General features: G+C 38.5%; 1 protein-coding gene across 1 annotated transcript; it reads left to right on the forward strand.

The window, feature by feature from the left end:
• Positions 1–12,190: 12,190 nt before the first annotated feature.
• B4GALNT2 (beta-1,4-N-acetyl-galactosaminyltransferase 2) lies at positions 12,191–60,490 on the forward strand. Its single transcript, XM_027873358.1, has 11 exons — positions 12,191–12,267; positions 23,047–23,250; positions 31,228–31,359; positions 36,709–36,815; positions 48,811–48,848; positions 49,197–49,377; positions 50,393–50,479; positions 52,805–52,992; positions 55,175–55,315; positions 59,035–59,254; positions 60,279–60,490. Exons 1-11 carry the CDS (start codon positions 12,191–12,193, stop codon positions 60,488–60,490), a joined length of 1,587 nt encoding a protein of 528 aa, XP_027729159.1.
• The last annotated feature ends 11,599 nt before the right edge of the window (positions 60,491–72,089 follow it).

A 72,089-nucleotide genomic window follows, 5' to 3' on the forward strand; every position in this document is an offset into this window, starting at 1 on the left:
GTGTTTGTGGTCCCATTGCCAATTTCCTAAGTCTCTGATGAATGTCTGGGGCAGACTGACTGAAAAAATACATGCCAAGAATGGCTGCTCCCTCAGGAGAATTAGGATCCAGGTTGGTGAATCGTTTCAAAGCTTCCACTAATCGGCCCAGGAAGAAGGCTGGGTTCTCATCAACACCCTGTGTACTGGGTACAATACTCTGATTCTGTCATAATTCACTTGCTTTGTAAATCCCTTTTTCATCCCTTCTACCAGGCATACCAACATATGATCCATTTTCCCCTTTCTGTATTCCTTTGATAATACTACCCAGGATCTGCAATCGGGATAGCTGCAGCTCCCAAAGGGTACCTGGTGGGTGAAGATATAGCCATATCATCCCCAAACTTCTGAGCTAAATCCCAGATCCTCTTTTTTGCCTCAATTGTGCAACAGATGGAGAGAATGATATTAATGTCTCCCCAAGATAATTCAAATTGAAGAGAGATAGCTCTAAAACCCCCTACAAATTCAGTAGGATTTTCAGAGTCATGGCCAAGTTTTTCCTTAAGCTGAGAGAGATCAGTCATAGTAAAAGGAACATGCACCCTGATTGTTTCCCCTGTTGAACTGGCTACTTCTAGTAGAGGAAATAGTTGTGAGGGAATGGTCAAATCAGGAGCTTGGGACAGAGGGAAATAGGAAGTTCTGCCCCTTGTAAGGGAGAGACTGGGGAGTGAGTCCAGCTGCTGAGGCTGAGGAGACCAATGAGCAGGAGGATCCAGTAGGCACAAGGGCTATTGGAATGGAGTTTGGTGGTGCTGCTGGTGGTGAATGTCTTGGAAGTGGAAGTTTGGGGGCCCAGTGGGCAGGCAGCACCAGTGGGTAAGGGGGAGGATCTTCCTGCAGGAGTTTGCTGGCTTCCTGGTAAGGGCCAAGTGGTACAGAGGAAGGAAACAATTTAAATATCATGGAATCACAGTCAGGATGAAGCAGGACCTTGCAGCTTCTACATTAAAAGATCAGAGGGCATGGAATACAATATTCCATAAGGCAAAGGAACTTGGGTTACAATGGAGCATTAACTACCCAGTGAAACTGAGCATAATCTTTTAGAGGAGGAGATGGACATTCAACAAAATAGGATGTTGTGGCCGCTGCAGTGGAGAGCAAGAGACCAGCTCAATGCTCAGTGACCTGGAGATGCACGGATGAGGAGGGACACAACAAGATGGCAGAAGCTCCATTTATTGTTAGCTGGGTGTGTCCTATATAGCCCTCAAAGCACCTTGGGATTGCGTGATCAGAGCCCGTCAGCCAATCAGTAGATCCCATCATTGCATGCAGGCCTCGTGTCAGGGATGTGCACGGGAACACTCAGCCATTCAGAGGAGAGCCGAACCAGTCACGATTGCTGTGTGCCAACAGAGGCGAGGTCAGTTAAGACTTCCTTGTTTTCACACAACGGACTGTGACCCTCAGCTTCCTGCTGAGGAAGCCAGAACTCTTATAGGCCAGGCGCAGCCCCGTGATCATTCCTGTGACAATAGGAGACTTCCAAACCTTCCTGAAGAATAGACCAGAGCTCAACAGAAAATTTGATCTTCAAATACAAGACTCAAGAGAGGCATAAAAAAGGCAAACAGGAAAGAAAAACACAACAACATGTTATTAATAAGAGCAAATTATTTACATCCCTACAAGGGAAGATGACACTTGTAACTCTTGAGAACTATATTGTTATTATGACATTCAAAAGGGATACACACAGACAGAGGACATGGGTATAAATTGACTTTGATGTGATGATAAAAAATCTGATTAAGTGGTGAAAAGGAATTGTACTGAGAGAAGAGGAAAGGAGGAGGCAGACAAAAGTAAATTACATCACATGAAAAGGTACAAAAAACTATTGAAGTGGAGAGAAAGAAGGGAGGGAGATGAGCATTGTTTGAACCTTACTCTCATCAAATTTGGTTCAAAGAGGGAATAACAATCAATTAGGTATAGAAATCTAATTTACCCTATAGGAAGGAGGAGGGGAAAGTGAGAAGAAAAGGGAGGGGCTGAATAGAAGGGAAGGAAGAAGTAGTAAGGGTAAAGGGGAAGAAAAGGGAGGGGGTTAATAGAACGGAGGGCAGACTGAGGGAGGTGATGGTTGAAAGCAAAACTCTAGTGAGGAGGGAAAGGGAGAAAGGAGAGAGAAAAACATAAATGGGGGGTGGGGGAGGAAATAGGATGGAGAGAAAGACACAAACAGTAATCATAACTGTGAATGTGAATGGGATGAACTCTTCCATAAAATGGAAGTGGATAGCAGAGTAGAATAAAAACCATAATCCTACAATATGTTGTTTACAAGAAACATGTTTGAAGCAGAGGGATACACCCAGAGTAAAGGTAAAAGGCTGGAGCAGAATATATTATGCTTCAGCTGAAGTAAAAAAAAACAAAAACAAAAACAAAAAAAAAACAGGAGTAGCAATCCTGATCTCAGACAAAGCAAAAGCAAAACTAGATCTAATTAAAAGAGATAAGGAAGGAAACTACATCCTGCTAAAAGGTACCAGAGACAATGAAGTAATATCATTACTAAACATATATGCACCAAGTGGTACAGCATCCAAATTCTTACAGGATAAGTTCAGCAAGTTACAGGAAAAAATAGATAATGAAACTATACTAGTATGAGACCTCAACCTCTCCCTCTCAAAATTAGACAAGCTTAACCGCAAAATAAACAAGAAAGAAGTTAAGGAGATGAATAGAATTTTAGAAAAGATAGATATGGTAGCTCCCTGGAGAAAACTGAATGGGAATAGAAAGGAATATACCTTTTTCTCAGTGGTACATGTCATCGTCACAAAAATTTACCACAGTTCTCAAAAAGAATTGCAAGTTATTCACAACCATATGAGGAAATGCTCCAAATCACTAACAATAGCAAGAGAAATGTAGAATTCAAAAACTCTGAAGTTTTATCTCACACCCTGAAGACTGACAAAGATAAAAAACAATAGTAATAGTGAATGTTGGAGGAATTGTGGAAAGATAGGCACACTAGTGTATTGTTGATAGAGCTGTGAAATGCTACAACCATTTCAGAAAGCAATTTGAAATTATGCAAATAAAACTACTAAAATGTCCATAATCTTTGAGCCAGAGACACCTTTATTGGACTTATATCCCAAGCAAGCCATCAGTAAGAAGAAAGTCCCCATATACTCCAAAATTTTTATAGTAGCACTTTTTTGATAGGTAAGAATTGGACATGGTAGATGCCTATCAACTGAGGAATGGCTAAACAAATTGTGATTGAGTTGTTTCAGTCATGTCCAATTCTCTGTGACCTTATTTTGGGATTTTCTTGGCAAAGATAATGGAGCGGTTTGCCATTTTCTTCTCCAGCTCATTTTAAAGATGAGAAACTGAGGAAGATTTAAATGACTTGCCCAGGGTCACACAGCTAGTAAGTGTCTGAGTCTGCATTTGAACTCAGGTCCTCTTGATTCCAGGGCTAGTGCTTAATCCCATATGCCACCTAGCTGCACTTACAAATTAGGGTACATGAATGTAGTGTAACTACTGTGCTTTTAAAAATCATGTGTATGATGAATGTAGAGAAGCATGGAAAGATCTATGTGAATCAATGCAAAGCAAAGTAAGTGCTGTAGCATGAAATATTAAACTCCACCCAAAGCTTTCTTTTATAGAGGACAGAACTCGGACTTTGCAACTCACTCCATTTTCCATCCATAATTCTGCTTGGTTTCAAGTCCACGGAGCAAGATCTCTCCTGGTGCTCCTCTTCTTTTCCCCCTTTCCAGTTTCCTTTTATGTGTTACCCCCCCCATTAGATTATAAGCTCCTTGAGATCAGAAATTGTCTTTATTTTTCTTAGTTGTATCCCAAGTGCTTAGCACAGTGTCTGACACATAGTAGATACTTAATGTTTATTGAATTGAAGTAAGCCGAGCCAAGAAAACAATATACACAGTAACAACAATCTAAAAAATCAGAAGTTACTTTAACAAAATCATAAAGCAGGACTCAAATGAAGAGATATGAGAGGACATCCCTAACCCACCCCTTTTTGAAGATGGGAGGTCCATAGGTGTTATACATTGCACATATTTTCAGGTAGGGCACATGGCAAGATGCCCAGAGTAGATGAAATATGAAGCATGTTGTAAGACCAGTCATGCTTACTCAGTCACCCATCAGGACACCTCAGCTCTAAAGAGTTCCAAAATTGAATGGATTAACAGGATCTTGGAGGAGGAGGTGAGATGTGGTCTTTGGACATTAGTTTAGGAAGATGCCATTACAGGTGGGTGAGAAAAAGGGAGGAGGCCGAGTGCTGAGATGCCAGTGGTGGATGGCTGAATGGAATGTGGACTGGATGATCTTGGCTCCCTCAGAGCCTCTGGGTCAGTGATTCCCCCAGCTGTTAATGTGACTGTACTCTTCTGGTCAGTTTATTCTGTCTTCATGCCTCATCCAATGCAAATTTGTCTCATTCTTTCCACTTTGACCTAGTCTCAGTCCAAGCTATATTCCTACCTCTAACAACTCAAATGGACATTGAGGAATAAATGTATTTTCTTGTAGGTTCTTTAGGCACAGTCTATGGTTGGTGCAAACTTTTCTCTATAGGAAGTGTCAGACCTCAGAAGAGATCACTCTTTCCTAGGTTCCCACACAGTGAAGATTTGCTTTGGAATCACCACTGTCTTTTTTCATCCTGACTCCCTCTCTCCTAGAGTGTCTATCTTATTTTTTCTTTCTCCCCTTTTAAGTTGTCTTGCTCAGTCTCCTTTCCTGTATTCTTGGCTGCTGGAATACTTCTGATCTTTTTCTTGTATTACTTCTAGGATCAAATAAAAAGCTATGTTTGTTTGTTTGTTTCATAATTTGACCCTTTCCTATCTTTGCAATCTTCTTACCTTTTACTCTTCTCCCCTGCTACTGAAAAGAAGAAAAAGAAAACCCTTGTAAGAAATAAATTTAGACAGGCAAAACAAATTTCATTATTAGCCACATTCAAGAATGTGTCTCATTCTGCACATTAGTCTATCATCTCTCTGTCAAAAGATGAGTAGCGTATTTCATCACAGGTCCTCTGAAATCATGATTGCTCAATGAGTTGATAGGGTTTTTTTAAGTCTTTCAAACTTGTTCATTTTCACAATATCATTGTTTTAGTATAAATTGTTCTCCTGATTCTGCTCACTCAGTTCCACAGCAGTCCAGACAAGTCCAGCTTTCTCTGAAAATATCTCTTTCTTCTTTTCAGCACTTTAGTATTTCAATACACTTATATATCACAATTTGTTCAGGCATTCCCCAATTGATGGATACATCCTTAGCTTTCAATTCTTTGCTACAACAAAGACCTCTGCTATAAACATTTTTGTCCATAAAGCACCTTTTCCTTTTTCTTTGATCTCCTTAGGTTATAAGCCTACTAGTGATATTCCTGGGACAAAGGTTATTCACAATTTAACAACTTTTAAAGAGTAGTTTCAAGTTGTCTTCCAAAATGGCTAGATCAATTCACAGCTCCATTAACAGTACATCAATGTGCCTGTTTTTACCCAACCCCTCCAACATTTACCATTTTACTTTTTGTCAATTTTGCCATTCTGTTGGGTAGGAAGTGTATAACAAAACTGTCCAGGAGTCTGACAATGAGATACTGTTGCCAATCATCAGTCAATGATGCAGAGATAAAAAAAAAAAAAAAAGAACTATAGTTTAGTATGCTCAGAGCAGACTTCAGTGAATGCTTACCAGTCCAGAGTATTAGTTTTAGGCTTCATTATGTAGGTTTTGATTACATAAAAATGATATTATAATGAAATTTCAAAGGATCATAGGAGGAGATAAAAACTAGATGACAGAAGGAGAAGATCTATATCAGGTAAAGCAGAAAACTGGCTGGTTAACACCAGAGCTATAGTTGCTGTCCAGACTCTAGCTAGTTATGTACTCATCTTAAGTAAATGTTGGTAAGGAAGCCAGAAAGTCTCTTATCACAGATATAACCTAAGAGATACTTTAATTTTCATTTCTCTAATTATTGTATTTCTTCCCTCAAAAATTGCTATATCCTTTGACCATTTATCAACTAGGGAATGGTTTGTATTCTTATAAATCTAAATTATTCTGTTATATATCTTCAAAACGAGACCTTTATCAGAGAGACTTTCTGCAAAGATATTCCCTCTAGGTAACTATTTCCCTTCTGATGTTACTCAGTCAGTCAGTAAGCATTTAATAAATACCTATTGCACATCAGGCACAGTGCTAAGTACTGGGAATACAAAGAAAGATAAAAAATCCCCATAATCCCTGCTCTTCAGGAGTTCACAGTCTAATGGGTGAGATGACATGAAAACAACTATGTAAAATCAGGATATATACAGGATTAAATTGAAGACGGTGGTGTTGTTTGTCCTTCATTCTTGAAGAAGACCATGATAGAAAGGAGATGATGCCATGACTTGCAAATGAATTGGATTTAAGTGAGGGAGGGCTGTGCAAAGTCACCAGCCTCACTTTCTCCTCCAGAGCCATCTGGGTCCAGTGGTCAGATATAGATCAGGATGACTAGAGATGGCCCCCAAATTGAGGATAGTCTCAAAGGGAAGGCAGTAAGATTACGGAGGTATGGGAAGGGTTTCTTGCAGAAGGTGAGACTTTAGTTGAGACTTGAAGAAGCCAAGGAAGCAAGGAAATAGGGATGTGGAGGAAGAGATGCAGGTATAAGGGACAATTTTGTGCATTTTTAAATAATCAAAATCGTCCGTTTTATCTTTTTTGGTCTTCTCTATCTCTTCTTTGGTCATGAACCCTTTTTCCTATCCTAAGATCTGAAAGGTAATTTCTTTCTTGCTCCTTTAATTTATGATATGGCCTTTTATGTTTAGGTCATAAATTTATTTGAAGTATATCTTGGTATACAGTGTGAGTGTTGGTCTACACCTGATTTATGCCAGACTTCTATCTAGTTTTCTGAGCAGTTTTTGTAAAATAATGAGTTCTTATCTGTGACATTTAAAAAAAAACAATTCTGAGAGACACAGTTTCTGGGTAATTTAATCATTTTATTAATAAGATCAGCAGGTTTATTAATAAAAGGATGGTCATTTAGCCATCACAGTTTATATGCCCTTCAAAGAGTAGGTGTTTCTGAGGATGACAATTAACTCTGATTGGTTAACAATTAATGAGAGAATGGATATTACACTGAGAGGGTGGGCTATATTACTTTGAGGGTCTCGGGGTACTTGACTTGGGTCACCCAAATCTTAGTCAAAGAGACTTATCAATTTCCATACCTGTCTAACAAAAGGGAGAATCCACATTCCCCAAGTAAGTGCAATGAGCTCCACGAATGCACCTATTAGCCTAAACTTAGAATTTCTTTTACTATCTGATTAGCTCTTGGCCTGGGCAAATCTCTGCCTAAGATTTCCTATACCAGTTGATTTATGGAAGAGGAAGGAGAAAAGGGGGGGAACCTTGTTTCTGATTAAATAATTAGTTACTAAAACAAGAGAAAAATACTATTTCTTGTATATTCCAGTAGCTGGGTTCTTTGGGTTTGTAAAAAACAAAACCAAAAAAACAAAGAAAAAACTAGGCTACCAAGTTCACTTTCTTGGTGCATTGTGTTCTTGTATGTGTGTGTGTGTGGGTATGTGTGTGTATGTTTTGGTGAGGCAATCGGGGTTAAGTGACTGTATATTGTGTTCTTAATTTGTTCCGCTGATAGACCTCTATATTTTTATAACTATTATCAAATTGTTTTGATGATTACTGCTTTGTAGAATAGTTTGAAACTTGGTACCACTAAGCTCCCTTCTTTCCCACTTTTTAAAAATTCCTTCTGGACAAAGTAATAAGACAAAGACATACTGTAAAAGTTTTCTAATTAAATGGAATAGTAGATTTTGAGAAAACAACAGGATTAGACTGTTTTCTAGGATATATAGATATGTATATGATTGACTTACAAATGCATCTAATATGGAAATTTAGGCTTTGAGTAAGTTTTAGTAGCAAGTTCTTAAAATTGGATTAAGGATTGGATATATAAAATTGTATTGATAATTGTAAAGAAAGTGAAATTATTTTCCCATTTTAAAAGTATCTGTCTGATAATTGTAAAAGACAGAAGAGTTCATTTTACAAGTTAGACCCACATGAATTTTTTTTAAGATTCTTTTATTAGGTACAGGATTTAGATAGAGATAGAATCAGCAAGTGGTATATAAAAAACTAAAAATTCCTAAATCCTCAGGTGAACTGTGGGTTCCTAATTTGAAGTTCTCACAGCTCTTCTCTTAATAGATTTAGCTCCACAAGGTTTGGACTGGTTTTTGCCACGTGAACTAATTATTGGAAAACCAAATTTAAGAGATTGTACTCACTGCTATTAAGTCTTGTTACTGGCAGATTTCAACAGAATTACCTAAGGAATCTCTACAAGTGACTTGGATCCAGAGAAACAGAGAACCCTTCAGAGCTTCCCTGAGAATGAGGCCTATTCCAGAATGTCCAAGAGAAGATATTTCCAAGGATTAGATGACTACATGGGACATCTGGGACTCAAGACAAGATGAAATGATTAAATGGACACTGGGAGTGGGTTACAAGGAGACTTGATGTTATATAATACTGATGATTATTATCATATTGCTTTGTGTTGTCCCCCCCCAAAAAAAAATCCAATGTGCAACAAACGCCACTGAGGCAGAGCTCTGAGCATATGTTCAATTTATTAGGGAGATTAGTAGTCCCCAAGTAGCTAGATCCAAGAGTTTACTCTACTGTCAAGGATCCCTCTGCTTTAACTCTTTGAGTTCTTATGGACATTGAGATATTACTACAAATAGTACAATCTATGATTCCAGAAGAGGAGAAAACTCTATAATTGACCAAGGGACATGTCCATCAATCACCAGTGCTTAGGCAATGTTTAGTCACCAGAGCTCTAGGGCTTTCCACAAGTAGTTACGAACATTAAGTGTGAAAGAAGAGAGAAAACGGAGAAACTGGTTTTTCGGAACATAGCTCTCACAATACATTCATAAGGGTGGGGCAGAGCAAGACTAATACCCAAGTTAGTATAAACCTTTAAAAGCAATATAATCATTAAGACATAGTGGGTTAATTAGCTCTAACTTACATAACTCCTATTCCAGAAATGTTAACTAACTCAAACTTAATTCTATCCTATGTTTTACTTATGATGACTAATACTCTAAAATCACAATGAACTGAGTAAATACTGCTTAAATTAAGTGGGGATATCAAAATTATTCTCATAGCTTTGGGTTTTTTTTGTTCCATGGTATTTATATTTATGCTGAGTTTTCTTGGTTACTTTGATGACATGTAAATCTCCCCTCTCAAAATCAGTCCATGGTGAGTCCTCTAAGTAGTTTGATCTGTATTCTGACTTATGCAATTCTGATTATGAATACACTAAAAACCTTATAGATTTGGCTTATAGATAAATGATCCAATGGTGGGAGGGGGCTGGCCTTCTCCCCCATGAATAAAAAGGGAAAACTGAGGTAATTAAAACAGCAAGTGGTAGTAGAAATTGAGTGAACTATACTAGCTTCACCTTGTAACTCAATTTTAGAGCAAGCTCAGTTCCCTTTCTATTCAATTATGTTTAGTTCCATTTAGTTCTTAGTTTTTATGCAAAAACTTTCAAAATTTCACATAATCTTTTTGTTGCCACTTTTTTCATTATTACCCTTCATATTCTTGACCTTTTTTCCTTCCATATGAACTTTGTTAATATTTCTTCTAGTTCTATAAGTTGTTTGGTAGTTCCATTGGCATGGAATGAATTAAGTAAATTAATTTTAGTAGTTTTATTATTTTTATTACATTGACTTAATCTATATTTCTTTAATTATTTAGGTCTTTATTTCTGCAAAGAGTTTTTTACAGTTGGATTCATATACTTCCTGGATGTAACTTTATAGATACACTCTGAAATATTTTATACCTTTTGTAGTTATTTCTAATGGAATTTCTGTTTCTAGCTCTTTTTGATAGGTTTTGTTAGTGAAGTAAATGAATGCTGATGATTTATGTGGGTTTATTTTATATCTTGAAACTTTGATAAACTTATTAACTATTTCAATTAATGGAGTGCTGGATCTGGGGACTCTTTGACCCATATCCCTAGAGACTTAGATGAGCTAGTATTTAGAGATTCCCCAAGAGAAAATCTGGATGAGGTTTAATGGTCAGGATGCCAGAAAATATGATCAATATTACCTTCTATAGCCTCCATACTCTGAAAAAGCAAGGCCATATGATGGAGTCCCCTTGTACTGCTTTGAGGATTACTGGCCACAAAGAACAATGAGGGCTAATAATAATAGTAACACATAATTTCCATCTTACACGATTTTAACTTTGCAAAGCACTTTTGCCTTCTATATCACCCCAACAGCCACCTGAGTGAGGTAGGCAGATTTTGCCCATCAGGAAACTGGTCAGACAGCTTGCAAAAGGCCACACGGCCCATTAGAGAAGGGAGCAGAGCTGGAGCTGGACTCAGAGTCTCCTGACTCTCAGTCCTGTGTTCTTTTCACTAAGGGAAAGCTGATCTTGGGGAAGGAAGAGGTCCGGCTGCCTGAGGCGTCACTCCAGTTTGCTTCATCCCGTTGACTAGTCGAGGTAAAGTCCAGTCAGAGAGAGGCAGAGAAAAAGCTGGGCCGGAGCCAGAGGCTGAGGGAGAGGAGGAGTGGCAGCGGCCAGGTTTCAGGCTTCCCAAGGTAGCCACGCCTGCCTCATTTATCTCTAAAGAGAAAGAACCCATCAGCAACCTTCTGTCAGTCTACCTTCCTGGCCCCTAGACAGAGCAGCCCAGCGTACTCAGGCAGCACTGGTCGCCAATCGGAAGCAGCAGGGAGGGCATCAGATATCGCTTTTAAGGTCTCCCACAACCTCCTGCTGTCCTAGGACAGAGACCAGTCTTCTTCTAGGAAAGTCTGTCCGTGGGCTTCCTCCTTCTAGTTCTCCGTTCATCCTCCGACCTTGCGAGCGTCACCGGAGGAGTCCGCGTCCTGGCTAGGGGAGCAGGAAGGCGCTCTTTCCGTAATAGGGGAGGGAGGCAGGAGAAAAGTTGACTGGGAGGATGGATGGAGTCCAATGCTGCAGGTGGTTTTAGGGGAGGGATTTAGGCGGGCGGAGTCTGAGATAAGGTACTTAAGTGAGCTAAGACCCCCAGCACTGTTGGATTCGAGGTGGTTCAGGTTCATTTTGTCTGCTGGATTCCTGATGGATTATTGTGGGTGAGTGGGCATTGCGAGCGGTGTGGGGCTTGGAGGGGGGTAGGAAAAAATTGGGGGAGGAAGCGTGGGCTGCAGAGGAAGTGACTGTCTTTTCTAAGGATCTCGGGATTTACAACCGTAAGGTACCTCTAGAAATCAACTAGTCCAAGCCTTCATTTTCTAGAGGAGGAAACGAGTCAAGCTAGGGAAAACGGCTTGACGAAGATCCAACCACCAATAAGTAGTAGGGACTGGCCCCGAGGTGCCCTGCCCTATTCCCTGTACTTCTCCCATTACGCCCCTCCACTACCTTGGTGAATGGGATGTGGGCGATGATGGGCCAAAAGCATACATTAGCTCCAGTCAATTTTCTCTGGAGTAGACAGGTGCTGCGCTTTTGGAACCGCGGGGAACTAAAAGCAGACCTGGAGGGAAGAGAGTCCAGCACCCCTCAGGTTTTTACCCGAGCTAACGAACAGTCTTATCGTCTTCTCTCCCAACTCCTCAAAGAACTATCCTTCTGGAACGCTCCAGCCCGTTTCGAAGTTCTCTTTTTGTCTGTAACGTTCAGTTCTGGGCACTCAAGTCCATTCGTATGTCCAACTTGGAATGCTCCTTTGAGAACTTTAAATTTGGGAATTTTCACCTACAATCTACTCATCCCCTGCCGTGTCAGACCCTTTGCACCCGCATCTGCCCAGTTCAGGAAGCTGAGAAGGAAATTAATGCCTGGTAGGAAGAAACAAAGCCCCTACCACCACCCGCCTCTCTTATTGTGGCGTCTGAGAGCCCTCTGGGCTTAGAGTCCTCCGCTTCAAGTCTAGAAAAGAAAATATCTCCTTGGTCAATGTGCTCACTCCTCACAACAGTCTTTTCCTCCTGCCTATCCAGTTTCTTTATCCATGACTGAGGAGAGAGGAAGAGGGTGTGGGCATCAGCTCCGCTCTCTGGACAGTACGGGACAAGGGCAAGAGTCCTGGTATGTGGGATTCAGGAGACTTGAGCTGCATGCCCAGCCCTGGGAGGCAGTTCCCAGTTCTAGCTGAGAGTTTCCTTCTCTGTAAAGTGAGGTCGTTAGACTAGATAACCTTAAAGGCTTTTTCTAGCTTTATGACTCTCTGAACCTGTTTCCTCATCTGTATAACCATGATAATTTATCTCTTCCCTGTTTGCCTCCTCCAGGACTCTCAAGAAGATTGAATGGGAGGTTTTGCCTAGGTTGTAGACATTTTCTTTGAAATTGGTTAAGTTCTGTCACGGAATCTGAGTTGGAAAAATATTCAGGGCTATATAATAATATAATGACGATGATGAAGATATCATTTACTTAATGCTTTAAGGTTTTGCAATGTCAGGTAATCTCAAATCTAATCCTATTTGATCTCTTCCAAACTCATTACTTGAACAAGAATTCCTTCTCCCATCTGTCCAATTAGGCATCTTCTAACCTCTGTTTGGAGACTTCCAGGGACATACCATTTCCCAGGGAACCCATGAGCTTGCTCTGAATGTTAGAAACATTTTCCTTATATACGTCTAAATCTACCTCTCTGCAACAGTTACCCATTGTTCTTAGTCCTGCCTTTGGGGCCAACAGAACACGATTAATCCCTTGCCCACAGACCAGTTCTTTGAGTATTTGAAGACAGCTCTCTTGTTCTCCCCAAGCCTTTTCTTCTCTAGGTTAAATATTCCCAGTTCATTCAATGTGTTTCAAGCCTTTCACCATCCAATATCCTTCCTAATATATGGCACCCAGGTCTAAGCACCATACTCCAGAAGTGGTCTGAGCAGTGTGCAGAAGGCCTCTCACTTCTTGATTTTGATACAGTGTTCATGCAACCTGAAATCACATGAGCTTGTTTGGCTCTCATGTTCTAATTGAACCTATAGCCCTTGAAAATCTCCATATCTCTTTCAGGTGAACTGTACTCTTAGCCCCCTTTACTGTGTGTTGTGAAACCAATTTATTGAATCAAATATTTACATTTGCCTCTGTCAAATCCCAGCTAATAGGATTTTACTCATTTGAGCCCATTGAAGCCTTTCTGGATCATTGCATGTTCGCTCTGGCCTCCAGCTGTACATTTGATAAGCATGTTGCCTGTTCCTTTATCCATGTCATTGAAAAATGTGTTTAACAAGACACAAGGCCAAGGACAAGATCCCTGGGGTACTCTGCTAGAACCTCCTCTGTTCAAGTTGACATCATCACTCTAATGACCTCAATAGATCCACACATTCAGTCAATTCTGAATCCACCAAACTGTCCTATCTTTATTGGCTTCAAGGGGTGAAAGATTTGGAGATATAAAGATCCCTTGAAAATATCTATTCAGCTTTAAGGTGTAAAGCAGAGATGTCAAATATGGGCCTATGGCCCCCAACACTTCCAAGGGCTACCCAACCAGATTAAAATGTAGTTGGGATGAAATGAGCAGAACCAAGAGAACACTGTATACAGTAACAGCAATATTGTTTTAAGAATGACTTTGAGTGAATAAGTTATTTTGTCTGTTATAAATACTGAAATTAACTATAAAGGATATATGAAGAAAGATGCTATCTGCATCCAGAGGAAGAACTGATAAATAAAAGTATGTATAGAATAATTTACATGTATATGTATGTATGTGTATATGTGTGTGTGTGTGTGTGTGTGTGTGTGTGTGTGTGTGTACTATTTGTATCTGATGTGGGGACAAAGAGTACCCTGGGATTAAAAATAATATTAAGGGTTACTTTCCCAGGCCCCCTAAGGGAGTTTGAGGATCATTCTGTAGCCCATCCTGTACCTTGAGATCCTGGAACTTGAGAACTTCTCAAATCCTTTTCCCCTTATCTTGAAATGCTATACAACTTGTACCAAAAGAATTGCCTTTGTTTCCTTTATCTTGTGTTCCTTATCCTGCATTTATCTTCCCCATCCTGTGTCAACCATCCTCCTCATCCTGTTTGTTTTTATCTTGTCCATAATCTCCAACTCCCATATGAAAATAGATCATTATCTTACAGGCTGTATAGCTTTCTGTCTATATAAGCCTGGGTCTTTTCCTATATTGGGGCCCTTTGTTTAGCTCCTTGCTAACCTCAGATACATGAAGATTTCACAAAATAAAGCTCCCAATGGTTACAGAGAAGGTCTAAGTGAATTCTTTCACACCTAAACCAGCTGTCCTAACTCTAAACCTCAACATAAAAAGGTGCCAAAACCCGGGAGTCCAAATATTAATTGGACTCTGTTGATCTCTCCTGGCCACTGAGATAAAAGCTAAGAGCCCTTTTCTTTATTCTCTTCCCCAGATCTTTTCTGCTCCTACTGTCTCCCTGGCTGAGAGACCCCTGGAGGGCCCAGTCAGTGCCAGAGGCATCTGAAGCTCCACTGATCTCTGGACGGTCAGTGGGAATGTTGACCCTCTTATAAGGGGACGCCTTGTGCTGGGTTGGTCACATTTTTCCCTCTCTTGGGATACTAAGACAAGTGAGAAGCTACTAGGAGACTAGGATGGGAAATTCAGGGAAGGAGATCTTAAAGAAAAGCACCTAGTGTTCCATTGTAACACAGACTGACCTCAATGTAATCTAGAAAAATGATTTGTAAAGGGGATTTCTAAACAAGACAAGCTTAGTTAGAAATTTGATCTCCAAAACTCAAAGAAAAGGCACCTTGCTCTGTTTGAGCAGACTTTTATTCCCCTGCATCCTAGTTTACCCTGTGTTGTTCCTTCCCCTTCCCAGTGGGATGTTGGGGAGGCAGGTAGGTAGGCCTTCATGCCTGGTTTTCTTTGGGGGTCCCTGTGCCCCATTTCAGGGTGTCCATGCCCTGTGGGCCTTCATGCTTGGTTTTCTTTGGGAGTCCCTGCATCCTGGTTTCAAGGTCTCATTTTCTAGTACATGCAGCTCAAAATTCCCAGGAGGATGGGAATGGAAAGCTGGAATGCTTAAGGCTTATCTGAAAAGTTTCAAAGGTAAAAGAGGTGAGAACTACAGCTCTTCTCCAGCCAAGATTGGAAGGTATGTAAGCCTCCTCTCTCTCCCTATCCCTTTTCTCATCCTGTAGTTGGGGTGGCTCTCCAAGCACCTAGGAAGGCCTGACTTCTCAGGTCTGACCAAATGGGTCAGACAGCTACTAGACTTGCAGTGACTGGAGAGAGAATCCTCCTCACAGCTCCAAGAGAGAAAAGAGTACTTTGGTCACTCATAGACCAAAGCACAGGCTAGGAAAGGAGTAAACACCTCCCCCTTAATCATAGCACCTTGGAAGAACTGAAAATTTACAAGTCTCTAGAAGTATCTCTGAAAACAGATGCACAAAACCCCTGAAGCTTGGACAGTACATTCTCCACACTGGAAGCAGACCCCTACCTTAACAAAGAGTTTATAACTCAAGTAATTGGCTGGATCATGAGCAAGTAGCACAAAGAGTCAGACAATAGAATCTTACTTTGGTGACAAAGAAGATCAAAACATACAACCAGAAGAAGACAACAAAGTCAAAGCTCCTACATCCAAAGCCTCCAAGAAAAATATGAATTGGTCCCAGGCCATGGAAGAGCTCAAAAAGGATTTTGAGAAGCAAGTAAGAGAAGTAGAGGAGAAAATGAGAGTGATGCAAGAACATCATGAAAAACAAGTCAACAGCTTGCTAAAGGAGACCCCCCAAAAAATACTGAAGAAAATAACACCTTAAAAAATAACCTAACCCAAATGGCAAAAGAGGTCCAAAAAGCCAATGAGGAGAAGAAAGCCTTAAAAAGCAAAATTGGCCAAATGGAAAAGGAAGTCCAAAAGCTTACTGAAGAAAATACTTCCTTAAAAATTAGAATAGAGCAATTGGAAGCTAGTGACTTTATGAGAAATCAAGACACTGTGAAATAAATCCAAAAGAATGAAAAAAATAGAAAACAATGTGAAATATCTCATTGGAAAAACAACTGAACAGAAAAACAGATCCAGGAGAGATAATTTAAAAATGATTGAACTACCTGAAACCCATGATCAAAAAAAGAGCCTAAATATCATCTTTCAAGAAATTATCAAGGAAAACTGCCCTGATATTTTAGAACCAGAGGGCAAAATAGAAATTGAAAGAATCTACCAATCACCTTCCAAAAGAGATCCCCAAAGGAAAACTCCTAGGAATATTGTAGACTAATTTCAGAGTTCTCAGATCAAGGAGAAAATATTGCAAGCAGCCAGAAAGAAACAATTTAAGTATTGTGGAAACACACTGAGGATAATACAAGATTTAGCAGCTTCTACATTAAGGGCCTGGAAGGCTTGGAATATAATATTCTGGAGGGCAAAGGAGATAGGATCACAACCAAGAATCACCTACCCAACAAAACTGAGCATAATCCTTCAGGGGAAAAAATGAACATTCAGTGAAATAGAGGACTTTCAAGCATTCTTGATGAAAAGACCAGAGCTAAATAGAATATTTAACTTTCAGACACAAGACTCAAGAGAAACATGAAGAGATAAACAGGAAAGAGAAATCATAAGAGACTTATTAAGGTTGAATTGTTTACATTCTACATGGAAAGATGATATTTGTAACTCACAAGTCCTTTGTCAGTATTAGAGTAGTTGGAGGGAAAAAATTATATGTATGTAGATAGATAGAAAGATAGATAGATAGATAGATAGATAGATAGATAGATAGATAGATAGATAGGTAGATAGATAGATAGGTAGATAGAGGGCACAGGGTGAGTTAAAGATGAAGGGGTGATATCTGGAGAATAAAATTAAGGGGGGAGAGAAGGAGAAAGGGAGAGGCAGAATGGGGTAAATTATCTCACATAAAACAGACAAGAAAAGGCTTTTACAGTGGAGAGGAAACGGGGAAGGTGAGAGGGAATGAGTGAATCTTATTCTCATCAGATTTGGCTTAAGGAGAGAATAACATACACACTCAATTGGGTATGGAAATCTATCTTAACCTACAGGAAAATGGGGGGGGAAGGGGACAAGAGAACAGGAGGATGATAGAGGGGAGGGCAGATTGGGGGAGGGGGTAATCAGAAGCAAACACTTCTAAGGAGGGACAGGGTCAAAAGAGAGAATAGAATAAATGAGGGGCGGGATAGTATGAAGGGAATTATACTTAGTTTTTCACAACATGACAACTATGGAAGTGTTTTGCTTCACTACACATGTATAATCTATATTGAGTTGCTTGCCTTCTCAATGAGGGTGGGTGGGGAGGGAGGAAGGGAGAAAATTTGGAACCCAAAATTTTAAAAACAAAAGTTTAAAAAAATTGTTTTCATATGCAACTGGGAAATAAGATATATAGGAAATAGGGTATAGAAATCTATCCTGCCCTACAGGAAAATTGAAGGAGAAGGGGATAAGAGAAAGGGGGAGAGATAGAAGGGAGGGCAGATTAGGAAAAGGGGTACTCAGACTGCATGCCATCTTGAGGTGGGGGGAGGGATAAGATAGGGAGAAAATTTGGAACTCAGAATCTTGTGGAAGTGAATGTTGAAAACTAAAAATAAATAAATTAATTTAAAAAAAGAAATTAAAATGTTACCATTACTGATTATGAATCCAGATCTGATTTGCTCATCCAACTAAATTTAAGATCACTTGATTGATAATTAACTGGTTCTGTGTCAAGCTTTAAATCTGTGATAATTGCTTGTGGTATAGTTATATTTCTAAATTTTCTTATATTGTGTAATTTGGTTAACAATTTTATCACCTGTGTTGTTAGAAAAGCAATTTCTCTTATAATCTAGATGTTGTTAGATCAAGAATTGTACTGTTGGGGCAGCTAGGTGGCACAGTGGATAGAGCACTGGCCCTGGATTCAGGAGGACCTGAGTTTAAATCAGGCCTCAGACACATAACACGTACTAGCTGTGTGACCTTGGGCAAGTCACTTAACCCCATTGCCTAACCCCCCCCCCCAAAAAAAAGAAGAAGAAAAAAAGAAACTTGTAAAAAAAAAAAAGAATTGTACTGTCAGATTATGAGGTTATTAACTAAGACAACAGTTTTTGGAACTATCTAGTCATAATTTCTTATCAACCCTATGCAAAGTCTTCTATAGTGGAATTCTTACTGAGTAAATTTTTAAAGGCCTGGTAAACTTTGTTACTGTGATAAGGCTAATTTAATTAAGTATGTTCTTGCCTTAGAAAAAACTGAACTTCCCAAAGTAAACACCTTTTGGTACTTAGGAATTTGTGATTATTGAAAATTTGGTTTTATGGAACTTTGGGAATTTGTGATACTTAAAAGACATTTTACACCAACTTGGTTTTGGTAAATTCCAATCTTTTATGTTTCCAGCTAATTTACTTCATGAAAGTTTTGTGATTATTCCTTTTAACATCAGGATAAATTTTAAGCTTCTTTTTAAGAAAGAGAAATACTTTTTACTAAGAAATGTTTTGCAAAAATCTTTTTGTGTGATTTCTAGAAGGCTTACTAAATTTTCATTTCCAAGTAATTTGATACTGATAAAAATTATGTCCAAATCTACTGTGAATTAGAATTCTAAGTTTCATTCCTACATTTGTTGTGTTCTTGGATCCAGTGCTTTCAGAGAAATAGAGTCAATGGTTCGTGCTTCAGGTACCATAAGAAAGGGCATTGGTCTCTCGAATGTCGATCTGAAAGGTTCAATACCCCACTCTAAGCTTTTAAGGGGTGGACATAGAAATGAAAAAGTTAGGATAGCTAAAACATCTTAGCATATTCTGGAAGTTTTGAGATTGATCATTAAGGAGTTTTTTTTAACACCTCCTTATAATTCCCTCACTCTCTTTCCCCACTCCCTTCCCCTGAGTCTAGAGGGTTTCTCAGTGTGGAGATTCCAAACAACCCCGGATTTTCCTGTTAACCCTCTCCTCCCAGATCAGATTAGGAAAAGAGAATTTCACCCTTTCCCCCGCCTGCAAATTCACCTTCCCCGACCTGGCTATACGAAGGAGGGGGAGGGGCAGCAGCTACAGACTGGAAATATCTTTCAGCAAACAGCCATGGGGAGAGAGTGAAAGGGTATGGGTCAAGGTAAAGAAGCCAGTCTGCTTCTGTACTTGGTAAGCCAGCACATCCTTCTATCAATAATGTTTATATGATCTAGAAGCGTAATTGTTGGTCAGAAGCTTATTGTTTTGTGTTACAGCTAAAACAATTAAGTTATCACTTATGAAAATTGTAAGATTGTTGGTTATTGTTACAATGTTAAAACTTAAAGCTGGTAATTGATTACAGTGTATGTGTGGAAAGGAGCAGTCCTCAGGGCTAGTGGAAAAGCACAATCCTTAGCAGTTCTAAAGGTAGATGGGGTGGATAAGGCAGCTCCTTCTTTGGGAATCCTGTTGATCATCCTTAATTTTGTAAACTTGCCAAAGAGCTCGTTTGGATCATGAAGTTCCTAAACAAGGATGTTGGCTTGCTGAGAATTTGTTAATATATAGAAATGATCTGTAGTGATTGGCTTTTGTATGTGGACAAGTTTACATTTGAGATCTGAGTTCTGGCAAATTTTTGATTACTGAAACTTGCCATCCGAGGTAAAAGCTCATGGGACCATAACAAATTGGGTTTTGAGTTGTCTGATGGATCATAAAAATCCATCCATAATCAATAGTCAATAATCCATCATCTGAGAGAAATGCCACAAGTTACTCAGAATGTGACTGTTATAGGTGGAGGTCTGCATCTAGAAAAGCTGAGAGGATGTCTTAACTTCAGTCTAAGATGGGATCCTCCTGACTCAGTTTCCCCATTATGTTCCTTTGGAAAGGAATGTTTTCCATCTGACTACTCCTGAGTCTGGCTATGAGGTGGAATTAATACTGCATGATTGGAAAACTATGATGTTTTATCTAATTGTGTTCTTAGCTTTCCTTTTTATGGCAAATTTCCATAATCAAAGCAAACAGTAGAAGATATGAGCACAATGCAAGTATGTAAAATCTTGCTGTTTTCAATCTGAAAGTGTAGTCATCCAGTATCCCAAACAGTTGTGTAAATTAGTACTCCTGCATATGCGAAAGATTAAATCCCTGGAATAGAACATTCTTTCTGAATGATATGGAATAATTAGACAAAGAAAAAAAGTTTGTGAAACAAAGGTACAAACACAATGTTGAACCATTATCCCACAGACTGAGGCTGGGATACATCTGAGCTACTGTATTAAAGTGTGTGTTTTAAGATCTGAGCTATTCAGCCTAAGATTATATTCATTTCTATTTCTTAAGCAACTTAGGAAATGGGTATTTGGCCTAGATATCTGCCTATTACTAGATATATGTCTGTATGGAATAAGGTCCTTAAATGTTTCAAAATGATCTAAGAATGATTGGGTATTGGTACAACTGATTGAGGGACCTAACTGTTATTCTATTAACTACTGAAACTAAATCAGAGACATCTTCAGTTTGGGGAAAAGAATTTCAGTGCAATTTTCTTAGAGGGAGGTAACTTATGGAAAATTTTTTCATTAATGCAATTATTGATGCATTGGTTAATTAATTGCATCAACTGCAAGTTTATTACTGTTGTGGAAATAATACCTGTTTATTCTGTGTGTCCTGTGATACAAACATGTTTTATTGTAAACAACTTGCTGATATACACTGTTTTAGAATTAATTACTTAGGGATCTTCCTAAGTCTTTTATGATAACGAGTAAAAGTCAGTCTCTTCTAAATAAATTCATTTGTATAACTACTGAACTCAAGGGTAGAAAGCCTCTACCTGCAAAAGTGTTATTACTTATATTTACATGTATAAAGTTGAATCCTCAGTAGCATCTTATCCTCCTAAAAGATTTGGAATCAGAGTGGAAACTTTTGAGGAAATAACAAGATCAGATAATCCTGTTTGTCAAAAGCAAATATTAGACTTGCCTGTGTACTTTCTAGCTATGCTGTGTTCTGGGCCCTACCTTGAACCACTTCTGTTCCTAGCTCACCATATGCCTAGGGTTAGGCCTGCTTTCCTGGGACTGGGAATCAAATGCTTTAATTCAAATAGGGAACTCTGTGGGGTAGGGCATTGTACATGATTGCTGGGTGTGTCAACTAATTTATGGCCCATAGCTCTCCTCCTATTCCCTGAAAATTTATGGAATTTATCCTTTAAGTACTTGAAGGACTGTATAGGCAGCCTCTTGGATGCCAGACATCCACTGCAGCCTGATATCTCCCCCTACATCCTCCTGGGGATCATGGTTCCTCCATCATTTTACTTGCTCTTATATTTGGTCTGTGTTTGTTTAACCTACTGGTCCAATTAGTGTCTTCTTGCCTGCAGAAATTCCACTTTCAACTCTTAGGATACCAGCCCCTACCCTTGGTGTCCCCAGGTAGTTTGCCTCTCTCCACACTGGACTTAGCTGGCACTGCATCCCACACCTTCACACTGATCTCCCCTCCTCAACCTATTCTCAGCCCTTGAAATGACTCTTTACCCCTGTTCAGCAAGAAGCAGCTACTGAAGATAATGACCTTTGCTCCTTTTTCTGAAAGATTTCTCCTGCCTAGTGTTTGAGTGGGGATATGATGTGGGGACAAAGAGTGCCCTAGGATTAAAAATAATATTAAGGGTTACTTTCCCAGGCTCCCTGAAGGAGTTTGAGGCTTATTCTGTAGACCATCCTGTACCTTGAGATCCTGGGACTTGAGAACTTCTCAAGTCCTTTTCCTCTTATCTTGCAATGCTATACAACTTGTACCAAAAGAATTACCTTTGTTTCCCTTATCCTGTCATTTACCTTCCTCATCCTGAGTCAACCATCTTCCTCATCTTGTTTGGTCTTATCCTGTCCCTAATCTCCAACTCTCATATGAAACTTTAAAAATATATCATTATTCTACAGGCTGTATAGCTTTCTGTCTGTATAAGCCTGGGTCTTCTCCTATATCGGTGCTCTTTGTTTAGCTCCTTGCTAACTTCAGGCCCTTGAAGCTTTCACAAAATAAAGCTCCCAATGGCTACAGAGAAGGTCTAAGTGAATTCTTTCACACCTGAACCAGCTCTCTCAACTCTAAACCTCAACATATCTAATGGTAGCCATCTCTAGAGTGGGGGAGGAGGGAAGAAAAAAAGGAAAAAAAAGAAATTTACATGATAATTTTGTTGTATATTTGAAAGGAATAGCAAATTGTGCATAGTAGATTTGCAGTTTCATGTGCAATCATCTTTTTTATTGTACTGTGCTACAGAAATGCTTAATTCCATAAATTAAAAAAATACTTAAAATTTTTTAAAAAGATAACCTATATGATTTTGGCCATCTTTTGCTGTTAGTGTGATTGATTAATCAAGAAAAAGAAAAATGTAATTGGGAAATATGTAATAAAATATAAAGCAATACAATAAAAATAGATAATATTACATTTTAAAACTAAGCCAATATTTGACTCACAGGGATCCGTACTTATGGTTTAGTGGCCCCATTTCTATTTGAGTTTGGCACCACGGGTGCAAAGGATTAAAAGGCTTAGAGCTAGTGCTAATGTCCTCAACTTCAGTTATAGCCAGGGCTTCTCACTCCCCAGGTCCTGGGTGCACATTTTCCAGACAGATGGAAGGTGATGTTCTGCTATTTTTCCTGTGCCCAATATTTTTGTTCATGTGTCTGACTTAGACCATGAATTCCCTCAGGACAGGATTTGAGTCTTTGTCATTTACATTGCTCAGACCCTGCGCAATTAGACACCTAGTCCAAGTTCTGTGAGGAGTAGAAAAATCTGTAAAGTAAGACGTTGTTTCTTCCTTTCAACAGCTGGAGATCCCTGAGGCAATGGATCCATCTCAAATGGTTACTGGTGTTTTCCCTTTTGTTGGTTTGTGGTCTTCTCTTGCAAGTCTTCAGAAATCTCCAGGAATCCCAGGAATACCTACCGAAGTCAAACTTTCCACCTCCCTTTGCCTTGAAGTTATTGTCTCAGGAGGAACTCAGGAAACTCTTTAACTATGATGGACTCTGGTGAGATGTTGCCCCTTACCTCACTTCTCTCTCCTGAACCCTAGTTCTGCTCATTCACTGTATAGATTTAAATCATAGATTTATAGTTGTAAGGGCCCACAGAGGCCAATCAATCCCTTCTCATTTTGAAGATTTGAAAACTGAAAATGAAAGAGGCTTAGTGCCTAGCCCAAGGTCATAGAAGTAGTAAAAGGCAAAGTCAGGATTCAAACCCTGGTGCTCTAACTCCAAATGCAATGTTAGATGAGCATCCTTCTTCTCTAAGTAACCAAGACCAACTCTGTGTTGCCCTCCTCTTTGAGTTGCTTTCAGTCCTCAAATCCTTTATTTTAAAGGTCACATCATTATAGCTTTGATGTATGAACTGGACTGTAATCACTGACCATCCTTAACAAAGTATTAAAGGGATACTGGGAATAACCAGGGCCAGAAGAATTCACACCTCATCAAAGATCTAGCTTTGTCTTATCAAGCTACTCTTGGGCATACTCCCTGTATTCTCTTCTCAGCTAAAAAAAGAAAAAAATTCATTCCCTGCAAATTGCATCAGGGTGCTCTTGTCACAGCTTATAGATAGGCAATCCTAAAATCCAAAGTCCTTTGTAAAGGACCAGATTTCCCTTACTCAAGTCCCCTTCATGCCAGTCCAGTGATTTAGACTTGGGGTTAAAATGCAATAAGGTCAAAAAATTGAAATAAGGCACTTATGAACTGTTAAATGCAATCACAAGTAGTCAAACAAAATGGCTCCTTCCCTCTGTTTCTGCATCCACTATAGTAGTCAGCCATGAAAGTCAAAAAAACCTTCCTTATTAAAGGAAAACATCCGGCACCAACTTTTCGCGAGCTAAGCCTTTTATACCTCAAGCAATAAAGTGTCTCCACCCTCTAAAGTGATTAGCCCAAACTAAATAAAACAAATGCCTCTTTTACCTCATCCCTAAAGTGAGTGGCTCCATTGTTTATACTTAATCCCCCCCACACATAATATATGTATATGTATATGTATATGTAAAATACTCTTCTGGGAAATCACTCCTGCTTTGGTACTTACAAAACTCTGTTTAAAATTACCTTATCTCATCTTCATCTGAGCCTGTCCAAGCCTAACCTAAACTGCAAAGTTGAGTTCAAGCACACTTTTTTTAAAGCCTTCCCTGAATTCTCCACCCCTTCTCTGAGCTCCTATAGAACTCAGTACCACATTCTATCATTTTGTTCTCTAGTTCCAAAGGCTAACTGTTTCCGAGGAGGTAGCTAAGTAATGTAAAGGATAAAGTGATGAGCCTCATGTCAGGAAGACCTGAGTTCAATTCCAGCCTCAAAGACTTAGCTGTGTGACCCTGAGTAAGTCACTTAGTCTCTATCTATCTCAGTTTCCTCAACTGTAAGATAGAAATGATAATAATCATACCTACTTCTCGGGCTTTTCAGGAGACTCAAATGAGACATTTGCAAAGAGCTTAGCACAGTGCCTGGCATATATGTGTGTGTGTGTGTGTATTAGACACTTAACAAATACTCATTCTCATCCCTCTTAATTTGGTAATGTCTTCACCTACCCAATCTCTGCCTGTGGCCTATTCTTGAAGATCCAATTCAAATACCACACAGTCCATGAAGCTCCCCTTTGTTCACCATCCACCTCCAGTCTACCTTCCCAGACTTATTGCATGTTCCTCTTCTTCACACACTCCAACCAAACTGACCCCCATACATGACATTCCACCTCCCAACTCCTTGCCTTTATCCCCCATGCCTGGAATGCTTTCTTTTCACAGTTCCACTTCTTAGAATCCCTGGCTTCCTTCAAGGTTCCTCTCAAGTGCCAATGACAACTATCAGGATTCTCCCAGTTGCTAGTATTAGTGCACACTGGGCACACCTCAACCCAGAAATTGCTCTGTATTTACTTTGTATTATTTTGCCTATAAATACATGTGTTCATATTGTCACCATTACTGTGTCCAACTCCATCCCCAACCCCTGCTCCTAACAATTTAATATGAGCTCCTTAAGAGCAGGGATGTTTACTACTTTTTTGTCTTTTACTCTGCTTCCTAGTACAGTGCCTGGTACATAGTAGGTATTTCATACTTTTCTGAATGATTATTTCTGAGTTGCTCCAGTGACATATTTTGTTTTGGGGTTAGTGTTTTAATTAGAACAGGAGAAAGCTGGGGAGGGGTGTGAGAAATAATTCATTTAGACCCCGACTCTATTCCAATCAGTACTGATCTATTTGCTATGATTTCATAGGGGTAGTGATTATAAGTTCTATATATTGGGCCCCAGAGCTATGAGCTACAGATTGTAAGTTCACCTGCTTAATCATAGGAAGCTGACTAGAGTCCCTCCACTCTTGTTTTTTCTTATTATGGTCATCAAGCCTAATAAGACAGAGGCGACTCACTGACATGGAAAGTTTCCTAACTTATTTTGTACCTCCAGACCATACCCTCTTGTCCAACATGAGCAGGTGAACATCTTATGACCATATTATGACCACTTCCACTAAGTGCTTCACCCAACCTGAGAACCCCCTGCTGAAATACCGTATCTAGCTGATGTATCATTTTTGGCTCATGAAACAAGGTCTATCAATCAATGGGATTCTGTACTTTGTATAGCCCCTTTAGACTGTTCAGGTACCAAATCTGGTATCAAGCCTTATAAAAAATAAGGTCCTGAGGTCCCCTAGGTGGCACAATGGATAGAGCACCAGCCCTGGAGTCAGGAGGACCTGAGTTCAAATCTGATCTCAGACTAGATACTTGACACTTACTAGCTGTGTGACCCTAGGCAAGTCACTTAACACCAACTGACTTGCAAAAATAAATAAATTAATTAATTAATAAAAATAAAAAATTAGGCCCTGAAAGAAGGGGGCATCTCAGATCATGAGGAAGATCTGAATTCTACTTCATTAGAGGGGACTATGAACCCTCTAATAAAGTGCCATTGGCTCAGAGCTCTGCCTCAGTTTGTTTTATTGTAGGTTGGACAATTTTAATAGACAATAGAAGGCTAGACTTTAATTGGATTAATAAAGAATTGGTAGATTGGGCATTGGTGATAAGGAAAAACCAGTTGATAGGGATAAGAATAACCTCAGAAGACTGCTAGAATTCCTTGATCAGGTAAAAGGATTCAAGTAAAGTTGAAGGAAGGTGTTTTTATGGGGGTTGTCTTTGGCCCATACCCCATGACTCTCCCCTCAAACAAATGGAACCCTAATTCTTTGTGGGTAAAGGGCAAAGGTCTCGACTTCTAAAACTGCTTCCTGCTGGCAAGGGGCATAAAGCTGTCCCTGCCTCTCTGGGTCCTGTTCAAGGGGTCAGACTTCAGAACCTGGCTGATGTCAGCCTCAGACATATAACACTTACTAGCTGTGTGACTCTGGGCAAGTCACTTAACCCCATTGCCTAACCAAAAAAAAAAAAGAAGAAAAGAAAATTTATTTGCTTTCAAAATGACATTTTCAGCCCTTCTAACAGCAAATTACCATGTGGTCTCTTTTTCCCCTACCCTCAATCTTCAGAGTATCAACCCAGTTTTTCTTTAGCCTGATTGAGATCTTCCAGTCTTGGTTGGAGAAGAATTTGGGATTAGGCAGTTTTTCCCAGTCTCAAGGAACCAAAAATGTTGATGTTTAGATGTTAGGGGTTCTAGGACCCCAAAATCATGACACGTGGGTCCTGCCTGAAAGAATTTGACCCAAATCTTATTTTAGCCAAAGACGAGGTTTATTAAAGATCAGCCATATTGACCAGACTCTTAAGCTCACATTCTAATGGGGGAGACAACATACAAATGACTATGTATGCACAAGATATAAACAGTTTAAATGAAAGGTTTTCTCAGAGTGAAGGTACTAGAATTGGAAGAGAATGTGAAAGACCTCCTGAAGCAGGTGGGGTTTGATTTGATGACACCAGGAAAGCCAGGAGGAGATGAAGATGCAGAAAACTCCAGGGATGGAATGCTCATGGGAGCACCTGGCCAAAGCACAGATGTAGAAGGATGCACAAACAGGAAATACATGTTGTTGATCAGTCATTTTTATTCATGTCTGACTCTTCATGATCCCTATTGGAATTTTCTTGGCAAAGATGCTAGAGTGGTTTGCAATTTTCTTCTCCAGTTCATTTGACAGATGAGGAACTGAGCCAAATAGGGTTAAGTGACTTGCCCAGGGTCACACAGCTAGGAAGTATCTGAAGCCAGATTTGAACTCAGGAAGATGAGTCTTCCTAACTCCAGGTTTGGTGTTCTCTCTGCTGTGCCACCTACATGCTGAGAAATGTGTGTACTCAGGGCAAATGCAGGAGAGATTCATGTCTCTCATGCTGTAGGATAACCATTGTCTTCTGGTGATGTCATCATACAGCCCTCACCGAGTTTGATTCTGGTTAGATGTGGCTCATCTTCTGAATGCATTATTCCACGGGTGTCTAGGTGACCCTTGGTGACTGATGAATCTATAGTCTCAAGTGGGTGTTACACTGTTGGTCTTGTGGTGTTTAATTGTCTCCTCTGTGTTTAATCTCTGCTAGGTGTAGTTTCCTGCTAAGGAATTCTGATATTCATCTCTTCTAGGATTATACTTCTGGCTTCTATGGGAGAAGGTTGTGGGGGAAGGAATAGGAGATGAGAAGAGGATTTAAGCTAAGTAAGAAGAAAGAAATCATTTCGGTACCTTGAATGGGTTTGAACTAGAAGAGTAGGGCAGAACTTGAATTTGGGGAGACAAAAAACTTGATAAAATTTGGGGGAAAAAATGAAGAAAAGTTGAAGGAAAACAATCTCCAGGCCCAGATCCTGGTTCAGTTTCTACTTTCAGGCTATAAGAGAAGCAAGAGCAAGGACAATTAAAGAGGATATAAAAGAATTAAAGAGAATAAAGCTGAACTAGGAAGTTGAGGTTGAAGTGATGGATAAAAGGGGGAGGAGAAAGTAGATGACAAGACCAGAGAAGGCAAGATAAGTAAGAAAATATAAGTGGAACAATTATAGGGGTTAAGTAAATTGATAGGGTGTATTAGTGGCTGGGCCAAATTGGTTGTAAAATGTTTTAGCTTTTAAAAATTAATAATTGACTATGAAGTGCTTTAACCAGGTGCTTTGGGTTGAGGTGTAAGCAACCATAATTAGTTTCAAGAAGCAAGGTAAAAGTCTCAACCATTCTGGATAGTAGGGGAAATTTGTGCATCATCTTGGGTGTTTTTATTTCTGCCACAGTCAGGATGACTATAATCTAGGTTCTCTGTCCCATTGCAAGTCTCAGCTGATGGGTCAGTCCACTGCTGAGTTAGTTAATCATGTGGCTGGGCTGTGGCTGGGTCTTCTCATTGACCTTGGGTGCTGTTACCAGGGCTCTGGTAGCCAGTGGGACTCCTCTTAGCTTTGATGTACTGTCCAGTCTCACTAGTCACCTGGGAACTCCTCTCTAGCAATCCTCATTCACCTGGGATCAGGAAAGAATAAGCACAAAAGGTGGAGAAGTGGCTTGTGTTCATAGACACATGGTGGCTAAGTGGGAGATAGGGTAGTTGCTTCCCCTTTCCTTCCCAGTAGCTCATGGGAGCTCTTGCCTCACACCTCCAGGAAGGAAAAGAAAGAAAAAAGAGGTAGAGATAGAAGCATGTTAATCTTTTTGTATTTGAACTGTTTCAGTTTTAGTACCTTCTGAGTCACTGGTTCCTAAGTCCATAGCCAGTCAAAAGTCAATGCAGCAATGGCCCTCAAATCACTTATGGACAAAACTATCTCACCAAGACTCCTTGATCCATCAGAAGAAGGACAAGGAATATCTGCACATGCTATGTATAATTCACCAGGAAAGGCAGCTGGCTGGTTCAGTTGATAGAGTATTGGACCGGGAGTCAGGAAGACCTGAGTTCAAATTCAGCTTCAGACACTTACTAGCTGTGTGACCCTGAGCAAGTCACTTTCCTTATCAGTTTCTTTAGCTGTGAAAGGGGGATAATAATAATACTTATTTCCAGGGTTGTTGTGTAGATCAAATGAGATAATTGTGAAGTACTTGGCACATAATAAGTGTTATATAAAAGTTAATTATTATTATTAACTATTATATTCTAAGGACAATCACACATAATTATAATTTAAAAACCTAAAAGAAATGGATGACTTTTAAAAACTATAAAATATCATAATTGACAAGTCAAAGAAGTAGATAAACTAAATAGAACCATCAAGACCTTATGGAAAGAGAAATTACAGAGCTTACAAAAAAATCATAGCTGAAAAAGGAACTGGGTTTAGATGGAATCCCAAGTTAATTATCCAAAATTTTTAAGGAACAAGTAACTCTTATATCAAATAGGCTCTTTCTGAGCACAAAGGGGAAAGCACCCATATGCTTCTATGAGGAAAATAGGATTTTGATTGCTAAACTAGACAAACATTAGACTGAGAAAGAAAACTAAAGGCCATTACAATCATAACTAGCAGTGAAAATAGCAAATAAAATACTAGTAAACTGATTAAGTAATAAAGAAAAAATTATCTGTTAAGACCAAATAGATTTTGTAATTTGAATGCAGATATTTTAATAGCAGGAAATAAACATTATAAATCTTAGCAACAAGAGAAAAAATAATGATAGCATGATTATACAAAGAGGTGCAGAGAAAGTCTTTGATAAAAATAGAGCAGTCATTTATATTAAGTTTAAAGATGCTAAAAATATGGGAATAGGAGGATCTGTTCTAAAATGGTAAAAAAAAAATTATTCCAAAACATATATAAGTTATTGTTTCAAAATATATTTATCAATAACTTTTCAAAAAACATCAAATAGAAAAAATGAAAGTAAATATCCTGGCTTTAAACTACATTTTAGTAGCCAGCATAAAAAAAGAAATTAATAGCATAAACATAGACATTAAAAAACTAAAATATCTCCTTATTTGTGTATGCCATGATTGTATTCTTAGAAAATTCAAATCACTCAACAAAAATCTAATTACACTAATATACACAACTTTAGCAAAGTAGCAAGATAGACTTGCTATATAAACTTGCTATATAAAATTACATATATGTGTGTGTGTATCTTCCTATATACCACCAACAAAACAGACTCTATAGAGAAACTACTTTTGCAATGACAAGAACTGCATCAAATAATCGGTCTTTGACATTGTGAAGACATATAAAGACCATCTAAATATGAATTTAAGAGAAATCAAGAAAGAACCAGACAAAGGACTCTCCCCACCTGTCAAAGCTTCCCAAAGGTTGGCCATGTCAAGTTATAGAAATTTGAGTTTAAAAACTTAGAAATTAGAAACTTGGAGTATAGAAAGCTTTGAGTACTGATTCAGCCACAGAATCAGAAAATTTGAGGGCTTGCAAGGACCTCAGAGCCATCTAATTCATTTCATGAACAAAAGGAATCCCTACTATAAAATAGCCTACAAGCGGTTACCCAGCCTTCTGCCTGAAGACCTCCAAGGAAGGAAAAGCCACAATCTCTGGAAGAGCCCATTCCATTTGAGACAACTCTACTTTGGGGGAGCTATGTCCTTCTTAATGCAGCCCAAGGTTGCATTAGCTTTTTTGACTGCCACATCACACTCTTGGAATTTCTCTGCATATGTGAAGAACCATATCCATAGTTGCTCTGCCTTCCTCTTCCTTTCTTTTCCTTGTTGTGCAGTGGCTTTGGGGTGAATTCCAACTGTGCAGACTTGGCTCAGGGAGAGTGGCATCACATGATAAATAAGCAATAAGTCTGGTCCCATAGCTCCTCCCACATCTCTAGCTTTGACATCTCTTTGTATCTCCATGGAGATAATCACTCAATTCCTAGTCTTTTAATCTAATTGGGCCATCTCCAGCAACAAAAGGGAAAAATAATGGGGTGCTATTTTACTGGGGTGAGTCTAAGGGTCCCCCATTCCAGTCCACCCACATGGACCATGTTTATAGTCTGTCTTCTTTTTGCAGGTTGTTCCCCCAAAGTCAGTGTGAATGTGAAAAGCAATCAGGGAACTACATCTTTCGGGAGTCCTACAACAAGAGTGAACTTGAGGCAGTGAAAATCAGGAGAAAGGCAGAATTTGAACATTTCCGAAGGAGGTAATGCAGACTTTACATGAAGAATCTCTAAAAAGTTCTCTAAAAAATCTTAGGAGGATTTTCTAGGGTCTCTATCTCAAATGGATCCTGGGCAAGATCTCTCTTGAGCTCACCATAGAATACAACTCCTGGTGGCATTTATACTCCCCTTTTCCTGACTTTGTGAGTGATCCATCTTTTGTCATATTGGTGAGGGGGATTTAGGTCAATCTGAGGGGCTGGGAAGATGGAACTGAGGGGGAAAAGCAGGAAATATCTGAGGGTGAGGGAAAGAGTTGGTTCAGTGGACAGAGCCCTGGACTTGGAATCAGAAGGGCTCATCTTCATGAATTCAAATCTGAACTCAGACATTTACTAGAGATGTGACCCTGGGAAAGTCGCTTAACACTGTTGGCCTCAGTTTCCTCATCTACAAAATGAGGTGGAGAAAGAAATGGCAAACCACTACAGTATCATTGCCAAGAAAATCCCAAATAGGATCACAACTGAATAGCAATAACAAAAGGATAGAGAATCTATTTGGAACCTGAATTTTGTGTGGGTATTTAGGCAAACTATATTCAGGTTCTATTCAAGGGCAATTTTTATTCACCACCACTGATGGATATGATACCTCTATGGACAGAACACTGTGTTGATCAGGGTTGGTGGTAGGGTGTGTCTGTATGTGTTGGGTTGTTGAGACAAAAAGAATAAGAGGAATTACATGTAATAAAGGGCCATGGAAAGATAGACTAAAAATTAATTGGAAACTAAATAATCTAATCCTAAAGAATGAGTGGGTCAAATGACAAATCACAGAAACAATCAATAACTTCATCCAAAAGAATGACAATAATGAGACAACATACCAAAATTTATGAGATGCAGTGAAAGCTGTTCTTAGGGGAAGTTTTATATTTCTAAATGCTGAGATGAATAAAATAGAGAAAGAGGAGATCAATGACTTGGGCATACAACTAAAAAAACTAGAAAAAGAACAAATTAAAAATCCTCAATTAAACACCAAATTAGAAATTCTGAAAACCAAAGGAGAGATTAATAAAATTGAAATTAAGAAAACTGTTGAACTAGTCAATGAAACTAAGAGCTGATTTTATGGGGTAAAAAAACAACAAAATAGATAAACCTTTGGTTAATTTGATCAAAAAAGAGGAGAAAACCAAATTACCAGTATCAAAAATTAAAAGGGTGAATTCACCACCAATGAAGAGGAAATTAAAACAATAATTAGGAGCCATTTTGCCCAAATGTATGCCAGTAAATTTGACAGTCTTAGTGAAATGGATGAATATTTACAAAAATATAAATTGCCCAGATTACCAGAAAAGGAAATAAAATACTTAAATAGCCCCATTTCAGAAAAAGAAATTGAACAAGCCATCAATGAACTCCCTAAGAAAAAATTTCCAGGGCCACATGGATTTACAAGTGAATTCTATCAAATATTTAAAGAACAATTAACTCCAATACTATATAAACTATTTGGGAAAATAGGTGAAGAAGAAATCCTACCAAATTCTTTTTATGATATGAATATGGTGCTGATACCTAAACTGGGAAGAGCCAAAACAGAGAAAGAAAAATATAGACCAATTTCCCTGGTGAATATAGATGCAAAATTTTTAAACAAAATATTAGCAAAGAGATTACAACAACTTATTTCAAGGATAATACACTATGACCAGGTAGGATTTATACCAGGACTGCAGGGCTGGTTCAATATTAGGAAAACTATCAGCATAATTGACCAAATCAACAACAAAACTAACAGAAACCACATGATCATCTCAATAGATGCAGAAAAAGCTTTTGAAAAAATACAACATATTTCTACTAAAAACACTAGAGAGCATAAGAATAAATTGAGTCTTCCTTAAAATAAGTAGTATCTATCAAAAACCATCAGCAAGCATTATAGGTAATGGGGATAAGCTAGAGGTATTTCAATAAGATCAGGGATGAAAAAAGGATGTCTTTTATCACCACTGTTATTCAATATTGTACTAGAAATGTTAGCTTTAGCAATAAGAGAAGAAAAAGAAATTGAAGAGATTAGAATAGGCAAAGAAGAAACAAAGCCATCACACTTTGCTGATGATATGATGGTATGCTCAGAGAATCCTAGAGAATCAAGTAAAACACTACTTGAAATAATAAATAACTTTAGCAAAATTGCAGGCTGTAAAATAAACCCACATAAATCATCAGCATTCCTATATATTACTAATAAAGCTCAACAGCAAGAGATAGAAAGAGAAATTCCATTTAAAGTTACTGTAGACATTATTAAATATTTGGGAGTCTACCTGCCAAAAAAACCCAGGAATTATATGAACACAATTACAAAACACTTTTCATGCAAATAAAGTCAGATCTAAATAATTGGGAAAATATCAGTTGCTCATGGGTAAACTGAGCTGATATTAAAAAATGAAAATTCTACCTAAATTAATTTACTTATTCAGTGCCATACCAATCAAACTACCAAAAAATTATTTTATAGAGCTACAAAAAATAATAACAAAATTCATCTGGAAGAACAAAAGGCCCAGAATATCAAGAGGATTAATGAAAAGAAATGCAAGGGAAAGTGGCCTAGTCATTCCAGATCTTAAATTGTATTATAAAGCAGCAATCACCAAAACTACTTGGTACTGTCTAAGAAGTAGAGTAGTGGATCAGTGGAATAGACGAAGTATATAAGACACAATAGTCAATGACTAGAGTAATCTACTGTTTGATAAACCCAAAGACTCCAGCTTCTGGGATAAGAACTCATTATTTAACAAAAATTGCTAGGAAAACTGGAAAACAGTATGGCAGAAACCAGGAATAGACAAACATATTACACCATATACTAAGATAAAGTCAAAATACATATAAAGATATAAAGGCTGATACTATAAGCAAACTAGGAGACAAGGAATAGTTTACCTGTCAGACCTGTCAGATGTATGTAGAATGGAAGAATTAATCACTAAACAAGAGACAGAGAACACTACAAAATGCAAAATGGATGCTTTTGATTACATTAAATTGAAAAGTTTTTGCACAAACAAAACCAATGCAACTAAGATTAGAAGGGAAGTAGAAAGCTGGGAAACAATTTTTACAGCCAGTGTTTCTGAAAAAGGCCTCATTTCTAAAATATATGGAGAACTGAGACAAATTTATAAGAATACAAGTCATTCCCCAGTTGACAAATGGTCAAAGGATGCGAATAGGTAATTTTCAGATAAAGAAATTAAAGCTACCTATAGTCATATGAAAAAATGCTTTAAATCATTAAATGATGAAAGAAATGTGAATCAAAACAACTCTGAGGTAACACATCATCCCTATCAGATTGACTAACATGACAAAACAGGAAAATGACAAATGCTGGAGAAGATGTGGGAAAATTGGAACACTAATGCATTATTGGAGGAGTTGTGAGCTGATCCAACCATTCTGGAGAACAATTTGGAACTATGCCCAGAGGGCTAGAAAACTGTACATACCCTTTGACCCAGCAATATCACTTCTAGGTCTATATCCCAAAGAGACCATAAAAAGGGGGAAAGGACTCACATGTACAAAAATATTTATAGCAGCTTTTTTGTGGTGGCCAACAAGTGGAAATTGAGGAGATGTCCATCAACTGGGGAATGGCTGAATAAGTTGTGGTATATGAATGTAATGGAATACTACTGTGCTATAAGAAATGATGAGCAGGTGGACTTCATAAAAACCTGGAAAGACTTATATGAACTGATGCTGGGGCAGCTAGGTGGTACAGTGGATAGAGCGCTGGCCCTGGAACCAGGAGGACCTGAGTTCAAATCCTGCCTCAGGCACTTGACACTTGCAAGCTGTGTGACCCTGGGCAAGTCACTTAACCCCATTTGCCTCAAAAAATAAAATATGAACTGATTCTGAATGAAGTGAGCAGAACCAGGAGAACATTTTACACAGTAACAGCCACATTGTGTGATGACTAACTTTGAAAGACTTAGCTCTTCTCAGCAATGCAAGGATCTAAGACAACTCCAAAAGACTCATCATGGAAAATGCTATCCACATCCAGAGAAAGAACTATGGAGTCTGAATGCAGATGGAAGCATACTATTTGCTCTCTTTTTGTTATCATTTTGTTTTGTTTCTTCTTTCTCATGGTTCCTCCCATTGGTTCTAATTCTTCTTTACAACATGACTAATGTGAAAATATGTTTAATAGGAATGTATATGTAGAGCCTATATCAGCTTGTATGCTGTCTTGGGGAGGGCAGAGGGAAAGAAGAGGAAAAAAATTTAAAACTCAAAATCTTATGGAAGTGAATGTTGAAAACTAAAAATAAATAATTTTTTTAAAAATAGAAGAATAAGAGGAACAGCCCCTACCCTCACAGACAGAGCTCCCAGTCTGATAAATGAGAGACAGACTCTCTACTAAACATTGGAGCTGGGAATATGGGAGAAGATGAAGGGACGAAAAAGTTGGGTAGGGGGTGTCAGAGAAGACTTCCAGGGGAGAGGAAAAAGGGATGTTTGACTGGAGTCCTGCAATTTAAGAGAGTAAGAAAAGGGTTAGAGGTAGGTGTGGGGAAGGAGTAATGGAAGTAGGTATGATGATCAGGAATTGAACAAAAGGGAAAGATTAGCTTTCTGATAAGTGGTGCCAGAGGAAGGTAGTTTTAGCTGTCCCTTCCTTCCCAAGAGAATAACTGTCTTTTAACTATGTATACATAATTAACTATGTGTACATGAAGCAGCTCAGTAGTTAAGAAGGTAGGACTTGGGTTCAAGAAGATCTGAGTTCAAATCCAGCCTCAGACACTTACTCTGTAACTCTTGGAAAGTCACTTACCTTCTCTCTGCCTCAATTTCCTCATTCATAAAATGAGGGCAATAATAGCACAGGGCTCTTGTGAGGATCAAATGAAATAACATATAAACAGCTCTTTGCAAACCTTAAAGAGCTACTTATGCTTAATGCTAGCTTTTATTATACACAAGCAATCAGGAAAGCAAAACATACTTGTAATAATAATAATAATAATTTTATATGTGTGTGTGTGTGTGTGCACATTGTCAAGTTATATTTGGTGCGTATACTCTATTTCCTACAATTAGATTAGACATTTCCAGAAAGAAGATACTGTGTCTCCCCTAATACAGTGGGAACTCACCAAAGGCAGGAACCACATTTCTGCCATCAGATGGAAAGTTTCCTCATGTTGTCTCTTCCCACAGACCATCACAAGTCACTGCCCATGGAAAATGTTTTGTAATTGTTTGTTGGAGGTGAGAACAAATGGGACAAGAGGAGCTCAAAACAGTGCATTAATATTTCTCTTTCTTCTGCAGAGAAGGACTGCCCCACCCTCCACCTATGCTGGCCCAGCCAAATATCCCTTTTGGGTACCCTATCCACGGGGTGGAGGTGATGCCCCTTCACACAATTCTGATCCCAGGTAGGTGCCTGCCCATTTCCTTGGTCCCATTCCCCTCCCTTATTTTCATTCTTGTTCCTAAGGCTGAGTAATGGACAATTAACCATTTAATTCTCACTCTCTCAATCAACAGTCATTAATTAAGTGCCTACTATGTTCCAGGCTAGGTTTTAGAGATACAAAGAAAAAATTTCCTACTTTCATGGAGCTTACATTCTAATGAAGGAAAAACTGCACATATGTAAGTACATACAATGCATTATGAAACATCTGAAGAATCACTATTGGCTATGCTCAAATTCTCTCAAGCACTTAAGGTAGCCTTTTTGTGAGGGAATACATTCCCCATAGTCATCATAGATCTCAAGCTCTCACTGTTGTACTTCTGTTTACATAAATTCAACCATTTACAATAATTTGTAATAATTGGCACATTAGATAGTAACTATAACTATTTATTTAACAATAAAGTAAAATAAACAAAAATAATATCATAATTATTCATGTAAGGCAAATGCAAGAATAATAAATGCATCACACTTTGCACATAAACCTGGGTCACATTCTTCCATCAATATACTTAGTGCTTGTATGGAAGAGTAGATACAAACCTGTCAGAGAAGCATGTGAGTAAGGAAAACCCATGTGTTTGACATAACACAACTCTGGAACTGAAAACTTTAATGTCCTCTTCTTGTCTCAAGAACTTTCCATAAGAGTTCTTTGATGAATGTAGCTTCTATATTTAACAGAAGCTTCCACTTCTAATCTAAAGTTTATCTACCCCATGCTTGAATAATACTTCACTTGGACTAACATCTCAGTCACCCTGATCAATCCACTGAATGACTTCTTTGATTCTCTGCTTCCAAGCTGTTCTTCTCGTCAGTTATACTTACTCGTCAATAGCCACTGTAGTATCTATCACTTCCAGATTCAGGCTTATCTGATGCCTTCAGCTAAAGTAGTGTTATGCTCTTTTAGGAAAAGGCAATGACTTTTACCCTAAATTTAGAAAAGACCTCTTCATCTCTGATTCTCAGGATTCTTCTCTTCTTCCTCTCAGCAACAACAAGTAGCAATGCAGAGAAGTATATTCTATCTTCACTTCTCTCAGCAGAAAATCACAATAGATAGCAGAGAATGTTCTCTCTACTCCTTATTATCCATCTTTCCAGCAGCAAGTCATAATAGAGAATACAGTATATGTTCTCTCTTCCTTCTTCCTTTCAGCAACAAGTAACTCTAGAGAGTAGTCTGACTCTAGCTGGCAAATTAATTGGCTTAGCATCTAGTGTGAGTACAGAGAGAGAGTTATGGTCTCTAACACAATTTTGAAATCTGTCCTTTCACTTCTTTAATCTTTCTGGATTTGTAGTCTGGATCCTCTCTGTGAATTACCCCACCTTAGCTTATGGTTAGTAATCAAAATTTTGTCTGCTGTCTTTGATCAGGCAAAGTATATTTGTCCTATAATTAAAGAACAATTCTTAATCCACATATCCTGTTATTAGCCTAAAAGTAATCTAATCCTTCAATTCTTCATACGCAGCTCACTGAAGCATTCTGCGTTCTTCATTCAGTCCAGTATTCTACAGTTTGTCCCATTAAAATGAGCAATTGATGTATCAGAACTCTGTCAGATTCAACTTGCAACTGCATCTTTTTGATCTCTGTGCAGACCTATGCCTCAATGCAGACAACTCAGCAACTGCTTTTCTCAGAAAAACATGGTCTCTCTTACACATACACAAAATTAATCTCGTGGGGTGGAGGGAGGTACTAGAAACTGGTGGCACTAGGGAAGATCTCATGCAGAAGGTATCACTTAAGTTGGATCTTAAAGGTAACCAGGGATTCCATGAAGTGAACATGAAGAAAGAATGCATTATAGGCATGAGAACAGCCAGTGCAATGATATGGAGACAAAAGATGGAGCATCAAATGAAAAGTAAGATGGCAACAGATTATGAAGAGTTTAAATGCCAAACAGAGGAAGGTATATTTGATATTAGATATAATAGAGAGCCTGGGGAGTTTGTTGAGTATGGAGATAACATAATCAGACCTACAATTCAAGAAAATCACTTTACCTACTATATGGAGGATTGGTTGGAATAGATAGAGATTTGAGGCAAGGAGACCATTTAGGAGGCTATTTTAGTTATGAGATTATGAGAGCCCAAATTAAAGGAGTGGCTATGTGAATGAAGATGTATTCAAAGGTGTTTCAGGGATAGAAGTGCCTAAATTTGGTTGTGTGGGGTAAGTGACAGCAAGGAGTTAAGGATGGCTGCAAGGTTGTGAATCTGGGTAACTGAATCTGAGTAATTGGAAAAATGATGGTACCCTTAAAAAAAATAGAAAAGTTTGGAAGAGGGGAAGATGTTAGGGAAAAGATGATGAGTTCCATTTTAGACATGTTGAATTTGAGGTGCTTAAAGCATACTGAGTTCAAAATGTCCAATTAACTGTTTGTGAAATAGAACCAGAGCTTGGGAGAAAAACTTGGGCTGCATATATAGATGTAGGAGTCATATGAATAGAGATGATAATTAAGCCCATGGAAATAATTAAATAATAAATTCATAATTGTTCATTCACTCATTCGTTTATTAACCCATTCATTCTTTCCCACTGGAAATCTCTAGATATCTTCTGACCTAGAGATCTTGGAGACTTCATTTTTCTTTTTACTATCTAGGGCTAGAAGATGAGCAGCCAATCAACAATCATTTATTAAATACCTAGCATGTGCTCGGCACTGTGCTAAGTGCTGGGGATACAAAGGAAGGCAAAAACAGTCCCTTGCCCAGGAGAAGCTCACATTCTGATGGAGGAGACAGCATGCAAATTGTATATAGCATTCACCATATAAATGGAAGGGGAATGAACAGACTTCCAGAAGAAGTCAAAACACATGGAAAACATGTTTCCACTTTCAATTTTGGTTTAGGGAATTATCTTTTGCTTTTCATTGAAGGTGTCTTCTTTTCAGCTTCTTGCTGACATCACCTATAATTCTTTGTTATGTCCTTTGTCAATATAGGTCTCTTTTCTGTTGCTTCTTATTGCTCCTCCTTGTCATGCTGTCTGCAGCTCAGACCTTGGAGATATGGATCTTGCATTGCCTCATGTCTATCTCCAGGAAGATGCTAGTATACAGCTCCACCTGACTCTGATACTCCTGCTGGATCATGGACAGGGCAATGCAGTATAGGGCTTTTAGAAATCTGAATCATATTCTTTTGCCAGAGATTCAAGCTGTAACAGAGAGGCTCTTTGGGTGGAAAAATCAAACAGGGTTGGTGTTAGGAGAATTCAAGATAAGGTTTTTCAAAGAAATCATTTGAAATAGAGAAAGGTGCCAAGAAAGGAGCAGACAACAAAGTATTCACTACTCAATCAAGAGTCCAGGACACCTGGGAAGTCATCAGGGCTGGGCTGGGTTCTGAGGAACTTTTAAGAAGATGAGAGATTCTCTGTTCATTGAGAAATCACACACTTCTGACCACATACTGTACAACTAGCTTGCTAAGGAGTTCTAACTGACATGGACACCATCCCTTCTCAGAATCCCAGGGTTTCAGAGTTGGAAGGGAGCTCAACTATCCAGTGTTTCCCTGAAAAAGCATCCTGCATGTAACAAACTAGATAAATGCTCATCTAGCCTTTGTAAGATCTCCAATGAGAGGCCACCTCCAAGGCAGCCCATTCCACTTATTCGTTGTTGTTCATTCATTCAGTTATATGTGACTCTTCACAACCCCATAGATCATAGGATGCCAGGCCATTGTATCCTCCACTGTCTCCCAAAGTCATTTGAAGCTCATGTTTGTTGCTTCCATGATGCTATCTATCTATTTCATTCTCTGCCATATCTTTCTCCTTTTTACTTCCATCTTTCCCAATATAAGGACCTTTTCCAATGAGTCCTGTCTTCTCATTATGTGGCCAAAGTAAAGTCTTCTCTAGCACCACAATTTGAGAGCATTGATTCTGTGGCACTCAGCTTTCCATATTGTCCAACTCTCAGCCATACATTACTACTAGAATAACAATAACTTTGACTATACAAACCTTTGACAGCAAGATGATATCTCTGCTTTTTAGTGTGCTGCCCAGATTTGCTGAAGCTTTCCCTCCAAGAAGCAAGCACATTTTAATTTCATGGCTGCAGTTGCTGTCTACAGTGATCTTTCAGCCCAAGAATGTAATATCCAATACTACTTCAATTTCTTCTCCCTCTATTTGCCAAGAACTGATGAAACCAGTTGCCAATGATCTTGGGTATTTTTTTTTCATGTTAAACTTCAAGCCTGATTTTACACTCTGCTCTTTCACCCTCATCAAGAAGCTTCTTAATTCTTCTTCACTTTCTGCCATCAGAGTGATATCATCTGTATATCTGAGATTGTCGATATTTCTCCTGGCAACCTTAATTCCAGTTTTTGATCCTGCCAGCCTAGCATTTCACATGATACACTTCACACATAAATTAAATAAATAAGGTGACTATGTACAGCCTTGTTATACTCTTTTCCCAATCTTAAACCAGTCAGTTGTTCCATGTTCAGTTCTAATTGCTCCTTCTTAACTCAAATACATGTTCCTCAGGAGAAAAGTAAGATGATCTGGCACTCCCATCTCTTTGAAGACTTTGTCACTTGATCCACACAGTCAAAGGTTTTAGCGTAGGCAATGAAGCAGTAGATTTTTTTTTATGCAACTCACTTGTTTCTCCATAACTTCATGAATGTTGGCAATTTGGTCTCTAGTTCCTTCCAACATAAGGTAGAAATATCATTGATTCACTGCTAGGAATTACTTCAATTCATCCCCACTGGGTGAGCCATATTGACTAATCCTTCCAACATAATTACAGGCTTCTAGGTCAGCCTGCCAATACCCTTTATTAGCTTGTAAGATCAAAAGGTCTTGATAAATCTGCACTCCTATGGACAATGGGAGGAGAGGAGGTAAAGGAGATTCAAACCAATAACACTTTGTGAGCTATCTGGGTCCAGGCACTGCTGCTGTTTGCAAGTAGCATGAAGTATTGTGAGTTCCAAGTCCTGATTTGTGCCAATGAAACAATCTGTAGCAGAGAGAAGGACGGGGCAGATCAGAGAAGAGAGTGGATAAGAAGCATTCACCAGTAACAAATCATGATTTTATCAGGAAGTCAGGCAGTAATAGCACAGAAAACAGCTGAAGGTAAAAAGTGAGGAGAATCATTCACCAATTTACCAAGTAAGAGTCCAGGAGATGTCATGGAGCTTCATTGGCTTCTGAGACATGTTTAGACAGCCAAAAGACATAGCCCACTGCTATTTAGCCTACCCTGTCCACACAAACCCACCTGACTAATGATCATCATTGGCATTGGATAGTAAGCTTAGAGAGAGTGACACAGACAGACACAGAAGCGGAAGACAGTTCTGCTCAGGCTGAAGGGTTTGTAGGAAACATTCCATCACCTGTAGGGAAAAGCAATAGTCGAAGGTGAGAGAAAGAAGATAAGCACTTTTCCCATCTGTCCTCTCATTTGCCATGGAAGAACTTGCAAGGGGCAGCTAGGTGGTGCAGTGGATAGAGCACCAGCCCTGGATTCAGGGGGACCTGAGTTCAAATCTGGCCTCAGACACATAACATTTACTAGCTGTGTGACCCTGGGCAAGTCACTTAACCCCATTGCCTAGCCAAAAAAACCCCAAAAAACAAAAACAAAAAAAAAATTACTTTGGGGCAGTTAGGTGGCACTGTGGATAGAGCACCGGCCCTGAAGTCAGGAGGACCTGAGTTCAAATCCGGCCTCAGACCAAACACTTGACACTTACTAGCTGTGTGACCCTGGGCAAGTCACTTAACCCCAATTGCCTAAAAAAAAAAAAAAACTTGCAAGAAGGTGGTATGAGTTGAAGTCAACCATCGATGGAGACTGAAAATGAGGAAATGTAACATTGCACATAAGCCTGGAAGCTGGCCCACTGGAACTGAGGCAAAACAGCTGACATATTCATGTTAAGGTCAGAGATAAGTATCTCAGAGCTGGTTCCACAGAGATGAATCAGAAGCAACTGGCTGAATGCCCTGTCCAGAGACATCCTGGATAAAAAAAAAAATAGCTCAAGGCAAACTTACTCCAGAAAGAATCAGAAGTGAAGAGGGGCAGATGGGGAAGGCACAGGTGAAGCAATCCCGTTAGTTACAGTGACATTTTGCTGATTCACTGCCCTTTGCTGCAGCATCTATATATACTGAATGCACTGACTAAAATACTCCCCTCTCATTCTCCTGGTGTTTGATGTGCTATAGTTGTGCAGTAAAATAGTCTGGCCCAATAACTCCTAATGCAGGCTTTTTATTCTGACTCTACTATCACCATAAAAAACATTTTTTATTCATTTTGAACTTAAATATTAAATGCAAAAAGACACACAAAAAAGACTATTTCCATGTACACAGCACAACATAAAAAGATTTGATATAAAACCCTGAATTTCCATTTCACACTGATAACTTTTTAAAAACTATGTAATAAATACTACTCATCATTTTCAAAGCTGCCTTGCTTTTCTGTAGGTCCTTCTAAGTTTTTTGTTCTTTGCTCTGTACTTTTAATTTTTTTCCTTCCCTCCCCACCCTACCCTAGAGAAGGCTACCATTAGACACAAATGTGTGTGTGTGTGTGTATAAAGAACATACACATATGTAAAACCATACTATACATATACATACTTTTATTCATCAGTTCTTTTTCTGGAGGTTGATAGCGTCTTCCTTTATAGTGTCTTTATAGTTGATTTGAGTATTTATGATACTCAAAATGAATTAGTCATACTGAATTGTTCTTATGATAATATTTCTGTTACTGTGTATAACATTCTCTTGGTTTTACTCATTTCGCTTTTCATTATTTCATGTAAGTCTTTCCTTGTTTTCCTAAAATCAACCAGCTCATCATTGCTTATAGCACAATAGTATTCCATCACAATCATATACCACAATTTGTATAGCCATTTCCCAATTGAAGGGCATCCTCTCAATTTCTAGTTCTTTGCTGCCACAAAGAAAGTTGCTATAAATATTTTAGGACATATAAGTTATTTTCCTTTTCCCCCAATCACCTTGGGAAACAGTCCCAATAGTAGTATTGCTGGGAACTTGGACATAATTCCAGATTCCTCTCCAAAATGGTTCCATCAGGTCACAGTTCCACTAACAGTAAATTAGTGTCCTAATTCTTCCACATCCCCTCCAATATGTCATTTTCCCTTTTTATTGTTTTAGCCAATCTAATGAGTGTAAGATGATATCTCAAAGTTATTTTAATTTGCATTTCTCTAATCAATAGTCATTTATAGAATTTTTTCATATCACTATATAGATAGTTTTGATTTTTTCATTGCAAAACTGCCTTTTCATATCCTTTGACCATTCATCAATTGGGGAATGAATCATATTCTTATAGATTTGACAAAGTTCTTTATATATTTGAAAAATGAGACCTTTATCTAAGAGCATGTCTATAAAATTTTCCCCCAATTTTCTGCTTTTCTTCTAATCTTGGCTACATTAATTTTATTTTTACAAAAACTTTTCAATTTAATGTAATTGAAATTATCCATTTTATACCTCACAATGCTCTCTATCTCTTGTTTTATTCACAAATTATTCTCCTATCCATAAGTCTGATGGGTAATATGTTCCATGTTCTTCTAATTTTCTTGTGATATCTCCTTTTATATCTAGGTCATGTATCCATTTTGACCTTATCCTGGTAAATGGTATAAGATATTGGTCTATGCCCAATTTCTGCCAGACTGCTTTCTAGTTTTCCCAACAATTTTTACCAAATAATGAATTGTTATCCTCAAAACTTAAAGTCTTCACTGGTTAAACACAAGGTTACTATAGTCATTTGCTGCTGTGTTATTGTATAGCTACTCTATTCCACTGACCTACCTTTCTTAGCCATTACCAGATAGTTTTGATAATTATTGCCTTATAATATAGTTTAAGATCTGGTACTGCTAAAACTCCATCCTTTACATTTTTTATTCATTTCTTTGATATTCTTTTGTTTTTTTTAAATGAATTTTTGGTATTTTTTCTAACTCAGTAAAATAATTTTTGGTAATTTAATTGTGATGGCATTGAATAAATAGGTTAGTTTAAGTAAGACTGTAATTTCTATTATATTGGTTCTGCCAGTGAACAATTACTATTTCTCCAATTATTTAAATCTGACTTTATTTGTATAAAAAGTGTTTTATAAGTATGTTCCTGAAGTTCCTGGGTTTGTTTTGGTGATTATACTCCCAGACTGTCTACAGTTATTTTAAATGGGGTATCTCTTATTATCTCTTCTCTCAGTGTTTTGTTGGTGATATTTAGAAATGCTGATAATTGATGTGTGTTTATTTTATATCCTGCAGCTTTGCTAAAATTATTAATTGTTTCAACTAACTTTTTAGTTGAATCTTTAGGATTTTCCAAGTGTATCATCATATTGCTTGCAAAAAAAAGATAGTTTTATTGCCTCATTGCTCATTCTAATTCCTTTTTCTTCTTTTATTGCTATTGTTAGCATTTCTACATAATATTGAATAATATTAGTGGTGATGGGCATTCTTGTTTCATTCCTGATTTTATTGCTTATCCCCACTACAAACAGTGCTTCCTGATGATTTTAGGTAGACACTTCTTATCATTTTAAGAAAATATCCATTTATACTTGTTTTCAAGTGTCTTTAATATGAATGAGTGTTATTTTTACCAAAACCTTTTCCTGCATCAATTGAAACAATCATATGATTTTTGTTGATTTTGTTATTGCTATAATCAATTATATTAATAGTTTTCCTTATGTTAAACCATTCCTGCATTCTTGGTATAAATCTCACTTGGTCAGAATGTATAATCTTTGTAATATATTGTTGTAGTATCCTACCTAGTATTTTATTTAGGGTTTTTGCACCCATATTCATTAATGAAATTGGTCTATATTTTCTTTCTTTATTATTACTATTAAGTGTTATCAGTCTCCAGATTGTTAACATTGTTCTTACAGTATCCTTTCAGCACTATGGTCAGGGGTACAGAAAGAAACAGAAAACTGAACTCAGTCAATACTAGAGCAAGAGTTGCTTGCAGTTGAGTTGTGCTGTTTGCCATTGGGGGCATATGGGGAATGGCATGTAGTATGATATTTGAGAAGATTATTATGCCTGTAGGCAGTTTGGAGGGAAGCCACTTCAGCTAGAAAAAGGTGCCATTTCATTGTCTGGGTTTCCCCAAGCAAAATTTCTCGAATGTTGGTATGTTGCCATGCTTCTTAGGTCTCTACCCCAGTGTAGCAGAAAAGCAGCCAGTGAAAAAAACTGTATGTGCATGTGCGTGTGTTTATATGTCACATCTCCAAATGTTTGGTGTCTTGTAGACACTTTTCACATCAGCTTCAAAGAGTCAGGGTCAAAAGGGGGGTCAGATGAGGAAGCCTTTTCAGAGGAAGCTTTGTCTGTGTATCTGACTTGATGCTTTTTCTGAGACTATTTCATCATTCTAAGTATTTTGAAAGCCCAGACATACTATAAAATATAAAGTATACTCTTACACCCAGGTAAGGACAAAAATGTTATCTCAAGCCAAATAAACTTTCAGTTGCCTATGATTTAATTTATAGAGTGAGAAAGGAGGTTACTGAGTGACCAGAAAGGTATGTAAAGTTGACTTGGAAAGTAGTATGAATAGGGCAGTAGCAAGAGTCTTGGATGTTAAAACAAAAGACCTGAGTTCAAATCCTGGCTTTACCACTGGTGGGATTTTCAACAGGCCAGTTAACCTCTCTAGACCTTAGTTTCTCCACCTAAAAATAAGGAGTTGGACTACCTAGTTTCTCAGATCCTAACTTTCTAACTTTATATTTTATGATTCTAAGGTTTTCAAACAGAGGACTGACTTGAACTACTCTATGCATACTTTAATTCTTGGATATGAAGTGAGACTCTACCCCACATATGGCATATGGGTATCATTATGTAGCCCCAAGGAAGGCAGAATAATCATCTTTTGCCTCTTTTCCCCAACTCTTATTGAAGAAATATTTTATTTCCTGCCAAGAAGGGAAGCAGGAGGGAGAAGAAAGAAGTTGGCCACTCTGCTCAACTCAGGGTGGGGAGGAGTATCATTGCTGATGGTTAATTAAATGTAAAAAAAAAATTTAACATTCATTTTTTAACATTTTGAGCTCCAAATTTCCTCTCCTCTTCCTTTCCCTTTCCCCTCCTTGAGAATATAAGCAATTTGATACAATTATACATGTGCAATGATGCAAAACATTTCCATCTTAGTCATATTGCAAAAGAAAACAAACAAAAAAACCCAACAAAACAAAGAAAGTTTAAAAAGTATGCTTCAATCTGCATTTTGACTCCATCAGTTCTTTCACTGAAGGTGGATAGCATCTTTCATCATAGGTACTTTGGAATTGTCTTGGATTATTGTATTGCTGAGAATAGCTAAGTCATTCACATTTGATCTTCATACAATATTGCTATTACTGTGTACAGTGTTCTGGTTCTGCTCACTTCACTTTGCATCAGCTCATGTGAGTCTTTCCAGGTTTTTCTAAAAGCATTCTGCTCATCATTTCTTGCAGCAAATAGTATTCCATCAGAATCATATACCACAACTCGTTCAGCCATTCCCCAATTGATTGGCATCCCCTCGATTTCAATTCTTTGCCACCACAAAAGGAGCTGCTGTAAATATTTTTGTACACATAGGTCCTTGTTCTTTTCCTTTTCCTTTTCCTTATATCTGTTTGAGATACAGACCTAGTAGCGATATTGCTGGGTCAAAGGGTATGCACAGTTTTATAGTCCTGTGGGTATAGTAACAAATTGCTCTCCAGAATGGTTGGATCAGTTCATAATTCCATCAGTAGTGCTTTAGTGTCCCAACTTTCCCATATCTCCTCCAACATTTGTCATTTTCCTTTTTTGTTACATTAGCCAATCTGATAAATATGAGGTGATACCTCAGAGTTGTTTAAATTTTCATTTCTCTAATCAATAGTGATTTAGAGCATTTTTTCATACAATTATAGATATTCTTGATTTCTTCATCTAAAAACTGCCTGTTCATATCCTTTGACCATTTATCAATTGGGGAATAACTTGTATTCTTATAAATTTGACTCTGTGGTTCAATGATCTTAGAAAACATGGATAGACTTGCAAAAAATATTTCATAGGGAACCATTTCCTTCTTCCTTATTGCCTATTGACATACTAATAGCTCACTATTCCTACCCCACCCTACCCGTTCCACCTCCTCTCCAACCTCACCTTGCATCCGAGTTCAAAGTCCTTTTGAGTCTCACCCAAAGCCCCATACTCTTTTCCTCTGTAATAACCACAGGGAATTCAGAAACTTAGCACTTAAGTATAATACAGAATTTTACATTTGATAGAGGACCTTATCATCACAGCTCCATATGCTTGTATTACTACCTTCGAGGGCACTAAGATCCAGTACAGTGTCTTTTTTGATCTCAGTGCACACGTTGGGATGTAATAGTCTCCAAAATTGTCCTAGCAATCCATTCTCCTTCAAATTAAACTTCTCTCATACAGCAGCTGGGGCCCCAAGCTTCACAGTGATACTCTCTCTTTCTTTCCCATACAAAGTCATTTTTTCTTCCATTCTGCACCAAAATCTCTAATGCTTAAGGGATGGGGGAGGGAGGAGTCTTGGAAAATGAGCAGGATTTTTATGTTCATTGAGATAGTGAGGCCATCCCAGATTGAAGGGGAATGGATTGAGCAAAGGTATGGGAAACATAGAGTATATTCAAAAAATGAGAAGTCCTATGTGCAATCAGAAAAGTGCTTGTTCCTGAACATCCTTCAGTACCACCTCTGTCTAACTATAAGTGGAACTATGAACTGTCTGAAGAATCCATAGGTAACTGTTCTGGTGCCTCTGTCACCTTTTCTGTGTTTTCAAGGCCTGAAGTTTGATGGAACGGAAGCACCATTGTACAAGGTCAGTATCATTATCCCTCCTCACCTCCTATAGCACCAAACCCTTTTATCTCTTTGTCTCTTGCCCTCTTCCAATGTTTCCTCTTATCATCTACTCACCAGCCTCAGCACTAAAGAAAGCCAAATTCCAAGTTGACTATTCAGATATGAACCAAGTGGCTTTGAAGATTCAGAAGGCATTATGTATCTAGATTTCCAGTGAGTGTGGGATGGGGTACAGCAACTTCCAGCCTCCAAGCTACTCCATCGACCCATAGCCTGCACAAGAACACTCTGGGTATTTGCCCATCTCTTTGGAAGGAGATTGTCCAAATATAAAATTTAGTGTCTGTTTACCTCACCCCCTCAGGTCACCCTGAAGGCCTTATTAGGAACCCTGAACACTCTTGCTGATACTCCAGACAGTGAGGTGCTGGGTAGAGGACAGAAGCAGCTGACCATATTGACCCCTTCCCAAAATCGCCTGAATTTCATCCTACAGCATGTGACATACACCAGCACTGTCTACCAGTCAGGAGCTGTGGACATTGGTGAGAGCCCATCACTTCATGGCAGAACCCTTTGGGAGATAAAAGACACTAGTTAGGGCTCTCTCAGAGACTATCTCCTTGAAGAAATATTTATCAATCTAAGTAGGTAGAGAGAGGGGATAGTTTTTCTTTTGCTTGTGTGTCATGCTATACCTGTATTGCAGATGGCTCTTTCCACTTCATATTGTCTATGAGGTGTAATGCTTACAGATCAAACTCTAGAAAGAAAGAATTATGATATCTTTGAAGATCAGCCAAGGTGGGAAGGGAGCATTCTTACATCTTCCTGTTTGGTCCCTAGTATATTACAATGTTCACTAATTTTTGAACCACACCTGTGATTTCACTGGCCTAGGGAATGCCTGGAAAGAGCACTCCTATTCTATGACATGGTCTTTGAGAATTACCTGAAGAATTAAGAGGTTAAGTGACTTCCCCAAGGTCACAAGTCAAAAAGAGACAGAAACGAGATTTAAAACCAGATGTTCTTATTCCTGAGGCTACCTCACTATCCATTGTACCACAATGCTTATCAGACTCACTAATATCCTGAATTTCCATGGTTTCTTTCCATAGAATACTTAGACTTCTATGACCTTAGCTGTAATTTTGGAGGGAGAGAGAAGGCATGGAATTGATGTATACCTTTTATTGAGTGCAGCCTTATGTTGAAAAAGAGTCCCTTATCTCCAGGTGATCCCAGTCTGACATGGCCCAGATAGAGAAACAGATATACATAGAATGATGCTTAAGGGTAGATTGTAGGCATGAGTAAGAAAGGGATGATTCTGCTATGATCTATAGCACAGACCTATAGAAGTTAAGCCATCCTCTCAAGGTCATAAGACAAATTAAGGACAAAGTGAAGCTAGAAGTCCTGAATCCCAGACATGGGCTAACTCTTCATACCTTCTGTTCCCTTACCAATCAGGCTTCCCTGAACAACAGTAGAAGGATTCTTCTCCCCAAGGCTAAAGAAAGAGACCTTACACTGATCCCCTCTTTCTCCTTTCAGTGAGTATTGAATTTGGGAGCTCAGTGGCTAAGTTTCCTGTGAATATCAACCAGCCCACTATCCCCAAGTTGTTTGACCCTGGGCCAGGTAAGTCCTTTGTCTATTTGACTCCACGGAGATAGTAGAGTAGCACCCCAGAAATGACTTGAAAATATTCTAGTTTATGTGGTTTAAATATCTAAACTCATTTACAGGTTGCTATTCATCTTCAGTTTTATTATTTCATTTATGATTTTTTTTATTGATCTATTAATCTCCAGTCTGCTAGATGGTAGAGGTTACAAAAGCAAAAGAGGAAATAATCCCTGCCTTCAGGGAACTTACATTCAACACATAACGTGAATATGTCATGGGGAGTAAAGGGAACATGGGAGACCTCACAAAGTGCTCTAGGTCTGTTTGAAGAAAGAAATAACATTAACATCTAGGACAATCATGGAAGGCCTCCAGGTTGAGGTGTCACTTGGCTGAATTTTAAAGAATGATAAGGAAGGAATATGAAGGATGCAAGTTGGAAAAGATTGCATTCCAAGTATAGGGACTGGCTTGTGCAAATGCTTGGGAGTAACAGTGGCATGCTACATGCAGGGAACGGCTAGTAGTCCATCTCAGCTAAAACACAAAGTACATGAAGGGGAAAGAATATAGAAAAAGGGGCTCAGGGAAGAGCTTTGAAGGATACTCAAACTTGTGAGGGAAGGAGATGAATGGTTTAGTAGATAGAATACTGTAGGTGGGGTCAAGAAGACCTGAGCTCAAAACCTGCCTCAGACACTTGCTAGCTGTTTGACCTTGGGCAAGTCACTTAATCTCTCTGTGCCCTCATTTCCTTATCTCTAAAAATAATAGCACTTACGTCCCACAGTTGTAGTGGGGACCAAATGAGTTAGCGTGTATAAAGTGCTTATTATTGCTTTTGTTGTTGTTATTCAGCAAAGGAGAATGATGAATGGTCAGAAAGGCAAGGGGACAAAAAGCAGAGGGCAGTCACAAAAGTCAAGTGAAGAGGGTATATCTATGAGATAGGGGTAGTCAAATCTAGGAGCATGAGAACCAAAATAGGCCATCAGAAATTAAAAAGTTATTGGCTTCTCCAAATAGATAAATGATCAAAGGAGAGAAAAAGCATTTCTTGAAAAACTTGTGTATTATTAATAATCACATAAGAGAATGCTCCCAATTACTAATAATGAGGAACTCACATTAAAACAACTTTCATATTTGACCTCACAACAGCAAATTGGTATAGATGACAAAAGATAGGAATAGTCAATGTTGGAGGGGTTGTAGAAAGACAGGCACTCTAGTGCATTACTGGGGGAACTGTATTTTGGTACAGCCCATTCTGGAAAGCAATCTAGAATGATGCAAAAAAAGTGACTAAAATGTCCATATCCTTTGATCCCAAGATTTCACTGTTAGACATATACCCCAAGGAGGTCAATGACAAAAAGAAAGGACCCAAATACATGGTAGCAAAGAACTGGAAAGTAAATGCCCACCAATTGGGGAATGGCTAAATAAACTATACATAATACATTCATGTAATGAAATGTTACTATGCTGTAAGAAATAATGAATATAATTAATACAGATATACAGAAAGACATATGAACTGATGCAAAGTGAATTAAGTAGATTCAGGAGAACAATATACACAATGACTACAATATTGTAAATAGAATGAATAATAACAAAAAGACAATCAACATTGAAAACTGCAGAATTATAATAATCAAACTTGGCCCCAAAGAAGAGATATGAGAAGGCACCTTCTTCCCTTGCTTCTTTGTAGAAATGGGGGACCATGAATGGTGGGATACTGCATAAAATGTCAGACTCTTTTTCATATATTGTTTAGTTTTGCAACTTTTTAGTGATTTGCCCAAGGTCACCCAGCTAGTCAGTGTCTGGGGCCTGATTTGTGCTCAGGTCTTCCTGACTCTAGGCTCAGCACTCTCTCCACTGCACCACTTAGCTGCCCCATTCTTCCTTTAGCTATATTTCATTATAAAGGATGATGGGGCACTGAGGGGAAGAGGAAGAGACCACCAACAAGTCTTTATGAAGCTCCTACTATGTACTAGGCACTGTGCTAGGCACTGGGCTCCTGACTCTCCAAGAGCTAATATTCTAATGGGGAATTTTAAAAAGGTCTGTGTAAAGTCACACTTGACCTGAGCTTTGAAGAAAACTAGTGATTCTAAAAAGAGTAAGTGAGAGGGGAAGCCATTCCAGGCATGAGGGACAGCCAATGCAAAGGTATGGAGATGGAAGATGGATATTGTGTGAGTAAGGACAAATCCAATGGTCTTTCAACTATCCCATCACAGCAGGATGGAGGTTATTGAAGAGATGTGCAGCAGAGGAATAAGAAAAAACATTGAACTCCCTATCTTTTTCCTTCTCCAGAGAGGGAGCTCAGGAACCTGGTGACCATTGCTACTAAGACTTTCCTTCGTCCCCACAAACTCCAGATTTTACTTAAGAGTATTCGGAAGTATTACCCAGATGTGACTGTGATTGTGGCTGATGACAGTGAAAAGCCAGAGAAGATTGATGATATTTATGTGGAGCATTACATCATGCCCTTTGGAAAGGTACAGATCCAAGGCACCAGACCCTTGGATCCTCAAGAGCTACAGCCCCAAATCCCACCATGGATATAGCTGCCTTTATGAGGAAGTAGAAGGTTAAGGTTATAGAGATAGAAGGAGCTGAAGACTATTTCTAACCTTGAGTCCTAGTCCTTTTCTTCCTCTGCCCAACCTTCATAGTCTGAGTAAAACATCACTCCCAAATCTACACTGATGTGGCTAATCTTTTCTTGGTCTGTAGAATTCATTTTGGTCTAGGTGTTTGACTAATGTTTTGTGTATTCACAACCCATTTAATCCAAGTCTAAAGAGATGCTGGGAAGACCTGTGTCAGGGAAGCAAGATGGAAACCTGACTAATTTCCATTGTTTCCCTCTCACTCTATTCCTTTTCCTCCCTGCTGACAATGGATGGCATCATTACTTTCTTGGACATAGCTCCAACCTTAGCAGTTACCCTTTCTCTAAGCTCAAAGGCCAGCCCATACCTTCCCCTGGGCTCTGAGAAGAGTCAGAAGGATTTGGGGATGAAAGAACCCTCCCCCAAAGGAACAGAGAATCCATGTATCAGATTATCTACCATATACAATCCTTACAGTTCTTTTTTTTAGCTAGACTTTTCTTCTTTTTTATTTTTTAAAATATTTAAATTTTCCCAATTACATATAAAAATGCTTAACATTCATTAAAAATTTTTTTTGAGTTCCAAATTCTCTCCCTTCCCTACCCCTTCATTGAGAAGGCAAGCAATTTGATGTAGGTTATGCATGTTCAGTCGTGCAAAACATATTTCCATATTAGTCATGAAAAACAGACCAACCCTCCCAATAAAAATAAAATTAAAAAAATACTTATTTCAATCTGCATTCCTACTCCATCAGTTCTTTCTCTGGGGTGGAGAGTATTTTTCATCATAAGACCTTCAGAATTTTCTTGGATCATTGTATTGCTTAGAATAGCTAAGTCATTCACAGTTGATCTTCATACAATATTGCTGTTACTGTGTATAATGTTCTCCTGGTTCTGTTCACTTCACTTCATATCAGTTCATATAAGTCTTTCCAGATTTTTCTGAAAGCATCCTACTCATTATTCAAAAAACATTTTTATTCATTTTAAACTTAAATACAAAACAAGAAAAGAAAAAAAGAACATTTCCATGTACACAGCAGAACATGAGAGGATTCAATATAAAATGATAAATTTCTATTTCTCAAAAACCTATGTCATAAATCCTACACATTGTTTTCAAAGCAACCCAGCTCTTCTGTGCTTCCTTCTAGGTTTTCTTTTGTTCTCTGCTGTGTGCTTTTTATTCCTCTCTCCTCACCCAAGCTACAATTGAATGTGAATATATATACACCTATACATATAGGGGTATATATTATGAACATACACTCATGTACATATAAATATATGTAAGACTACACTATGCATATTTCTATTTGTCAGTTCTTTCTCTAAAGGTGAATAGCACCTTCCTTCATAGGTCCAAGTCTTTCCATATTTTTTTTAAATCAACCAGATCATCATTTCTTATATCACAACAGTAGTTCATCACTATCATATCCTGTCCAAGAGATTATCTATGAAAATCCTTTCTCAATTTTCTGCTTCCCTTCTAACCTTGGCTACATTGGTTTTATTTATATAAGAAGCTTTAAATTAAAATAATTGAAACTACCCATTTTACACTTCAAAAGTGCTCTCACTTTATAATATAGTTTAAGATCTGGTACTGCTGAATCTTCTTTACATTTTTCCCCATAGTATCTTTGAAATTCTTGACCTTTTGTTCTTTCAAATGAATTTTGTTACTATTTGTTCTGACTCAGTAAAAGAATTTTTAGCAATTGGGGTGGCATTGAGTAAATAGGTTAGGTAAAGTTGTCATTTTTTATTATGTTGGCTTTACTTACCTATTAGCAGTTATGGCTGTTTCTCCAATTATTTAAATCTGACTTTATTTGTATAAAGAGTGTTCTATGTTTATGTTCATGTAGCTATCTATAGTTGGGTTGGGCTAGATATCCTCTGATGTCCCTTCCAGCTCTCCATCTCTGATCCTATGATTTTTTTTTCCAGCTCAGTCAATGTCCAGTACCCAAACTCTGCAGTCATCATCCCCATCTCCAGGCTTTCTTTTGGAACCTGAGCTTGTGACTCATGTGCCCTCTCATTCACAGGGTTGGTTTGCTGGCAGAAATTTGGCTGTGTCTCAGGTCAGCACAAAGTATGTGCTGTGGGTGGATGATGACTTTCTTTTCACAAAAACAACCAAGATTGAGGCACTGGTAGATGTCCTAGAGAAAACAGAGCTGGATGTGGTAAGAAATATTTACTATTTTATCCCTACCCTTCCACTGAAGTGGGAGTGGGGTGCACAATGTGGAAGGTGGGTGAATTTAGCTAGCTTTGGCTTGGCGGTGAAAACCCTAGATTGAAGGTGGGGTTAGAAGAACTGGGTGTGAGTCCTTATTTCACCACACACTTATCTTAAGATCTTGAGAGACTAATTTAACTTTTCTGTGCCTCAGTTGTTCCATCCCTAAAATGAGACGATAGAGCATCTGCCCTAGCTACCTCACCTGAATGGGATGTGGATAAATTCTTTTTAATTCAGCAAGCATTTATCAAGTATCTACTATATGCCAGGTACTGTCCAAGACTGGAAATACAGACAAAAACAAAATGGCCCTGGCCTCAAGAAGCTTATATTCTATTTAGAGGAAAATACTATGCAAACATATAAGTAAATAAAATTTATATACTGAGAGATTTTCAAGGAAAGGGACAGGTATACTATAAAGGACATTTTGTTAAGAATAAAACAGTGATTTCAAAGGGCATGATGGAAGGGTAGAGAAGATAGGAATAGGGCTGACATGGATGAAGATGAGGGGGCAAGAAGTATTGATCAGGGTTTCAGCATAGACAATCTAGCCATGAAGAAGTGGATTATTATGACTTTCAGAATAGTGTTGAAAATGTTGATTTGATTATCAATTCTTAAGAAAGAGGTGGAAGAGGGTAGGGTTAAGGACAAAGAGTAAACACACAGCAACAGGGGAGCTGTCCAGTAACCATGGACATGCCTAATAGTCAAGACAGAAGTTGATGGAGTCTGAAATCAGATTGGCTATGGAGGTGTGAGGCATATTTGAGGTACTCATCTAATTCAGGTCAGCTCTGCCCCAGGATTCACTCCTGTGAAGGAGGGGAGGGATGGGACAGTAGCTGGATCGGGTGGAAAGGTCAAAGGAAAGGATTGGGAAGACTTGAACATGCAAGATTTGGAAGGAAGTTAAAGGGAATGGCATTATGGGTGCTAGTAGAGGAATCCAAGTTAATGAGGACACACATCTATGACTAAAGAAAAAGACGAAAAAGGGTCATGACGCCTGAAAGTTTTAAGGCAAAGGTTCTTAACTTTTTCTGTTATGTCCCCCTTTGGAAGTTTAGTGAAACCTCTGGATTCCTCAGAATAATGGTCTTGGGTGCAGTGGATATAGTACTGGCCCTGGAGTCAGAAGGACCTGAGTTCAAATCCGGCCTCAGACACATAACACTCACTAGCTGTGTGACTCTGAGCAAGTCACTTAACCCCAATTGCCTCATATGAAAAAAAAAGAATAATGGTTTTGAATGCATAAAATAAAATAAATAGAATTATAAAGGGAACCAATTATGCTAAAAGAGTCATTAAAGTATTTTTAAAAATAAGTTCTAGGTCTTCAGGAAAAGAATATTTGTTCAAAAGAATGGACAAGGGGAGGATGCTCAGGAAGGTCATAGAATATGGTTTAATCTTCTAATTGAAATAGAGGTTAAATCATTGCTCTAAGTATGTGGGGGGATGGGGAAGAGTGAAATTAAAGGCAAAAGGAGTGCAAAGGTTTTGGAACATTTACTAAGGAGAGTGGTCAAGGGAATCAATTTGGGGAACATAGTGTAACATCTGTTTCACTGTTGAAACAGATATTGCCATAGAAAGATCATAAAAGAGGTTTCAGTGGAGGCAATGGACCATTAGCAATGTTGGCCTCTAGGTACCATAGGGCCATAGGGCACAGAGCACTGGACCTGGAATCAGGAGGACCAGCCTCAGATACTAGCTGGGAGACCCTGGGCAAGTCACTTAACCTCTAGCTGCCTCAGTTTTTTCATATGTAAAATAATAGTAATGAGAGCACCTAACTTTTAGGGTGGTTATAAAGATAAAATGAGATATTTGTAGAGCACTTTGCAAGCCTTAAAGCACTATATAAATGCTAGCTATGATGATGATGATGATATCACTACAGCATCAGGTATACAAGATACCTTTCACTACCTTGGACACCTTCTAACACACAATATTATGAAGAGTCCAGGGACCCAAGCACCTCCATAACTTAGACCGAAGTCTTACCTGCTTCATTCCCTGCCTCTTTTCACATGGTAGTACTCTGGCAAGTATTGTAAAGGTCTTATCTCAATTACGTCAGAAAGTTTCCACTGCTTCTTCCAGATTAAATACTCTAGCTCAAGATATACCAAGAAGAGATAAAAACATTGATGACGCATACTCCCAATGCAAAACCATATCCTCCCCCTTCCACAAAAAACAATTCCATTGAATTTCCTTCCCTGCTGTGCTAATGCAGGCTTGTGTTACAATCCATTTGGGTTTGCTGAGAACCAGAATGGATAAAGAAGTGTTATGGTGGGATAAAGATACTGAGAAATTACATCTAAACGATGACTTATTTAGTAATACATGAAGTTGCAGAAACAAATCAGATCCAAGGCTCTCAGTCCACCAAGGACATCGACCATTGGTTTCTCCAAGTTAATATATGATTTGGAGGGAGTGAAAGATATAGAGATTGAGATACCTGGTTTCTTATTGATGGAGGGGATTGGTAGAGGGAACAGTGAGATGAGAGAGAAATGATTGGTTTTGTGACGTTCCTTAAATCAAGTGACCTTTAGAAGGGGGTTATGACTTCTCCAAAATCACGAGACTTACAAGCAGCTAAAACTTAGCTTCACAAAATGGTGGATAAAGACAAAATGGAGTCACTAATGCTGTTTTAATGTAACAGAAAGGAGGCCAACCTGAACAAGACTGACAATGGGGTCAAGGTAGCATGGTGTAAGCCAATAAGTCACCAAGTATTTATTAACCTCCTACATGTGCTGGCACTGTGCCAAAGCACTAAAAATATAAAGAAAGACAAACAAACAAAAAAGCCAGTCCCGGGTCTCAAGGAACTCACAGTCTAATGGGGATGACAGCAAGCAATTGGGTCTGCACAAATGAAATCCTTTCAGAACAAATTAGAGGAAATCAACAGAGGAAAGGTACTAGCATTAAGGAACAGCAGGAAAGGCTTCTTGCTACAGATAATAGAGCTTGCTACAGAGCTAGGAGCCATGGAGAGAAACTACAAAGAGGAAAAGTTAGGCTTGGTATTGGGATAACCTTCCAATTAGAGCAGTCCAAAGGTAGAATGTAATGAGCTATCTCAAAGGTAGTAAGTTCTCCATCAATATAAACTTTTGGACAGAAGCCTTGGTGACTGCTTGTCAGAGATGCTATAGAGGTCATTCCTGCTTAGGTGAAGAGTGGAGTAGGTACTGTCTGAGCTCTCCCCAAGCCTTGAGATTCTATAATTCTGTGGTCCCTGGAGACCTTGGAACTTTGTCCCTGTAGCTCAGACTGGGGGTACTAAGATAGTCCCCGGGGGCTGAAGCTGAAAAGCAATTACCAATGGTCTGGAGTTGGTTGTAGCAACAGAAAAAAAAAGTTTTTGCTTTTCTAGAGGGAAGATATGGGCTGTAGAAAGGGAAGTGATGCAGTGAGAGGAAGAAAACTGAGGGGCCTTGGAGTATAGTGACAGGTGGGTAGGTAGGTAGAATCATAGGAGAGGAAGGAAGACAGGGTGGGAGTGGGGAATAATTCAACATGGGAATATCACACAAGAAAGTTTCCCGAGAGAGGCAAACTGGTTATTGAATCAGATGTATATTTTCTCTGATCTCTTCCCCTACCCCTTCCCAGGTTGGTGGCAGTGTGTCCGGGAATGTATTCCAGTTTAAGCTATTGATGGAACAAGGTGAGGATGGGGACTGCATACACAAGAGGTCAGGCTACTTCCATGCCCTGGAAGGCTTCCCCAGCTGTGTGGTGACCAGTGGTGTTGTCAATTTCTTCTTGGCTCACACTGAGAGCCTCCAAAGAGTTGGATTTGATCCCCGACTACAGAGGGTGGCACACACAGGTAAGAGGGCTGCATGGGGAGACTGAGATGTCACCTCAGATTAAACCACATTTGGCAGCTTGTTCACCATCTTTTATTACAAACAGAGGCAGTTTTCCAAAGTATTCCAATTCAAACTAAAGCAGTGTCATGTAGTAGAAAGGGCATCAAAATTGACATCAGGAGGATTTGGATTCAAATCCCACCTCAGACACTAGCAAGGTGACCCTGGGAAAACCTTTAATCTGTCAGTCCTCAGTTTCCTTATCTGAAATATTGAAGGTAAGGGGGTGGGTTGAACAATGACATCTAAGTTTCCTTCCAACTCTAAACCTATAATCCCATGATTTTTCATTTCCCTCTTCACCCTTTCTCATTCTGAGTCTTGACAATGTTTTCCATCCTGGGACACTCTCTATCCTCCTCTCTGACCAATCCACATCTGGAATACTATATCCAGTTTGGTTTGCATTTCAAAAAGGACATTCAGAAGTGGAAGTATATCTATCTTGCCCTTCCCTCTGAACCACCTTCTTTCAGAAAGTCTTCCCAGGCTCATGACATTCAAGTTCACTACTCATTTCCATCTGGTCTCCATTTTTCCCTTTCCCATTCCTCAGGTGTAATGCATAGTGCTCTGTCCAACAAGAAGTATCTATTCATGTCTGTCTCTAGGTCTGTGTTTGTCAGTGGCTTATATCCGACTTCCCTCTTCAGACTCGGGAGATTCTTGAGACAGAGAGAGAAAGAAAGAGGAGAGGAAGAGTGAGGACATAGGGGAGGAGAAGGGGAAGAATGAGGAGAGACAGTACTTTCTCTCTAGGAGCTTACACCTCAAAGGTGGGAAGAATAAGTATAGGAGGCTGTGTCTTGCCCTCAGAAGGAGAGATCCCTGAGAACAGAACTGTGTCTCACCCTTCTCATGGAATATTTCCCAGGGTTCTGCATAGGGTTCTGGTAAAACAAGTGTTAATATGGGTTGGGAACTGACCACAGGGCACAAAGCTCACAGGATCTCCTCTCTCTATTTCCCCTCCCTTAACAGAGTTTTTCATCGATGGGCTAGGGAGTCTTCATGTTGGATCATGCTCAAATGTGGTTGTGAATCACCAGCCCCGCACCCAATCTTCTGACTCAGATCAAGCTACCCTGGAAAAAGCCTACAGTCGGTTCCGAACTAACACTCAGGAACAGGTCAAGTTCAAGTTGTCCCTCCATTACTTCAAGAATCATCTCCAGTGTTACACTCAGAAATGAAGTTATGGATAATGTGGAATGGGCCAATGAGACTCTTACATGTAACTTACCTCCAATCAATAGGAAAGAGGGTATGGAATGGACTACTCAGTAGTGAAATGGCTGGAGTTGGCAGCTAGAAAGATAAATTAGTTGATTTACAAAAAGAACCATGGAATGGGTGATTTGGTAGGAAGGACAATTAGGTTAAGATCAATTTTTGGTTAGGGCTATGAGCCTACCAGTGGTCAAGGTAATATGGAATATAACAACAATAATATTGACACATACATAGAGTTTTAATATTTATGAAGTTTTTTACCTACAATAATACTGTGAGATATACAGTGAAAGTATTATCATACCTATCTTATACATGAGCAAAATGAGGATCAGATTTGCTGAAAGCCATAGTTACCTTTCCTTTGAACCACATCAGACTTGTTTATAGAATTATTGACATGTCAGCCATAACGGTAATACTAATAACAGTACTTCATAACATAGAGGTTCTAAGAATCCTTTTTAGAAAATATGGAATAACTGCAACAGAATATTAGTGTGGGCACTGGCTACATGGCCCATGTTTACAACATTCCAGTAACCCAACTATGTTGGTATAGAGGTTGATATAATATTCATTGAGCACAATTTGAGACACTATAATAATTTTATGTAGTAAAAACAGTTTTTATCGTATTTAATAATTCATCAAGCAATGGCTTCTTCTTGAAAGAATATTAGTAATTATATACATACTTTTTAAAAAATCAGCTGAAAGTATCCTTGTTATTCTTAAGAAATTTTTCAATGATCCCAAGTCAAGATGTGGTTTTTATACAAAGTCACTTTGATTTTCCATGATCCAATTTCCAAAATGAAGTAGCAGGATGCTGGATGCTCTTAGCACAAGAAGCCATGTGTGAATCTTTGTCCTTGTATCGTGACTTAGGAGAAAGAAACAACTCTATGTTTTTGCTACTCTAACTAAAGAGAACTGAGGAAGGAATTTGCTAACAATGGGGATGATCATTGATTGTGATTTGGACCTGGTATAGCAATAGTGGGAGAAATCTCCATTTGTCATCTGGATCATCTAGAATAGAGGTCTTAACCTTTCCCATGTTTCATGGACTCCTCTGATGGTCTGGTGAAACCTATGGTTTTCTTTTCATAATAACATTTTTAAATGCATAAAAGAAAACATGCAGGATTATAAAGAAAACCAATCATATTGAAATACAGCTATTCATTTTAAAAAAATCTCTGGACCCCCAGATTAAGACCTCCTATTCTAGACTTTTCAAGTACAACTCTTGAGAGCTTCTCTCAGTTATTCTAGATTCATGAGAGTGTGGGGGGTGAAAGGATTCCTTAATCCAGGAAGACATGGAATCTTTTTAAAGTTGTTTTTCCTATTTGGTTCTATGATGACCTTCTTAAAGAGTTTTTAATTCTTAAATTATATCTTTAATTTAAAAAAAAACTTTAGGCAAATAAGTGGTTGCCATACTTTTAAATAAAGTCCACAGGCTTTTACAAGATCTTTTAGAAAAAGCAAAAGAACTTTGCCCTTAGACCAATAAAAAACAATTTCTGCTGCCTTGTTCCCTCAAAGAATTGGCTACTGAGGCCTTCTATTATCCTAGAAGGAGATACTCAGTACTGGGTACTAAGCTCTTAAGAACAAAAAGCAGGAACTCCTAGTTATGGTGATGAAGCCAAAGGTCATGAAGGAGCCAAGGTTCTCCACATTCACTCCAACAAAAATGTAGAAGAGCACCAAATCAAACCATAATTGAGACCAAACAGTAAATAAGCTTCTCTACCCAGTCCAGGACTGCAGAAAAAGATGTCCAGAAGCATAGGATGCTGGGAGAGGGGTGTTGCCAGGAGAGGTGGAAAGCAGCATGAGCCTATGGTAAAGACTCTCTGAACAGTAGCAGCATTCAGACCACAGAAAGAACAGGACCAAACAAAAGTATGTATCCCTCATCTAAAAGTACAGTCAGCAGTTGAGTTGGCACATTGGCATGAAGACCCAATACAGGAACTAAAGCTGGAAAAAAAATGAGTAAAGAGAAAATACCAAACACAATGAAGAAATACTATGAGTTAAGAACAGCCCAAGAGGCATGCATACCCAGGAGAAGAGAGTAACTCCATAAAAAGTACGTGTAGAACCTCATGGGGAAAAATGGCTTGGCCACAAGGACTACAGAAATTGCCATAAAAAAAGATTAAAAAATGAAATCAGAATTTCAAAAAGAAGTCTAGAGGAAAACAGCAACATATAAGACCAAAATTCATTCTCCAATAGCTGTGGCCAGAGGATGTGAACAAAACAGTTCTCAAAAGAAGAATTAAGAATTAACAGCCATATGAAAGAATGCTCCAAATTACTAATAATAAGAGAATGAAAATCCCCCCCCTAAAAAAAGCCACTAAACACCAGGATTTTACCTCATAACCAGAAAATTGGCAAAAGTTAACATAAGATGATGGGAATAGTCAATGTTGGTGGAGTTGTGGAAAGTTGAACATCCTAAAGCGTTATTGGAGGATCTGTAAACTGGTTCAACCATTCTAGAAAGCAATTTGGAGTTTTGCAGAGACAGTCACTGAAAGTCTATACCTTTTGGCCTAGAGATTCCACTCTTAGATTTCACATACTCCAGGATGATCAATGACAAAAAGAAAGGACCAGAAATATTTATAGCAGATATATTATGATAGTAAAGAATTATAAACAAAGTAGATGCCCACTGATTGGGAAATAGCTAAGCAAATTATGTTCATAAATGTAATGGAATAGTACTGGGCTTTAAGAAATGATGACAATGTTAAATATAGAGAAACAGAAGAAGACTTACATGAACTGCTACAAAGTGAAGCAAGCAAAACAAGGAAAACATGAACTGATACAAAGTGAAGCAAACAAAACAAGGAAAACAATAAAACAATGACAACTATCTAAATATAGAGAATGACTGCAACAACAAAATCAAAAATGAATATTTTAAATGAAATTATAATGCCCAAGCTTGTCCCTAAAATAGAGATATAAGAAGATACATTTCTTCATTTCTTTACAGAGGTTGGGTATTAGGGGTGTGGAATTTTGCATATAATATCAGATTTCTTTATTTGTTTAGTTTAATTGAAGTTTTTTCTCCTCTTTTTTTTTTTTTGTTCTTTATCATAAGATATGGCTCTTTGTGTAGGGGAGTGAGGGGAAAGATATGCTGGAAAATCTAGGTGATATGAAAACAAAGGAACTCTCAAAAAATATTTCATAGTGCCAGAAAAAAAATAATGAAATTCATATTGAGAAACAAAAGGTAAAGAATATCAAGAGTAACCTTTTTTACAAAAAGCAGAAAGGAAATAGGTCTACCAGTACCAGATTTCAAGCTGTATTTCAAAGAAGTAATCATTCATATAATTTGATAGTGGTAGAGAAAGACAGAGAAACAGAAAGACAAAAAGAGAGGTTGATCAGTGGAACAGACTAGTTTTGAATAATATAGAAGCAAACAAACATAGTAGCATAGTGTTTGATAAACCTAAAGACCTCACTTGTGGGGGAAGGACTACTATTTGATAAAAACTGTTGAGAAAATTTGACTGCAACCTGGCAGAAATTAGCTTTAGACCAACACCTTATACCATACACCAAAAAAAGCTCCAAGTAGATACGTGACATAAGAGGTCATATCACAAACAAATTGGACAAGAAAGAAATTACCTCTCAACTCTGTGAATAGGAGAAAAGTTCAGGACTAAATAGGTGATAGAGACAATCACACAAGATAAAATGGACATTTTTTATTTTATATATATATATTTACTTTGCATAAACAAATCAAAGGTAATAAAAATTAAAAAAGAAACAGCTAACTGGGGAAAAAATCTTTGCAACAATTTTTCTCTAATAAAGATCTTATATTCAAGATATATAAGTACCTGATTCAAATTTATGTCTAAGAGGCAGTCTCCCAATAGACAAATGGTCAAAGGATATGAACAAGCAGTTTTCAAAGGAAGAAATCCATGCTATCAACAATCATATTTTTAAGTGTTCCAAATCACTAATAATTAGAGAAATTCACATTAAAGTGCTTTTCAGTCTCCAATTCACTTATCAGACTGGCAAAAATAACAAATGTAAGGAGGACCATGGGAAAACAGGTACATTAATGCATTGTTGATAGAACTGTACATTGTGAATTTTGGCCAGTCATTTTGGAAAGCAATTTGGAACTATATCCCTGTGGATCACAAACTGAGCACAACTCCATCCATCTTGGTGAAGTGAGCACAACTCCCTCCATTTTGTGTTAAGCATTAGCTCACCAATTAAAGGTGGTCCTTGCCATGCTCCCCACCCTAATGACCCTTCCACAAGAACGTCTTATGTGGTAACATCTTTTTAACATCTTAAAAGCTTTCCAGATTTCAGGAATCAACTTGGTCATTCAGATTAAAGTATTTTATCCAATCAGCTCTTACAACATCCCCTTCCTAATCTCCTTTTCCCTGAAGCCTTCTCCTTCCTTTGTGGTTTGAGTATATGTAAGGCCCATGTAAACTCACTTTGTGGGGTCTGTGCCCATGTGTGGGGCTTCCTTGCTGGAAGACCTGATAAACATCAGAACAAGTTTGATAATCTGAGATCTTGTTATCACCCACACCCCAAGAGTTACCAAACTCCACACCCTTTGACCCAACCATATCACTGACAAGTCTATGCTCTTCCTCCCCCCCAAGAAATCAAAGGAAAAAGAACTATATGTACAAAAATATTTATAGCAGTGCTTTTGGTGGTAGCCTCAAACTGGAAGCTATTAGAGAATAATTAAACAAGTTGTGGTATTTGAATGCAATAGGATATTATTGTGCTATAAAACAATTTCAGAGGAAACTGGGAGGCCCTCTATGAACTGATGCAGAGAGAAGTGAGTAAAGCAGAACTAGGAGAACACCTGTGCAATGATAATGTCAAAGAGAAAAACAACTTTAAAAGACTTAAGAACTATTATTAATGTAATGATAAATCACAAGTCCAAAAGAATGACTCACCTCCTGACAGAGAAGAGACCAATATTTCTGAACATGGCTAATATAAGAATTTGTCTTGCCAGATTATGTAGATAGGTATTAAGGGCTTTATTTTCCCTAGTTTTTTTCCTCCTTAATTTGCTTTAGGCAAAAGGGGCTATGAGAAGATTATTGGAGGGACAGATTAATTTAAAATGTTTGTTAATTGAAAAAATTAAAATAAACTATTAGAAAATGAAAAAGATCTGGGAATTTTAGTGGACAGCAAAGTCAATACAAGTCATCAGTGTGATGTGGTAACAGAAAAAGCTGTATTAAGAGAAGCATAGTTTAAGGGATGAGGAGATGAAAGTTCTTCTGTATCCTTCTTTGTTCAGACCACATGTGGAATATTGTGATCAGTTCTTGGCACCATAGTTAAAGGACATTAATAAGCTGAATAGTGTCTAGAACAAGGTAACTTGGTAAAGAGCCTTGAGTCTATATCAAATGAAGATATGTTAAAAGAATTGAGAATATTTAGCCTGCAGGAGAGAAGGGGAGGGTGGTAGAAAAGAAGATTAGATTTAATCTGTTTCACCCTACAGCACAAACCAAGAACAATGGGTTGAAGTTGTGGAAGACCTAGTTAGTTCCCAATAGAGATGTCCTAAAAGGAAAAAAAATGGAATGGGCCGCCTCCAGAGGTGGTAAGTGTGATGTGGCAGCAAAAAAGCTGCATTAAGAGCATAGTTTCCAGGAATGGAGAGTTGACAGTCCCTCTGTATTCACTCACCAGCAGGGAGAGGGCTTCCTTGTAGATCTTCAAGAAGAGGCTAGATGACTATTTATCAAATATGCTATAATTGGGATTCCTTTCCAGTGTGAGTTGGACTGAATAGCTCCTGAAATTCCTTCCGGTTCTCAGAGTCTGTGATACCTTTCCAGACTAATTATACACTATTCTCCTTGATGCATTCGATGGTCCAGCCACCTGCACTTGCTTGCTATCCTTTACAGGTGATATTCCCCATCTCCATGCTTTTCCCTGATGTTTGGAATAAGAAACAGCATGGTGCAGTGAAAAGGTCATTGGCTCTAAAGGCAGAAGATCTAAGGTGTCCATCTTACCTTTGATGTTTACTACTTGTATAACTTTAGGCAAATCACCCTTGTGGGACAATGTGGGTTCTTCTCTAATTGCTATTGACTCAAGCCCCCATACTGGTGTGCTCTTCCTAATATCAATTACTATCTCCCTTATATCACCAATACCCTTCCAAAGATTAATATGTAGGTATCCTTTAACCAATTACTATCAATTAACTTTTACAAAACAATATAAACTGAGAAGATATAACAGGAAGTGCAAACATTTCCCTTTAATCCCCAAGGTTGTACTCTCTCCTTTACCTCCTTAGTCACTAGGGATAGTGGGCTCAGTCTTAAAGCAGGTGCTACATAACATTCCCTCCACCAAGTTTGCCTCCAAATTCAGCATAGACAATGAACAGATTCGATCAATTGCTTGTGGGATCAGGCATCATGCCTATGGAATCAATCCATTACTCAGTGGCTAGATCTCTTTCCTTGGGCTATGCTGGCTGACCAGACTTGGTTACCCACAAATTCTATGATGAACTCTTATTACTGGACCTTTGGTGGTTCACTCCTCTGACCTTCTGAAGTTCACAGGGTCCCAGCCTAGTCTCTTAACCTCCCTAACACTCCTTCACATAGAAGGCGTGAAAAAATAGACACAACAGAGACAGAGGCAACAGCAGTGTCATATTCTCATAATTTCAGGTAGGTGTGGATGGGAAGAGTAGGCTCTTAGTGCTGGTTCTTTTTCCCCACCCAGAGACTTAGAGTACTCCCTGCCCTCTCATATAGCCAACAGGAAAAGCAAGAAAGAGTCACCTTGGTGTGTTAGTGCCTTTTGAGCATATGCCAACTTCCCACTTAGCAGTTGATCAAAAGTCCATTTCTTTTCCAGATGATTAGAAAATCTGAAATAGTCATAGAATATCCTTGGATGCTCAGAAGCCCATGTGCAAGCACACTATGCACGTTTGTGACAGCTACGCTGGGCCGATTCCTTATTACATTTGCATTAATCTCCAGGGATACGCTTCAAATGTTACCCCACAGAATTCATTCCCATTCTGAGACAGTTTATTTGCTGAACTCTTAGAAACTGTGTGTCGTGTCTGAACAGATACTCAGTAGGAAGAGCATCTCTGTCATTAGTGTTACCACAAGTCCTGGTCATTCTCCTTAGAGGTATTACCTGTATTTGTTTCTTCTAGAGATTAGGGTATTAAAAAAAAATTGGGGCAGCTAGGTGGCGCAGTGGATAGAGCACCAGCCCTAAAGTCAGGAGGACTTGAGTTCAAATCCAGCCTCAGACCAAACACTTGACACCTACTAGCTATGTGACCCTGGGCAAGTCACTTAACCCCAACTGCTTAAGCAACAACAACAACAAAAAATTAAATCAGTGCCTCACAGTACTTTTAACAGAGAATTCTAACCAAACATGTTCTTGAGACATGTGGGAGTGGATTTTGTGGTCACTGTCCTTTTCTGGAAACTAAGCCAAGACAATTCAACTCAACATGCATTTACTCAACATGCAGTGCCAGGCTACTTGAGAACACAAGTAAAATTTTGGTCACTGCTCTTGGTAATCTATGAAAAGAAATTAGGTTTCTCTTTTTTTTTGTAATATTAACAACAAGCTTATCCAAGTTGTTCCTTTTACATTTACATGATTATCAGTGCCCTTAGAAATTCTGATTAGCCCAGAGAGTGAGACAGGTGACTTAGCGGATGGAATGCTAGTATTGGAAATCAGGCTACCTTTGATGTTTGTTACTTTTGTGACCTGGGCAAATCACCTAACCTCTGTCAACCTCAGTTTCTTCCTCTATAAAATGGGAAGAATAACTGTACCTACCTTATAGGGTTGTGCTGAGGCTTATATGAAATTTCAGATAGTTATAGATGTAAAAATGTATATACATACATTTCCATCCATGTATGTATATAAGAAGCAGCTAAGTGGTACAGTGGATAGAGTGCTGGGCCTGGAGTTAGAGTTCCTGAGTTCAAATCTGGCTTCAGACACTTACTAGCAAGTCACTTAACCCTATTTGCTTCAATTTCCTCATTTGTTAAAATTGAGCTGGAGAAGGAAATGGCAAACTCAGTATCTCTGCCAGGAAAATCCCAAATGAGGTCATGAAGAGTGGGACATGATTGAAAGTGACTCAACAACAAACAATAATGTATATGTGTGCATATATGCATATAAACACACACACACACACACACATATAGTGCTTCGCAAACCTTTAAGTACTATGTACCTGTCAGCTCTTATTATTAGCTATTATTTCAGTACTACAAATTATTTTGACTGTTTCAAAACTGAGTAAGGTCTTGGGAATAGCTGACTGTAATCCAGGGCTTGTTCAGGAACCACTACTTATTTCACTGCAGTGAGCACTCCCAAGAGAAATCTTGTTGTTTGAGGTAGCTCAGTGATAATAGCCAACAACAAAAACCTGCCACAGAGAACTCTGAGCAGCAATGGCTGCTATCTAGATGTAGCTTCCTAGTTTCCTATGAGGCAAAGGTCCCCGTCTTTCTTAGCTGAACCCAATCAAAAGACTTCTCTGGCCTGAAAAAGAGAAGGGGGAGAAGAGGGAGGGTTAGAAACAAAGACCACAGTCTTCTTTTATGAGGGAACTTCTCCATCTCCTGGACACTTGGTGAACTGCAGCTATAGACCATCCTGGGATATGGGTCTCTTTTCTCAGGGCCAGGAACAAAGTCTAATCAATGTGCTAGAAAAAAGGCTAAAGCCAAAGTCATAGTGTCAAAGAACTTCAAACTGAGTAGAAATTGGACCTAAGAGTTCAAAGACATATGGAATTACCACATGAGGAAAATTCCTCCTCCAATGGAGGTTGACACATTCTCTCCAAGTTATAGTCTTAAACGGCTGCCTAGGACACTGAAGGGTTAAATGGTTTGCCCATGCTTGGCAGAAGCAGCACTTGAATCCAAGTCTTCCTGACTGTCTACTCACCTAGTCACAGGATTTAGAGTTCGAAGGGACCTTAGAGGTCATCTCATCTAATCCTCTTATTTTACAGATGAAGGACAAGGGCCCAGAGAGGGGAAATGATTTTCTCAACATCACACGCATTCATTAATTCAACAAACATTTATTATCTCCCTACTGAGTTCAAGGTGGTAGCTAGGTGGCTCAGTGGATAGAGGGCTGGGCCTGGAGTCTGGAAAAATTGAGTTCAAACCTGATGAACTGTGTGTTCCCGGGCAAGTCACTTGACCTATGTTTGCCTTAGTTGGTTGGTTATTATCCTTCGTTCTCAAAGAGGACCAATATGACATCACCATAAGGAAATAACAAACCATTCCAGTATCTTTACCAAGAAAATCCCATGGACGGTATTGGTCAAGAATACCTGGACACAACTGAACAAACAAACAAACTGAGTCCAAAGCATTATGCTAAAGCACAGGAGACACACAGAGTCAATATGCCAATATCTCTGCCTTCAAGAAGTTTGCACTCCTGATGGGGGTGAGGCAGTAATAGAATGTGACATGTCATGGATAATTATGAATTTGTCTTATATTTGGGAGTTATGTGGCAAAGGAAGGATACAAAATACCTTTAAAATTTTTAGGTAAGGGGCAGATGAGAAAAGAGATCAGGAAAGGCTTCCTAAAGAAGATGGTGTCTAAGCTAAGCTTTGAAGAAATATAAAGATTCCAAAAAGCAAAAATGAGGCAGTTGGGTGGCCAAATGGTTAGAGTACCAGCCCTGAAGTCAGGAAGACATGAGTTCAAATCTAGGCTCAGACACTTACTAGCTGTGTGACCCTGGGCAAGTCGCTTAATCCAGATTGCTTCCAAAAAAAAAGTTTTTTTCAAATAAAAAAGCAGAGTAGCTAGAACAGAGGAAGCATGAAGAGAAGTAATGTGAAATGAGACTGTAAAAATAGATTGGGGTCAGATTATGTCAGGTAAAGTAGTTTACTTTTTATCCAATATAAAGCCACTACAGATATTAAGAAGAGTGACCTAGTCAGAACTACAGATTAGGAAAATTAATTAAGTGCAGTGTGAAGAACGAATTATGGAAGGGAGAAACCAGAGGCAAAGAGACCAATAGGAGCTTGGGAATAGTCAGAAGTGTGGTGGTAAATGTTTAACACGCAGCTGTCTAAAAGGGGAGGGGGGGAATCTACCACTTTAAGTTTTAATCTGCTCTACATTATTAGACAGCCAACAAAACAATAAATCAAGTCCTGATTTGTAATGTTTGCTGATTTCCTTTTTTTAATTTAATTTAATTTTTTTATTACATTTTAAGTTCCAAACTGTCTCCATCCTTCCCACCCTACCCTGCACTAGAAAAGGCCACTATTACACACAAATTATATATATGTAAAACCATACAATACATACTTCTATTTATCAGTTCTTTCTCTGGAGATGGATAGCATCTTCCTTCATAGGTTCTTTATAGTTTATTTGAGTTTTTGTGATACTCAGAATAACCTAGTCATTCACAGTTGTTCATGTTCATTATTTTTAAGGTGTAAATGCTCACAATGAAAATTTAGCCATCCACTCTGATTAGAGTTCTTCCAGCACAATCCTTGTCAGAATAGCCCAGGGAAGTGGTAATGAGGCCCTGAATTAGGATGGTAGCAGTGTGAGTGGACAGAAGAGACTTTTCAGTCTCTTCATTCAGTTTCTTCATTCATTCAGCTTTGAATATAGGTCTTCCTTACTCCAAGCCCAGTGCTCTATCCATTGCACCATCAAATTTACTTAAAAGCTGATTGTATGTGAGGAGGGAGGGAGAAGAGACAATCAAAGATAACTGACATTATGATGCTAGATGAAATGATTAGATAGATGGTGGTGTAGAAATAGGGTAGTTCAGAGGTGGACCTTATTTAAAAATGGAAGATGAGTTCAGTTTTAGGCCTATTGAACTGGAGAAAACAAGCAAGTGGAAGTGTCCAACAAGCAGTTGGATACATGATACTAGAGTTCAAGTGAGATATTAGAAATACACACACACACACACACACATACACACATACCCAAGTCATCTTGCATTGAGGTGATAATTAAACCCAGGGAAACAGATGAAATCACCAATGGAATGTAAAAGCATCAATTAATCTATCAATCAATATTTATTAAGTGCCTACTATGTGCCAGACACTGCGCTAAGTGATGGGGATTCAAAAAGAGCAAAAGACAGTCCCTGCCCTCAAGGAATTTACAATCTAATGGGAGAGATAACATGCAAATATGTGTGTGTGTGTATATATATATATATATATATATACATATAGGAAAGGAAGCTATATACAGGATAAATAAGGAAGTATTTAATGGAGGGAAGGTACTAGAATTAAGAGGGGTTGGGTTGTTGTTGTTTGTCTTTTGTCCTGGAAGAGGACCATGACATCAAGAAGGCCATGCCATGACTTGATGACTTGCAAGTGAATTGGATTTAAGTGAG

Source organism: Vombatus ursinus, unplaced genomic scaffold (genome assembly GCF_900497805.2).
Source record: "Vombatus ursinus unplaced genomic scaffold, bare-nosed wombat genome assembly UNPS02014801.1, whole genome shotgun sequence".
Classification (NCBI taxonomy): Eukaryota; Metazoa; Chordata; class Mammalia; order Diprotodontia; family Vombatidae; genus Vombatus; species Vombatus ursinus.

Excerpts from the sequence above, each read along its gene's own strand:
- B4GALNT2 (XM_027873358.1), top strand. The coding sequence starts at position 12,191 with ATGACTGAGGAGAGAGGAAGAGGGTGTGGGCATCAGCTCCGCTCTCTG. Across the intron at positions 50,480-52,804 it reads GTTGTTTGACCCTGGGCCAG|AGAGGGAGCTCAGGAACCTG; the intron begins GTAAGTCCTTTG and ends TTCCTTCTCCAG. Across the intron at positions 59,255-60,278 it reads ACAGAGGGTGGCACACACAG|AGTTTTTCATCGATGGGCTA; the intron begins GTAAGAGGGCTG and ends CTCCCTTAACAG.